The sequence below is a fragment of the Rattus norvegicus genome, chromosome 11 (genome assembly GCF_036323735.1).
Source record: "Rattus norvegicus strain BN/NHsdMcwi chromosome 11, GRCr8, whole genome shotgun sequence".
NCBI lineage: Eukaryota > Metazoa > Chordata > Mammalia > Rodentia > Muridae > Rattus > Rattus norvegicus.
In genome coordinates, this window is record NC_086029.1 from 52,793,993 (window position 1) to 52,866,081 (window position 72,089).

Sequence of the window (72,089 nt, forward strand, 5' to 3'; positions counted from 1 at the left end):
GGCCGTTGTGGTCTGATAGCACGCATGGGATTATTTCTATCTTTCTGTACCTGTTGAGGCCCATTTTTTGACCAATTATATGGTCAATTTTGGAGAAAGTACCATGAGGAACTAAGAAGAAGGTATATCCTTTTACTTTAGGATAGAATGTTCTATAAATATCTGTTAAGTCCATTTGGGTCATGACTTCTCTTAGTCTGTCTACTTCTCTGTTTAATTTCTGTTTCCATGATCTGTCCATTAATGAGAGTGGGGTGTTGAAATCTCCTACTATTATTGTGTGAGGTGCAATGTGTGTTTTGAGCTTTAGTAAGGTTTCTTTTACATATGTAGGTGCCCTTGTATTTGGGGCATAGATATTTAGGATCGAGAGTTCATCTTGGTGGATTTTTTCCTTTGATGAATATGAAGTGTCCTTCCTTATCTTTTTTGATGACTTTCAGTTGAAAATTGATTTTATTTGATATTAGAATGGCTACTCCAGCTTCCTTCTTCCAACCATTTTCTTGGAAAGTTGTTTTCCAGCCTTTCACTCTGAGGTAGTGTCTGTCTTTGTCTCTGAGGTGTGTTTCCTGTAGGCAGCAGAATGCAGGGTCCTCGTTGCGTATCCAGTTTGTTAATCTATGTCTTTTTATTGGGGAGTTGAGGCCATTGATATTGAGAGATATTAAGGAATAGTGATTATTGTTTCCCTTTATATTCATATTTGGATGTGAGGTTATGTTTGTGTGCTTTCATTCTCTTTGTTTTGTTGCCAAGACGATTAGTTTCTTGCTTCTTCTAGGGTATAGCTTGCCTCCTTATGTTGGGCTTTACCATTTATTATCCTTTGTAGTGCTGGATTTGTAGAAAGATATTGTGTAAATTTGTTTTTGTCATGGAATATCTTGGTTTCTCCCTCTATGTTAATTGAGAGTTTTGCAGGATACAGTAACCTGGGCTGGCATTTGTGTTCTCTTAGGGTCTGTATGACATCTCTCCAGTATCTTCTGGCTTTCATAGTCTCTGGCGAAAAGTCTGATTTGATTCTGATAGGTCTGCCTTTATATGTTACTTGACCTTTTTCCCTTATTGCTTTTAATATTCTTTCTTTATTTTGTGCATTTGGTGTTTTGACTATTATGTGACGGGAGGTGTTTCTTTTCTGGTCCAATCTATTTGGAGTTCTGTAGGCTTCTTGTATGCTTATGCGTATCTCTTTTTTTAGGTTAGGGAAGTTTTCTTCTATGATTTTTTTGAAGATATTTACTGGTCCTTTGAGCTGGGAGTCTTCACTCTCTTCTATACCTATTATCCTTAGGTTTGATCTCCTCATTGAATCCTGGATTTCCTGTATGTTTTGGACCAGTAGCTTTTTCTGATTTACATTATCTTTGACAGTTGAGTCGATGATTTCTATGGAATCTTCTGCTCCAGAGATTCTCTCTTCTATCTCTTGTATTCTGTTGGTGAAGCTTGTATCTACGGCTCCTTGTCTCTTCTTTTGGTTTTCTATATCCAGGGCTGTTTCCATGTGTTCTTTCTTGATTGCTTCTATTTCCATTTTTAATTCCTTCAACTGTTTGATTGTGTTTTCCTGGAATTCTTTCAGGGATTTTTGTGATTCCTCTCTGTAGGCTTCTACTTGTTTATTTATGTTTTCCTGTGTTTCTCTAAGGGAGTTCTTCATGTCTTTCTTGAAGTCCTCCAGCATCATGATCAAATATGATTTTGAAACTAGATCTTGCTTTTCTGGTGTGTTTGGATATTCAGTGTTTTCTTTGGTGGGAGAATTGGGCTCCAATGATGCCATGTAGTCTTGGTTTCTGTTACCTGGATTCCTGCGTTTGCCTCTCGCCATCAGATTATCTCTAGTGTTACTAGAGGACAGTGGCTAGTCTGTCCTATAATCTGTGTGTCAGGGGTACTGTCAACCTGTTTTCCTGTTTTCTTTCAGCCAGTTATAGGAACAGAGTTTTCTGCTTTCAGGCGTGTAGTTTTTCCTATTACAGGTCTTCAGCTGTAACACAGTTCCTGTAGGCCTGTGTCCTGAGTTCACTAGGCAGGTCGCTTGGAGTAGGAAGGTTTGTCTTACCTGTGGTCCCGAGGCTCAAGTTTGCTCGTGGGGTGTTGCTTAGGAGCTCTCCGTGGCCGCAGCAACCAGGAAGATCTGTGCAGCCCTTTCAGGGAGCTTCCGTGCACCAGGGTTCCACATGGTGCTTGGTGTTTTCCTATGGAGTCAGAGATGTGAGCAGAGTGCAGTCTCTTCTGGTTTCCCAGGCGTGTCTGCCTCTCTGAAGGTTTAGCTCTCCCTCCCACGGGATTTGGGTGCAGAGAACTGTTTTTCCGGTCGGTCCCTTCAGGTTCCGGTGGTGTCTCAGATGCAGGGGACCCGTTGCTCCTCGGCTCTCCTCTGCGGGAACCCAGAGGCCATATACAGTTTCCTCTTGGGCCGGGGATGTGGGCAGGGGTGGGCAGTGTTGGTGGTCTCTTCTGCTCTGCAATTTCAGGAGTGCCCACCTGTCCAGGCAGTGAGGGCTCTCTCCCACGAGGTTTGGGAGCAGAGAGCTGCTGTGGGCAGGGATCTGCAGGTTTGGGACTCCAGGAAAACACCGGGAGTGCCTGGTCCTAGAGGAATTTTGCCTCTGTGTGTCCTGAGTTCACCAGGCAGGTCGCTTGCAGCAGGAATGTTTGTCTTACCTGTGGTCGGGAGGCTCAAGTTTGCTCGTGGGGTGCTGCTTACGAGCTCTCTGCGGCGGTAGCAACCAGGAAGCTTGCTTGAAATTATTAATACATTTTGGTAAACTGGAACTTGTTTTATTTGACAGGCTAAACTTTAGAACAAATTGTGTGACTAGATTAAAGAAAGGATTAGAACAATTTGGAACTGTACAGATATCAATACCCTGCAATGTATTCTCAACTTTACCCTACAAAAATATTTATGCCCATATCCATTTTTTTTGCTGCCTTGATTTTCTCACTAATAATCATATATAAATTGTAGACATTTATCATAAATTCATGAACTTATTTTGATTATCACATGTATTTATTAGTAACTGAATGCTCTTTTGCAAGATAATCTAAATAAGAGTTTTAAAGGCATACTGCTTTGCAAGTTGATTTCTGTGAAAGGTATGGTTTTGCCATTCTGAAGTTAAGAAACCTGAGAATACTTTGAAGGATTAAAAGGTATCTTTATATGTGAAAACTTTATTATAAATAAATGATATGAAATTGATTTACTTTAGAGAGTTTTTGAATCATATGGTTATTACATCTAAATACACTAGGTCATATTTTGAAAATATAACTTCATATTGAAGAGAAACTCTCGGGGTTTGGGTTGGCTCATTAGTGTATATGAGTTAATGAAGCATCCCTGTATGTGTACTTAGCTTTCTGACAAGGAGTCATTTGAGCCTAAGAAGAGTAGTTCCATTATATTCTAATGCAAATTACCGAGTAATGTCAAATTATTTCCATTATCTTAACTAGCTCTATGACTGCTATTCAGATCCATCCTAGATATTAAAATGCTATCACTCTCTCCTCTTGCTGCTACAGAATTCTATAATGATTCAAACATTCCTATTGTTTTTGCATTTTCAGGACTTCTCTTCCTCTGGATCTATTTCCCGACTCTAGTGTGTCATGTAGCTCTCTGGCTGGATCTCCTCTGAGCCTCCATTATTTTGTCCATGGGCCTGCTCTAATAGCATCTAGTCATCCCAGAATCATCCAAGGAAGAGTGGATCAAACTGAGAGGAAGTAGAGTACACCAACTATTATAGAAATCAACAGACCAGAAAAATCCCACAACAGCACAAATGGATTTTATTACAAAAATGTCAATTATTTCCACCCTGTTCCAAACTTTTCTTACAGCAAGCAATTGGACAAAGTCTAAACTATGAAATCTTTCACAGAAAAACTAGAAATCCTTAATACCTGTCTTTATGAATACAGTTTCAAGCCAGTGTAATGTCTTCAGACGTAAATTAAGCATTTTAAAACATTATTTGCAAATTTCATTATATTTTTTAGTGTGTTACATATTTTCCTGTGTACATACACACACATACACACATGCTGATCAGTTTACATAAAGATAAAGAGAGGGGGTTATATGTTTTGGTGGATGTGTGGTGAGGTATGAGCTAAGGGGCTGCCTCTGCAGGCCTATGCTGAGGCATCACTTCCCCTTGAGGTGCAAGCCAAAGGATAGTATAGTAGAGAATAGAATTTATTTGGGGTATGGGGAGGAGAACTGAAAGGGTAATAGAGGCAGAGAAAGGCAGAGAAAGAGAGAGACAAGAGAAGAGAAGAGAAGAGAAGAGAAGGGAAGGGAAGGGAAGGGAAGGGAAGGGAAGGGAAGGGAAGAGAAGAGAAGAGAAGAGAAGAGAAGAGAAGAGAAGAGAAGAGAAGAGAAGAGAAGAGAAGAGAAGAGAAGAATAGGCACATGGAGATAGAGGGGAGGGAAAGAGGAGAGAGTGGGAGCAAGAGAGTGAGGAGGGGGCAAGCAGCCCCTTTTATAGTGAGTCAAAACTACTTGGCTGTTGCCAGGTAGCTGTGGGGCTGAGCTTAGACAAAAATGCTAACACATTCAGCATTCAGCATGGCTTTCATGTAGATATCAAAAGATGACTTCAAGTTGTCAGTTTTCTACCAAGTGTACATCTCAGATCATCAGTCTTGGCAGCAGGTGTTTTTGCCCACCAAATCGTCTTCTTGATCCTACTTCTAGATTGTCTAATAAGGAGAAACTTCTAATCCTTTCTTTAATCTAGTCACACAATTTGTTCTAAAGTTTAGCCTGTCAAATAAAACAAATTCCAGTTTACCAAAATGTATTAATAATTTCAAGCAAGCTTCCTGGTTGCTACCGCCGCAGAGAGCTCGTAAGCAACACCCCACGAGCAAACTTGAGCCTCCCGACCACAGGTAAGACAAACCTTCCTGCTGCAAGCGACCTGCCTGGTGAACCATCTGTTGATACCGTTGGTGTTCCTATGGAACTGCTGTCCCCTTTAGCTCCTTCAATCCTTCCCCTAACTCATCCATAGCGGTCCCTGATCTGAGTCTAATGGTTGGCTGTAAATATTTGCATCTATATCTCAATCAGCTGCTGGAAGAGAGTCTCAGAGGACAGTGACACTAGGCTCCTGTCTGGAAGCACCATATACCCTCAATAGGAGTGTGAGGGTTTTGTGCTCACCAGTGGGAGAGACCCCAAGGTTGGCCAGTCACTGGATGACCTTCCCTCAATTTCTGCTCCATTTTTGTGCCTGCATTTCTTCTGGACAGGAACAACTCTGGGTCACCAATTTTAAAGGTAGTTTGATGACACAATCCCTCCACTGAGGGTTCTATCTATCTACTAGTGATGATATCTTCAGGTTCTATCTCCCCATTGTTGGGCATTTTGACTAAGGTCCTCACCATTGTTCCCACATCACAGGTCTCTGGGACATTCTAGAGGTTCTCTCTGCCTTTCACTTCCACAGCTGCATATTCCTAGTCATTCTCCTGGCCCTCTGGACTTTCTCTTGTCTCCCCTCCATACCTGATCCTGCCCTCCCTTTCACTTTCCTCTCCTATCCCACCTAGGTTTCTCCCTTCCTCTGCCTCCCATGATTATTTTGTTTCCCCTTCTAGGTGACATTGCATCATCCTCTCTTGAACTTTTCTGCTTGTTACACTCCTTATAGTCTGTTGTATCCTAAATATTCTGTACTTGTTGACTAATATGCATTTATCAGTGAGAACATACCATGCATATGCTTTTGGGTCTGGTTTACCTTCTACAAGATGGAATTCTAGATTTCCATTCATTTACTTGCAAATTTCAAGATGTTTTTTATTTGTTTTTATTTTTTAATAGCTGAATAGTATCTCATTGTCCTATTGATAGTGTCCGTTTCCTTACAGAAACTTTTCAGACACATGAGGTCCCATTTATCAATTGTTCATCTTAGAGCCTGAGCTATTAGTATGCTGTTTAGGAAATTTCCCCCTGTGCCATTGTTCAAGTCTCTTTTCCACTTTCTCTTCTATTAGATTCAGTGTATCTGGTTTTATGTAGAGATCCTTCATCCACTTGCACTTGAGCTCTGTAAAAGTTCATAAATATGGATCAATTTTCAAAGCTTCTCCACATACACAAAAATATATTTACTTGTTGAGAATTTCATGTAAGTATTTATATCATCCTCCCCATCTCTCTTCTCTCTTCAATTCCTTCCTATTATCAAAATAACAATCTCTTATTTAATCCATATTCACATTATGGCATTGTGTGTGTTTATCAATAAATAAAAATGTATAGGTTTTTTTTTCTGTTTTGCTTAAAGGGTTAGAGCTGACGTTTTATATTGTTTGGTTTGGTCTATCAGGGTTCTTTTCCTGATGGTAATTGCTCGCATTTGTACGAGTAGTGTCTTTTGAGATTGCTCCATCTAATCCAGGACAATTCAGAAACAATGGAAGAGAAATGAGATTAAATAACAGTAAGTTTTATATCAAACTATGAATTCAATCTATTTTGAGATGAGATCATGGTAAAGAATCAAGTTTATATAACACTCAATTTAAAATATTATAATAGCATTGACTCATATATATATGAATGCCTATAAATATATAAATGTATACATATATCTATTTTTCAAATTTAAGTGTTAGAGCCTATTTAAAGATATAATAGACTTTTTAATTTACTGATGTAATAGAGTATATTTCAGTTTTTAGACTGGTAAAACATTTAAAAGTTCTATATAGTTAAATTACTTACAGAACGTTACCAAGTAATCTAGTTTACTTTTAAAAACTGTCAAGAATTCTAGCTTTCCGACAAATAAAAGTTAAAAGAAAATAAAAGAATGTACCAAATGTGGGAGATAACTGTCCTTTACTGATTCTTCAATTAAAAATTTATACAATGACGAACTCTTTTTTTTGTTTACAAAATGTTATTTTAAAGAGTGAAAGAAATTATTGAAAGCAATTTTGAGCATAAATGTATGAACCTACATTCTGAAAATATTTTTCATTATGGAACTCATTGGTAGAAAGAAAATGTCTTAAAAGGTGACATATATTTATATTTGCAGTAACATGTAGTTCTACAGATTTATAATTATTGTGGAAACAAATGACTTAATAATTACCTATCAATGGCTATACCCTCTGGGGAAAGTCTATAAATAATCATGTTCATTAATAATTTTCAGGATATTAATTACTAGATGATAGCGTTCCTTTTAGGTGCCATTTTACTTTTTGGTTATATTAACATTAGATGTAGTGTTTATAATACTAAAATCAATTTATTCAGTAATTCATGTTGAAGCATAATATAAAATTCTATAAACATAAATATCAAAGCATCCTAAGGCATAAATATACACATAATGAAAGCAGCAGTGTATCCTATAACTTTGATTCCACTCCAAATGAACTGCAAATCAACATCTGGCTGTAGGTTTAATTACACAGAGCTGATCGTATAAATTTCATTTGCTCATTAACGTTAGCCTTTAATGCTAAACTACCCCGTTTATGATCAATAGGGGAAAATCTTGTCATAGAACCCTATTGATTGGCTTCTGTACAATACTAACTGTTTTAGACTGTACTGGTTGTTATATGCTTGTAACATATAAGTGACATTTTATTAGGTACAGAATTAAATGTCCTTTATTTAACTCATCTGTTCACTAAACGAGCATAAAATTGACTCAAAATTAATCAAAAAATCCTGCATTAACTTCACTGAATTACTTTGTAGTTTTTATATCCCATTCAATGTTGAAATAAGCATTATTAATTTATGAACATTCTTCCCAAATAATTCCTATTTTTCCTATTTAGTGTGTTCTGGTAATTTTCCACGTGTGTGTGTGTGTGTGTGTGTGTGTGTGTGTGTGTGTGTGTGTTTCTGTTGTTTGAACTATTTCTTTAAGTATATTTATATTGTCAGTTACTATGGTGCGCTAGCTATAAGTGAGGATTAACTACTACTTCTCTTAGAAATTCACACTTATCTGAAATCCATGGTAGGAGAGTTTCCTGTACACCTTGTTCTGATAGCAGCAGTTAATACTTGAAGAACTTGCTCTTACAGCCGTAAGTTAGTGATACCTCTCTTTTTCCTGGCTGTCAGCAGTGAATGAAGACATACCATGTATGCTCAGAAGGTTCCTTTGAGCTAGCAATATACCTTTGTCAGGGCATCTCAGATATTTTCACTATTTACAATATTGTGGAAGTATTTCACAGTACAAACTAATTCACAGGAATTATATTATTGGTAAGATAAATTTACTTTAAAAAAGTCATCTGATATAATATTTTCCTCTCATGATCCACTGGATCTAAAGCATTAAGTGATTACTTTTATTTAAATCATAAGATTACTCCAATAGATGCTAGGTTCTTTCAAACACTATTTATAGATAATTGATCTTCTGTGAGTTAAAAACATAATAATTCTGAGTATAGGAATCATTGTGAAAGGTAATTTTGATTGAAACTTTTCAAAATCCAGTCACCTTTTTGTTGTCCATTTTTTGTTTGTGTCTATACATATTCTTAAGGATCTTAGTGGCACCTATGATTTATCCATGAAAAAGGCAGAGTTCTTCTTCATTATACAAGGAATCATAACAAATCTACAGTTGATTTTACAAAAGTGAGAAAATTCAAATTGTAGTTGTTACTCTGTAGTTCATTCTTACATTGTTGATACATTCTGAATATTTGACCCCTTATAATTTAACAACAGGTACAAAAAGCTCTCCAGATTCTTCACACTTGTCTAATGCACATTGCAAAATCTATTTACAAAGAACAATTATGCAGAAATAATTTGTGGTGGTTTGAATTAAAATAGCTGGCATAGGCTTGTACAGAGTGGCATTATTAGAACATGTGGCCATGTTGGAATAGTATGTCACTACTGAGTGGACTCTGAAGTCTCATATTCTCAAGCCAGGTCCAGCATCTCTCTTTTCCTGTGGCCTGTTGATCCAGATGTACAATTCTCAGCTACATTTCAGGCATCATGTCTGCTAGCATGCTGCCATGTTTCCCACCACGGTGAAAATAGACTAAACCCTGGAACTGTAATGCACGTGTCGTTAAATATTTTCCTTTATAGATTTATAGTGGTCATTGTGTCTCTTCACAGCAATAAACCCCTGAAACCTGATTAATTATATTTTACTGTTCAATTCTTCTCTCCTGTCTTAGGGTTTTACTGCTGTGAGCAGACACCATGACAAAATCAACTCTTATAAGGACAACATTTAATTGGGGCTGGCTTACCGGTGCAGAGGTTCAGTCTATTATCAAGGTAGGAACATGGCCGCATCCATGGTTCAGGAGGAGCTGAGAGTTCTATATCTTTCTCTGAAGGCTGCTAGCAGAATACTCACTTCCAGCTAATTCCTAGCTAGAGCTAGGGTATTAAAGCCCATATTCACAATGTCATACCTACTCCAAAAAGACTACATCTCCTAATAGTGCTACTCCATGGCCTATGGATATACAAAACATCATATCTACTGACATTTACTTTTTATCCAAAAAAATCCAGTATACTCAGTTTAAATTCATGCCTTTTCCATTTAAACAATTTCACTTCTTTCATCCTAACTTAGTAATGGTCGGGTTGGTAGTTTAGCCCATGTTTCTACTACTAGTGGTTCTGTCTCCTAGTTTATTATGCATCTTTAAACGTGTCAACTAATTTAAATATTAGAATAATAATGAAATACCTATTAAAGTAGTTTGGGTTTTACTGTTGTGGAAGACATCAGGACCAAAGTAAATCTTATAAAGGACAATGTTTATTTGGGGCCATTAGCACTTTCAGGGAAGCATAGCAGCATGCAGGCAGACATGGTGTTGGAGAAGAAACACAAAGTTCTATATCTTGAATAGAAGACAGTCAAGAGGAAAATGGAATCAGATACTGGGCATACATTGATCATTTTTAAAATATTTTATTGGATATTTTATGTATGTATTTCAAATATTACCCCCTTTCTCCCCCTCTCACATCATCCCTCCACCCTCTCCCTGATACCATGCAGACATTTCCACTCCCACCCACCCACTTCCACCCACCCATGCCCCGCTCAACACCCTGGCATTCCCCTATTCTGGGAAAATGAACCTTCACAGGACCAAGGGCTTTTCTTCCTATTGATGCCCAACAATGCCATACTCTGCTACACATGCTGTTGGAGCCATGGGTTCCTCCATGTGTACTCTTGGTTGGTGGTTTAGTCCCTGGAAGCTCTGGGGGTTCTGCTTGGTTGATATTGTTGTTCTTCCCATGGAGTTGCAAACCCATTCAGCTCCTTCAGTCCTTTCTCTAACTCCTCCATTAAAGTCCTCAAAGGCACACCTCAATAGTGACACCCTTCCTCTCACAAGGCCACACCTCCTCCAATAAGGTCATACCCCCCAACAGTGCTGCTTACTAATGCCAAGCATTGAAATGAATCTCTAGGGGCCCAATGTATTCAAACCACCACATGCTTCAAATAAATAAGATGTTGTTTCTTCTTAGACAAAACACAATAAACAACATAGTACCTGGCTTTGAAAGAACAAGGACCTAATTTACAGTTTCCTTTAATCTCAGCTGAAAACAACCAATTCAATAAGTCATCCTGATAATGGCAAGAATAGTCTTCTCTTGTACTCACATTGTGTGGGTTCATAATTCCTTAAAGGCTGAATGGTTAATTTTGTTATTTTGGATAACAAACTATTATATTCCAATCCACCAAAATGAAACAAAAAGATGTACACTTTAATTTACAGACTTTTCTGTGTTCTAGTATTCTATAACATCATTTATTATAGAATAGCATGTGTATATGTATGTGTATATATATATATATATATATATACACACACACATGCACATCAAAGTCAGAACTAAAAATGTGAGAGCATTTACTCTTATTATTTTATTTATTGCTAATGACAGCTAATAAATGATTTTTTCTCTTAATATTATATACTAATAACTCCATCTCTGGGTCCTATATTAAAAATTAGGAAGTTATTGAATATCATAATTTGTACATTTTATTTTGTTGCAGATTCTTTCAAACTTTAATTTACTTTAAAAATTCATAAAAAGTATTTCGTCATTTTTTTTCTGTTCCCAAGCTAATCCCAGATCCTTCCTACCCCTCTACCCCCTAACTTCATGTTCTAAAAAATAAGAATACTTAGACCACTAAAATCAGTATTCTCTGTTGAGTAACCTGAAAACTACCTGTTTTGATTATTCTTCAAATATTAGTATAAAAAATCATTTTTAAAATAGTTTCTTTGTACTCCAGCCCAACATTATTTTTATAAATTTTATTTTTCTGTGTATGCATACATGTACGTTCATGAAGACTCATAGATGCTGAAAAGTAGCATGAGAATTTGTGGAACTGAATTTGTACACAATGTTAGTGCTGAGATATGAACCCAGTCTACTGATAGGACAGTAGGTATTTATAACAGCTGTGCCATGTCCTTGTCATATGTTTACAATTCTAGCATAGCATCTTACTTAATACACTAGGATCTTATATGGTCATAAATTCCTTATCAACACAATACCTTTACTTAATCCTAACTTTGTAATAGTATATTGAGTTCTACTATTCAATCTTTTTACTAAATATAACTCATTAGTAAAAAGTATCAATTTATGTTATGATGCTGTTTCTTTAATTTCAATCCGTACAAAAACCATACAAACGTTCCTGAATTATGTATGAAATAATTAAATACAATTTAAAGTGTCATAATATTGGTACCATTTCATATAATATACATAATACATGTGTTATAGTTATGGAAGCTGTAAAAGGTAAATATTAATCTAAAGCAAGGCGAATTGCAAAATGAGAAAACTAGCATAGATATAACCAAAAATATTCTGTAATTTTAAGGAAAATCAGAATGTAATACATATTAATACTCAAATATATTGTTCCCTTAACCGAAAATTTTACAATAATTTATTCAAAACAATTTTAATTAAAATAGACTAGTATTTTTGTATTTTTATCCAACTTTTCCCACTTTTTAATCAAGAATTAGACATTTCTAAAGATATCTAAGATTAAATTAAATATGTGTGTATGCCTGTGTGTGTATGTATGTATATGTGTATGTATGTATATTTATAAATATGTATTTTAAATTTCAACTGTAAACATAATTTCTATTTGCCAGATATAATTGTTGTCTTGGATGGTTATCACTGAGTAAGTTCACCCTTTCTAGTTATTTCTGAACTCTGAATAGCTGGTTCAACTCAGCTTTTCTGTCTCATACTCCTCTCATGTTTGACGGATTCAATCTCGCTACCTTGGCTTCTCATTGCTCTGCCCAACCTCAAACTAACTCTGGCAATTGGTCCAAATATTTGAGGTCCTTTTCATTCTGTCTCATTCTATCCTTATCTGAAACCTGTCTCTGTAAAACTGTCCTGGTAAAATTGCTTCTGCTGACCTGGAGATAACTGCCCATACTTACAACAACTCATGTTCTCTGCAATGACTAAGTAGAACTCAACCGTGCTCCACTCTGAACTGCACAAAACTGCCTCAATTCAGCTGCACTGAACTTCCCTAAAGACTCTCTCTCTACCATGCCCTTAAGTAGCATCTATTTCCTATCTATTCTTATGAAAATTGGGCGTATTCTATCTCTGACTTATTCTATCGAATCATTCCCTCATTCATTATTCTGTCTCACCTCAGTTGATGTAACATTCACACACGGCTATTTCCTACAACAAACTATACTCTCACGTATTGTTTGGGATTAACTCTGTGTGCTAAGGGCATGTCTGTATTCTAGCCAGAGAGCTTAAATGTGGTTTTCTGCATTCCAGGTAGATCACAACAACATAGAAAGTCTTTTAGATATGATTCCTTGCCAGAGAAGCCATGTTGCTTGAATAAAATTCCCTTACAGTTAATTATTTTAAATATTAATTGTATGATGTTTTGAATATGCTTCACCCAAGAAAGCACTATTAGAAGATGTGGGCTTGTTAAAATAGGGATGGTCTTGTTGGAAGAAGTGTGTCACTGTGTGGGTGGGCTTTAAAACCTTTTTCTTAGTTTCTTGGGTGCCAATCTTCTCCTGTTTTCCTTTATGACAAGATGTAGAACATTCAGCTCCTTTTCTAGAACCTAGCTTGCCAGGGAACTACCATGCTTCCCAAATTAATGATAATGGATTGAACCTCTGAACCTGTAAGCTAGCCTCATTTAAATGTTGTCCTTTATAAGAGTTACCTTGGTCATAGTGTCACCTCTTAGCAACTGAAACCCTAACTAAGACAAGTTGTTTAAGTATATAATTATATTGGGGGACCTAAGATATATTGGGTATATAATTAGTTGTAACTAGGTATTTATGTATTTATATTTATGTACATATATTATGTAAATATATATTTATGTATACACACATGTACAAACATGCTATGTGCTATTCTATGCAATGTGACTTTTCTGCATGATTTTAGGGATTAGCATTTGATAATGGATAACCACTGTGTATTCCTCCCTGCAAATACTATTGTCTCTAGCATGATGAATGTGGGAGTCACAAATTTGTCTTGTTTTTAATTTTACTGGATTTTCCTCTTTATGCTTACATTTTTATTTTTAAGGTAATAGTTTTATTAAATAGTTTAATTTAAATTTATTAAAAATTAAAATAATTAACAAAATTAGGTAATAAATTTCTACTCCCTTTCCGTTTCTTCTTTCAAACTCAGTATTTTGTCCACAATTATCCCTGAAATCTTTTCAATTAAATGAATGTATCAGCCTATTCATTTGTTGTAGATGCTTTTGATTTCTTACATGTTTGTTGTTCTCTTTAACAGAAAGCTGCTATGAACATAAATAGACACTCTCCTATTTAAGTTCAAGTCTTTTCTATTTCATGCACATACAAGCATAATTGACAAGTTTAGAGTGAGGGTTATTTTTCGGCTTGGATACATGTCTTCCCTCCTTGTTATGCATGTAGCAGGAAATGGTATACAATGGTAGAATAAGGACTTTTTAGCATTTTGAAACACTGTCAATCCGATTTCCAAACTTTTCTTACCTGTATATCAGAGAAGCACCCATTACCACTCTAATCTCATTGTGTATATAATATAATTTGAAATGCATTAACATACCTCATTATGCCTGCTAAATGTTTCTAAATACATAATAATGTGTTTTAATAGATCCTTTTATATTTTGTATATTTTTGGTCAAATAATAATAAACAAAATAATACAGGAGGTAGAGAGAGGTATAGCTGTGAGGGAGAGAGGAAAGGGAGGAAAAAGGGGGGCAGAATTAGGTATTGGAGGGGACAGGAGAGAAGTATAGAAGGTGAGGAAATCAAATAGAAATATGTGGGGGATGAGGAACTGGGGTTAGCCACCAGAAAGTCCCAGACACCAAGGAAGCAAGAGGCTCTCCAGAACCAACAGGGATGACTTTAGGAGAAATATGCAACAAAGGGGAGAAAGAACCTGTAGAGAACTCCTAAAGTAGATTAGGCATAGCCCTATTTGAGGGATGGTCCTACTCACCCATCTCAAAATTGTTAACCCAGAAATGTTCCTGTCCAAAGGTAAAACAGGGTCAAAAATGGAACAGAGACTCAAGAAAAAGACTATCCAGTGAGGGTCCCACTTAGAGAACCATCCCATCAGCAGACGTCAAACCCAGACAAGAAGCTCTTACTGACAGGAGTCTGGTATAGGTGTTCCATGAGAGGTTCTACCAGCATCTAACCAGTACAGATACAGATACTCACAGCCAACCATGTGACTTAGCCAGGAGACCCCATTGGAAGAGCTAGAGAAAATACTGAAGGAGCAGAAGGGGTTTACAACTCCATGGGAAGAACAGTATCGATTAACCAGACCACCAACAGCCCCCAGAGACTAAACCACCAACCAAAGAGTATGGCCTTATCTCACATAGATGAAAGGGAAGGCCCTTGTTCCTGTGTAGGCTTGATGCCCCTGAGTAGGGGGATTTGAGAGCTGTAAGGGCAGGAGTGTGGGAGTAGGTGGGGGAGTATTCCCAGAGGGAAAGGCAACAGGGGAGAGGAAGGATGGAATGGAATGTCTGTGGAGGGGTAATCAGGAAGGGAGTGTCAATTGAAATGTAAACAAATAAAATGATTTATTAAAAAACAACAAAAATAGTTTTCTAACTTCTCTATTTTGACATTAATTCAAAGTAATTCTTACCTATGAAATATATGTGTTTTTAATAGTAACAAGAGTGGAGAAATTATGTAATAGTAACTAAAAATTCAGTTACTTCATGAGAAATGAATGGCTAATTTTTCATTCTTTAGTAAAAGGTATTTTTTTTTTTCGGAGCTGGGGACCGAACCCAGGGCCTTGCGCTTCCTAGGCAAGCGCTCTACCACTGAGCTAAATCCCCAACCCCAGTAAAAGGTATTTATTATGTAATTTTCTTGTGTTAATTTTTATTGTTTTAAGTTTTTCTGAGAGTGTTTCCTCTTCTTGGCTGAATTTAATTATTTGTTACAAGAATCATTGTCACACTCTTTGTGCAAGCCTTGTGTGTTCCAAAGTTGTGCAATCTCCTGTCATTTAAGAAACTCTTCTCATGTTAGGTGTGGACTTCTCAGCAGGATTTTTATCCTTTGCATGTATGAAAGTATTTCTTTCGGTTTGTACTGCTGTGGTCTCCTATACAATATGTCAAAGTATCCTCTCTTTATAGTTTTGTAGATTGTACACATTTCTTACATTGTGGAAAAAAGAAAACATAAGCATGTGAATATTAATCAGTGAGTTTTGTAAGGCTTAAGTTAAAATAAAACAGTATTTCTACCTACATGTCCTTAACTAAGGGAACAAAATCAGTTAAGTCAGCAACATTGAGTAGAAATCTATTGAGAACCCTTGCATTTATTATTTTTTGCTTACTTTTATTTTTATGTATCTTGTAAGATAATGCTTCCCAAACCTGAAATTGTATATTATCTCATTTTTTGAATAGCTAGATTAAAATGAATAGGCAGAGCAACAAAACCAATCAGACCCCCACAAATCCCATTGATTAAACCACCAACCAAAGAGTACACAATGAGAAACCGGGGGCTCCAGCCGCATATGTAGCAGAGGATGGCCTTGTAGGTCATCTATGGGAGGAGAGGCCCTTGGTCCTGTGAAGGCTAGATGCCCCAGTGTAGGGGAAGGCCAGGACTGGGGGATGGGAGTGGGTGTGTGGATGGATTGGGGAGCACCCTTATAGAAGACGGGGGAGGGGAGATTGGATAGGAGGTTTGGGAAGGGGAAACCAGGAAAGGGGATAACATTTGAAATGTAAATAAAGAAAGTATCCAATTAAAAAAGAAAAAAGAAAAATGAATAAGAAAAATGTTATTTTCTTTTTCACAACAAATGCCATTTCCTTTAAAGATATTAACCCAATATGACCTACTCCTGGCTCTACTACATTATGAAAGTTTCCATGAGTTACTATGCAACATAAATTTTCTCCTCTAAAAAGGGATTTTAAACTCTTTATTGGTTCTTTTATTGACATCTTTCCAACTTCTGAGGTCTTCTTCAATTTCTCTCTTCAGAAACTTGAAGTTCTTGTCATACAGTTCTTTCACTTTCTAGGTTAGAGTCACACCAAGATATCCAATTCAGGGATAATATCACAAATATACAAAGAACAAAAGAAGTTAGACTTTAGAGAAACAAATGACCCTTTTTAAAAAATGGGGAATAGAGCTCAACAAAGAATTCACCTGTGGAATTTCAAATGGCGCAGAAGCACCTAAAGAAATGTTCAACACACTTAGTCATCAAGGAAATGCAAATCAAAATGACCCTTAGATTGTACTTCATAGCAGTCAGAATTGTTAATATGAAAAACTCAGGTGACATCAGATGCTAGCAAAGATGTAGAGAAAGAAGAACATTTTGCCATTGCTGGTGGCATTGAAATCTGGTATAACCATTCTGGAAATCTCTCTGGCGGGTCCTCAAAAACTAGGACAGAATACTACGTGAGGACACAGCTCTACTACTCCCAGACATAGACCCAAAAGATGCTCCAACATATAGCAAGGACATATGCTTCACTATGTTCATAGAAGCCTTATTTATAATAGTCAGAAACTGGAAAGACTCCAGATGTCCCTCAGCAGATGAGTGAATACAGAAAATGTAGTACCTTTACACAATGTATGCTATTAAAATCAATGACCTCATAAAATTCTTAGGCAAATGGATAGAACTAGAAAACATCATCCTGAGTGAGGTAACCCAGTCCCAAAAGAAGACACATGGTGTGTACTCAACGATAAGTTGATATTAGTCAAAATGTAGCTTGGAATACCCATAATGCAAGTCACAGACCTTGTAAAACCCAAGAAGAAGGAAGACCAACCTGTGGATACTTCAGTCCTACTCAGAAGTTGGATGAAAATAATCACAGGAGATACAGGGAGTGATCTAGGGGGGAAAGAGAAGAAGGGAAAGGGGGAGAGCAGGATCAGGTGTGGGAAGAGACTGGGAATAAGTACAGAGACTCAGAAAATTGAGTGGAGGTATGTAGCAGCAGGGAATGGGGAACTGGGGGTAGCCACTAGAAAGTCCCACTTGCCAGGGAAGCAAGAAGTTCTCAGGACCCAACAGGGATAACATTAGCCAAAACATTCAGCAAAGGGGAGAGAACCTGTAGTGATCACATTCAGTGGAAAGGCACAGCTCCCAGTAGATGGATTGGGCTACTCGCCCATCTCAACAATATTAACCCAGAATTGCTCCTATCTAAAGAAATAGAAACAAAGTGTGGAAGAGATACTGAAGTAAAGCCCATGCAGAGACTGCCCCACTTAGGAATCCTTCCCATCCTCAGACATCAAACCCAGATGCTGTTGTTGACACCAAGGAGCACTTGCTGACAGGAGCCTGGTATAGAGGTCCCCTGAGAAACTGTACCAGAGCCTAACCAACAGAGATGTAGATGCAGGCAGACAACCATTGAACTAAGGGCCGGGGTAGGGGACCCCGAAGGAATAATTAGGGGAAGGACCTAAACGGGTTAAGGACCCCACAGGAAGAATTACAAGATCAACCATCCAGACTCCACCAAAGCTCTCAGAGACTAAACTTCCAAAGAATATGCATGGAGGAACCCATGGCTCCATCTCCATATGTAGCAAAGGATTACTTTATCTGGCATCAATGGGAGAGGAGCCCCTCTGTCCTGTGGAGGCTAGATACCCCAGCATAAGGAAATGCTATGGTGATGAGGCTGGAGTGGGTGTCTGGGTGGATGGGTTGGGGAGTACCCTCATAGAAGCAGGAGGTACAGGGCTTGGGGCACGAGGATTAAGTGGGAAGGGGGATAACATTTGAAATGTAAATAAATAAAATAACCAATAAAAAACATATAACCAACATGAATGCTTGCTTATCCGAAATGTATTATCTACTTTCATAACACTCTGCTGCCCTTCAGCTTCTGACTCTCTTCATTACACAAGGGGATTACACTTGCCAGCTGCACAAGTAAAATTCGAAAGCAAAATAAAATCAAAACTGGAGGCAATAAAGACTGAGTTCTTGTTAATTACTGTAAGAAAAAATTTCTAGGGGAGATGCAATACATATGTCTCTTCATCCCAGCCAGAGAAGCCTACAACAGAGCAAAATATGGATACTACCCATTCTAACTAGCTGAGTCTGTGAGCTTTACTGAGTTTACTATAGGAATGTGAGTGAGCCATGTTAATGAAAGAAACATGAATGACTCAAGGATGGTTGCATCATCTAAGCCCACCACAGCGTGGAGAACAGCTCACAAATGCTGGGAACCTGGAGGAGTTTGCAGGCAGCTGGGCAAGTAGAGTATTCTTTCCAAGAGACCGAGTTGGTCTAAACCCCTTCCAGGCAGCTGGGGTGGATTCTGTCCTTCCAGCAAATTGCTCTGGACCTTAGTCTTCTTTCTGCATGGCTTATCTAAAAGTGACCATCAACAGCTTATTTTACTCTTGGAGAGATAGAGGGACACAGTGAATCTGGTCAGTACTAGGGACTTTCTAAAGCTAATTTTTGTTATTTACCTTATGGCTTATAAAGATTACATAGAAAAAAGACATTTCTATCTTGGAGAGAGCCACTCCATAACAAAAATAAAATACCATTCTTAAAGTCATGAGAACAGGTACAGGTTTTACCTTATGCCTACCTTCTTACTGTACTGATGGTATTGACAACTAGTTGTTGTATTTGATTAACGTTATAAGCTAACCTGTTATTCAGTATATTTTCAAGCTCGTTGAGCCTATTTATAATTATGACCATTAACTTTAGGTCACAAACAAGGTTCCCCCTCGAGAACCATAGAGTACTAAGGAGAAGCCATAGTTATCAATGTATCGAAATATATTTGAAAAGAAAAGGAGTTTAGTTGTTTTAAACTTCTATTGTTACAGCTTTTAAATGATTAATTTCTTTAAATTATCAGGATTTTTATGTAGGTAATCCATTGAGCATTTGAAAGAATAAATTATGTATATTATATATAATAGTCAGTTAAAGTTATTAATTCGGTTGTTAGCAGAGCAATAACCATGTGTACTAATGAATACCAAAGCAATTTAACCTGGAACATACATCAACAAATGGAACCAAAATGAGAACACAAGAGCGATTTTGACATTTGCATATGCATTAATATACTGTTTGTTTGAAATAAGGTAAGCATGCCATTTAATGGAACTTTCTTTTTCAATATTTTTTATTTGCAAACTCAACACAATGAAATGAATTCAAAACCCCCTGGTTCCTGGAATAGTATGAAAGAACATATGAATAATTCACTCTAGTAAATATGTACTTCACTCTGATAACCAAAATATCACAATTAAATGACTTAAAAGAACATGATTATGTCAATTAATTAAAATGAACACTTTTCCAAAATAGATTTTATTCTATAATTACTTTCTTCTGTATAAATATGCATAAGATTGGAAACATAGAACTGATTTAATTAATTCTAAATTAAATTACACTAATTGAGCAAATTGAAGTATAAATCAAATATTAGCTTAATTTTGCTTTTTAAAGCTATAGTTTAGAAATAATCATACATTATAAAAACTTTTAAGTTAAAATTATAGAAAAAGTGTATAATTCCTTTGAAATAGTATAATACACAAGGCAAAATGTCATTGGCTTACTTTTTTGGTAAATTGTAATCTCATTGTAGTGAGACCCTTCTTACACTGAAAGAATTTTTTTAGATGGAATTTCAAGTGACAGAAGGATAGAATTTTTGAAACTTTTCTATTAGGCACAAGAATACTATATGTATCATCAGTATTTATCAAAAGAATAAAAAGAGTTCTCATTAAAGAGGACTTGATTAGCTTATTTCATTTTATTTATTAACACAAAATTCACATTATCACATAATAAAATTTTCTTTTCTTGCCCAAATGGTAGTTTTTCAAGTAAATTTACAGGTTTTTTAAAATTTATTCATTAACGTATTGGTATTTAGTTGTTTTACAAACCTTGAATATTCTGGGCAGCCTTCCTACAAGCATAGGACGTTTCAAATCACTTTCAGTTCCTGTTATGAGTGATTTTAATAATGTATACACAAAGTAATATATTAGGTCATATATTAGTTCTAATTCCTTTTTATTGGATATTTTTATTGACATTTCAAATGTTATCCTTGTTCCCAGTTTCCCCTACACAAACCCCCTATTCCATTCCCTCTCCTTCTGGTTTTGTGAGGGTGCTCCCCAATCCACATACCCACTCCTGGCATTCCCCTACACTGGGGCACCAAGCCATCACAGGACCAAGGGCCTCTCCTCCCATTGATGACAGATAAGACTATCCTCTGCTACATATGCGGCTGGAGCCATAGGTTGCTCCTTGTGTACACTTTGGTTGGTGGTTTAATCCCTGGGAATCTGGGGCGGGGATCTGATTGGCTGATATTGTTATTCCTATGGGGTTGCAAAGGACTTCAGCTCCTTCATTCTTTGCCCTAACTCTTCTATTCAGGTCCCTATGCTCAGTTCAATGGTTGGCTGTGACATCTGCATATGTATTTGTCATCAGAGCCTCTAAGGATACAGATATATCTGGCTCCTGTCAGCAAGCAGTTCTTGTCATCCATAATAGTGTTTGGTTTCTGCATATGGGATCGATCTCAAGTTGGGGCAGTCTCTGAATGGCCATTCTTTCAGTCTTTGCTCCATACTTTTCCCCCTTACTTCCTTTAGACAGGAGCAATTCTGGATTCAAAATTTGGAGATGAGATGGTGCCCGATCTCCCAACCTGGGAGTCATAACTGAATATGGTCACTACAGGTTCTCTCCCCATTTGTTGGGTATTTTGGCTAATGTCATACCTGTTGGGTCCTGGGAACCTCTTGCTTTCCTGGAATCTGGGATTTCCTGGTGGCTACATCCAGTTCCCAATCCCACACTGCTACATACCTCTGTTCAATTTCCTGAACTTTCCATATATCATCTGTGTCTCTTCCCATACCTGATCCTGCCTTCTTTAGTGCCCACCCTCCCTGTTCTCTTCCTACCCTCTACCTCCTGTGAGTATTTTGTTCCCCCCCCCTTTTTTTTTGAGCTGGGGACCGAACCCAGGGCCTTGTGCTTGCTAGGCAAGTGCTCTACCACTGACCTAAATCCCCAACCCCTTGTTCCCCTTTCTAAGAATAACTGAAGCATCCACACTTCGGTCTTCCTTCTTTAGCTTCATATGGTCTATGAGTTGCATTGTGGGTATTCAGAGCTTCTTGGCTAATATCCACTTATCAGTGGGTACATATCATGCATGTTCTTTTGTGACAAAGTTACCTTGCTCAGAATGATATTTTCCAGTTCCATCCATTTGCCTATGAATTTCATAAAGTCATTGTTTTTGATAGCTGAGTAGTATTCCATTGTGTAGATGTACCACATTTTCTGTATCCATTCCTTTGCTGAAGGGCATCTGGGTTCTTTCCAGCTTCTGGCTATTATAAATAAGGCTGCTATGAACATAGTGGAGCATGTGTCCTTGTATTATGTTGGAGTATCTTTTGGATATATGCCCAAGAGTGGTATAGCTGGGAGCTCATATAGTACTATGTCCTATATTAGGAACCGCCAGCCTGATTTCCAGAGTGGTTGTACCACCACCAGCAATGGAGAAGTGTTCCTCTTTCTCCACATCCTCACCATCATCTGCTGTCTATTCATCTAACCTCAATGCTATTCAGCAACTCAGTTCCAATGTCTTCTGATCAAATATATCTCTTTCTCAGCATGTCATCTTATCAGGGAATTTCCTATGAATCCCAAATATGAAATGTTTTATTATGATACAATTATGGCCTTGTGGTCCCAACCTTAATTAAATTTATGGACTAATATAAAATTAATACAGATTATCCACTCCCGCCATGGGTTTGTGGCAGTTTTCACTCTCCTAGGTTTTTCTTCATAAGTTTCAGCCAGTAACATATCATCAGATGAGGAGCCCTGCTAAATAAAAACAGAATAACTGGAAGATAACTAAAGATTTTGTTAGTGTACTAGAATATGTTTTTTTCACATATTTAATGTGTGTGTGTCTGTGTATGTGTGTGTGTGTATTTGAATGTGTATGTGAGTGCATGTGTGTGCTTATACATGTGAGTGTGTGCATATTCATGTACAGACATATGGGTGTGCACATGTGCATGTGGGTGAACATGTGTGTATCTGTACATGTGTGTATCTGTTGCCATTTCCATACAGGTGCCCACAGAGGCCAGTTGAGGGCTTTGGAATTCCTGAAGCATGATAGACAGTTGTGAGTCACAGTTTGGATGCTGTTGGCTAAGCCTAACTACTTTGCCGGACAATTATGTGCTCTTAGCCACTCGGTCATCATTATACTCCCAGAAAATCCTTTTTACCTTCTTTGCCTATTTTAAAGTTTCCTAAACGATATTTTGATCATATTGCATCCATGTCAACCATGTTGTCTAAGCTCTTCCCCTTTGAACTTCATGTTCATTTTCTCCCTTGAAATAGCCCAAACAATGCAAACAAACAAACAAACAAACAAATAAAAAATAAAACAAAATAAAAAGGCACAAACAATTTCATACCCAAACCATAGATTCCTGTTTATATTGGCCAAATACTCTGGCCAAATATTATGTCTGCCTTGCAATATGGATGATCTTTACAGTGTAAATCCACTGAAGGAAATTGATTTCTTTTTATTTTCTCTCAGCTATAATAATCAAATGTTTTTTTTGAAAGATGTAAGAATGTGTGCCCAATTTTCTTTTCCACAGTTGGATTTTGTCTGGCTTGAATTGCATATGTTCATTGTTTTGTCTGGAAGACGTTTCTTTGAAGAATTTTTTTCCAATGCCAGCTCTTAGTTATTCCATTTATGACCACTGTTTTGCAAAAATTACTGAGCTGTGGTAGGGGAAAGGTGATTGTTAACATGCTGAATTTAGTGCTCAGTCCCTATAGGATCTTCCTATTCTCAACAATATCCAGTTATTGGCCAGTATATTAATTATAATGTATTATAAGATTTCTCCAATGAAGGCTGAGTAGCACAGTTGCGGATAGGTATAGAGCTATATATCATTAGGAGTTGTATTTATATGTGGCCATTTGACAGATTCATGGTAGCCACTTTTGCCATAGAGTCAATGACCTATCTTGTCTTAGGTTATTGATCTCATTAATAACAAAACAAAAACAATGTACCAAGAAAATATCTAACATTACATAAGATAGATCCTATAACTAGCAACAATTTAAACTTGGGAATCTGGTGACATCATGAGATTGTGTGAAACATATTTAGGGAGATACAATAAATTTATGAAGCATATATTGATCTTAAATTCTAACAAAAAGATCTAGATCTATTCATTAAAATTTTGATAGGAGACAATCTAGTCAGCATCTAAATAAATCCCTTTTTGCATTCACTATTCATGAAAAAGAGAAATATCATCATGCAATATTATTCTTGGAGACATATAACTATTTTTAATATGTAAATTTTTAGCTAGTTTTAAAATATAGTCATCTAAGTATATTTACAAAAAATAATTCTTAAGAAATATTTTATAAAGCTTATTACTTCAGTAAGCCCATTTTTTACTATGTGGCTACAATTTTTAAAATTAAGTTCTAAAAGAAAGTTCATCATCATGCATAACAAAAATAAGTTTTTCCACACTCCTATTTTAAGGTAAGGTCTGATGCTGGTGTAAGGAGTAAAAGTAATATTTTAGTACTTTGGCTCATGTAATGGAGAATTTTTTTCAAGGAAATACAAAATCACCATCTGGGAAAAGGACTAATAGGTAAGAAAAGGATTTTCATTTCAACTTGAAACCAATAAGAGATGATGAGATGAGTAAAGATAATTTAATATACAGGCATATAAAAGAAAAAATAATGTTGGAATTCTCTCTTGCAGTTATACTGGCTTTATTAGGCAGAATCAGAACTACAGATGAAAATAATTCAATGGAGTTTTTGTTTGTTTTTACTATTATTTTACATCCTGACAGCTGATTGTCCTCTCCTTTCCTCTCAGTCTTCCCTTCACCTCGACTCTGTACCCTTCGACCCCATTTACTCTTCTGTTTCTCTTCAGGAACAGCAGGTCTACCATGGATACCAACCAATCGCCACAATCAAGTTACAGTAAGACTCGGTGCCTACACTCAAATTAAGTCTTTACCTCTTCTATAGGCGACGCTGAGCTCTGCCTAATGTTTGACTGAGCGTCTCTGAATCTGTCTCCATCAGTTGCTGTATGAAGACACTGGTGACAATTTGGCTTGACACCAACGTATGAGTATAGTAGAATAACATTAACCATTAGGTGCCTTTTTTTTTGCCAGTCATGTTTGGTTCTATCCTAGGTCTCTGAGCTATCCAGACTCTGCTCCTGGATTTGCAGAGAGTGTTAAGGGTAGATTCCCTCTTATGAGTTGGGTCTCAAGCTGTACCATTCATTTGTTGCCTACCCCCATTGTTTCTGTTCAACCTGCCTAAAATATCTTGTAGGCAGGACAAATTGAAGGTCCAAGGTTTTGTGGCTGTTCCAATTTTTCCTCTGGTTAAGGAGATTACTGATTCAGGCTCCTTATTCGCATTGCTAGGAGTCTTAGCTAGGATGACCCTTGTGGTTTCCTGAACATTTCCAGTGCACTAGGTTTCTCGCTTATCCCCGAGATGCTCCCCCAGTTCCAGTTGCCTTTTCCATTTCTCTCTCCATCCTTCCCCAAACTGACTTCTATTCCTGTCCACACCTGCTCCTTCCACTCTCTGTGATTAAATGATTTAAAAATTAGAATAAGTAGTTCTATAGTAGCTTTTTCAGAAATGAATGACATATTTTCAGTATATAAATATGATTGCATTGAGTATGTCTTCTGCATATATTATTAAATAAACATACAATATCAATATTTCCATGTATAAAAGATATAGAACCATTACCTACTGTGACATAAGTGTTTGCATTGTTAATATATCTGTTAAATTTAAAATATTGTTTTTTTACATTTTGAGCATGTGACTATTTTTGTTAAAACAGAAAAAGTACAGAGCATGTTTCAAGATACAAATATAATGTCTTTTATGCATTAAAGGCCTCCCAAACTTTACTCAAAGCTATAAAAGTCATACTGAACACAAAATAAGGACATCTAATAACTAAAGATATTGCTTGATGGTTGAAGGATAACATCATGCAGGTTCAATCGTATTTTCAAAATATCTATATAACTTGGTTTTTATATCTTTTCCAGTGTGAGCTCTAATTGTGTTCTTAAGAGTCTATTGAAGTTATCAAATCCTTTGAACCTCAAATATACAAATACTGAAGAAAGGTAGCATCCTTTTAAAATACATTTTTGGTATTCTTTAAAAATTTCACACATATATACAAGATATGATTTTGTAATAATGTTAGCCCTACCTCATTCATATTAGTTAGCCTTTTCCACCTCATTGAAACTCATGCCATTATTACTATAACTCTGTAATGAGAAATCAATAAAACATTTATTGTCAGGATACAAAATTTGTTGGAGCACAAGCACAAATTAGTTAATATTGCAAGGTCATCTCAGAGTTCAACGAGCACTTGATTTTGAAGATGAGCACAGAGGTGCATGTGCTTGCTTTTCTGCCAAAGCTAAGTGTAATTTTTAAGTCTTTACTTGAAAAACCTGCAACTCAGTTTGTTTTTCAACTTATTAAAGAAATAATACCTGTGTAAGAACTATTTGAATAATGTCACAGTGCTAACACAAAAGGACAACACCACAAAATCACTCTACTTCATGGGGAAAGTTTACTACACCTTAATGTGTATATATAATTAATATGCAGAATATAGGATATAGGCATTAAGACATGGAATATAAAATATAGAATATATTATATATAATATAAAATATAATGGATAATATATGAGTTTTCCTTAGAAACAGGAGTAATACAGGAAATAACTGATGCAAATAAGCTCAAAAAGAGGAAATACAATGTTGTTTAAAATTTTGAAGATTCCCTTCCATTATTATACTGGCACATAGTTTCAGATCTATGCTAAGTCAGAGTATAACCAGATCACATTGCTGAGGCTGCCTACTGGCCATTACCACCGATTAACATATGACCTCTGCATATAATTCACCTCTTAACAATTCGACTACATCATGGTAGTGTTATTGCTAAGGAAATATTGTGGAAAACGGACAGTTTTGGACATTTATTCAAATGACAAGAATATCTATGCACACATACATTCTTGCTCCTTAATGTAAATCTCATGAATATGACAACATTTTGAAGACAATAAAACAAGTATTATGACAACTATTATAGATGTGGAAATACTGGAGATAAACTAATTGCACAATTAACAAATACTCAAGATAGAAATAAAAGCTCTCTTTTCAAAATGAGGTGATTCTGATTAAGTCATGTCATTTGCATTTGATTTAGTTTATCAATTTACATTAAATAGCAGTGTATAGTCATTTAACTTCATTCTTCATAGAGATAAAACTTATGTTGCCAGTAGGATTTGTTTGGTGAGGGTTCATTATTCAGCTCAAAAATGTGACTTTCTTGTCGTTAAGCATCTGACAAAGACACATAAATATGACATCTCTAACATGAGAATGAATTAAGGTGGCAGATTGAAATATAAAAACATAGTTATAAAAACATGGAAGAGTTGAGAATATAATTATTATTATTTTCTGTTATTAGATATTCAAAATTAGTTCTTGCCCATTTAATCAGATGCTCAAGATGTTACTCACTAAGACAATATTTTATAGGAAAGTGATAACAACAATAACCTTCTATAGAAGCAAGAAATTGTATTTGCAGAAATAATGCAGACAATCTGCCTAGAGTATTTGTTGCAAATATCTAATGCATTGAAACCAGTCTAATTTGTTTTATGAAGAGGAGATTGGGGTATCAGATATTTATAAGGTAGGGTAATTTGAATGAGATACTCTGGAGAGAAAGATTTCCATCAGTGTTTTTATTTCTGGAAGACTTGAACAAATCTTTACTCCTCTAGCTGCTTAGTCACAAGATGTCAAACTCCTAAGAAGGGTGATTGTGCTTGAGGCTGGTGGTTGCAGGAAGGATACAGTTTGAAGTTGTTTGTAACAATTTGTTTATGACACCCTTTATCTTAGTTGCATATCTTCTTTTGTCAATGGATCTTGGAAACATCCCTTCTATGATGACCTCCTAACCATTGCTTTACATTTTGTGCCTATTCTTGGGAGCATCTTCTAATGAAAACATTTTCTTGATAGAAAACATAGAAGGGGCCTAGTAGCATGAACTTCAACACAAAAATGCAATTTGTCTTTGGCATCTTGTTAGATACTTATGATCCTCATTCCACACTACATTTTAAGCTTTTCTTCAATAGGATTTTTGTTTTGATTTCAATGAAGCATATATTGATATGACACAGAACTTCAATTTCAAGGTGATTGAGACACTGGGAATCATGTCCAGATCACTTAGGATTCTCTAATTATATTACCATTCTCTAAGTATATTCACTAAGTAATATTACAATTTTGGACCATGGAGTCTCAAAAAAATTCAAGTCAACTCATGTAAATTCTGTCCTACCTTTATTGAGTAACAAACACATAAACTTAGCATTATCTTTTGTCAACAAAATATGCAAAAACCAGTGACCTTTCTTTCTGTTCTTAACTCTAGGTATTAAAAGTCCAAAGTGACCAGGTAGAAGATATGGGCCATCATTCAATATGCCTTCTAACGAAAGTACATATACCAGGCTGAACTCAGATATGATCCACCTAGATCTGCCTTGCAAGTGTTGACATAAAAGGTATGTGTCACCATATCTAGCCACATTGTTCATTTTAAGTGGTTAAAATGACTGTGAGACTCGGTACTTTACATTGTCAATATATCAAATGTTCCTTGAGCCTTTTGAACTGGAAGACTGTCAAAGAGTGTACTTTAGAAAACAAACAGCAATTTCACATTGGTAATGTATTTGCATGTATGTATGAATAAATTTCCAAATTCCCTTTGTTAGAAAGTAGGAAAATGTTTGCCAAGCATAGATAGTGGCTTGCTGTTGTTACTGTTATTTATTGTTGGTAGGAAGAATTGTATTTGCTAACTGTAAAATCACATCAATATCCAATATTTGTTTCTATGGCTTTTTGTTATAATATTTTATGCAAGCTATGATATGGTTATTATTAGAGTCTTATTGAAATCAGTATCTTGGAAAATTTGTATTCTTAATTTTTCAGTGTCTTTTCTAAGGAGAAAAATCTTTTCAGAGTCAATGACACATGATAGACAGTTTATCATTTTCATATCAACTTCAATATATCCCTCTCGCAAAACACATTGTCTGCATCGTTCCACATTTTATCTTCAATATCTTTACCCAATGGCATTCAGGATATTTGCCTTTTATCTTTAAATGCCACATATTTAAATCTGATTCAGCATTTATTACAAAATAAAAATTAGGTTTTGTTACCAAAGATTTTGCTTACTCACTGACTTTCAAAGTCTCTGCTTTATAAATGCTTATACATTAGATGCAAAAGTTTTTATTTGTATATATTCAATGAAATGAAATATAAGATTAACTTGTTTTGCATATGCATAGGGTCATATGGAAATATCTATCAGTAATTACCATAAAAATGTTTCTTTGCTATGTTCTGGAAGTACAGATACAATGGCCTGGGCTTTAGTTTGAAAATGGTGTATAAGTACAGATGTAGTTAAATATTTTCCTTAGAAGTGTTATTTTTTTCATATAAAGTCCCCAAATACCCATGGGCTTTATGTACTACCTTTAACATATGGGCTTTTAGCAAAACTCCACTCTGTGTATAGTAACATAACTATGATAACCAACAAAGGTTCTATCACCAGTGTAATGAATAGGCTTGATACTGGGTCACATGTACAACTTATTCAGGGGTCTTAGGATTGTATTATAATAGAAAGGCAGATATCCAGCTAATTATAAAACTAAGATAATTTAAATGCTCATGCTGCTAATGAAAATACACTATTACCTAAGAGGGCATAACAGATAGTTTATTCCATGGCCCAATACGAGTGATTATGGCCTAGGAACACAGATTAAATTTACCTCAAATTTACTGTAATAAATCTTAGATCTTTCACTTGGTTAACTGGAATGTCTGTTAATTCATAGTAAATTTTTATTTAATGAGCACAAGAATAATGGGTCACATATAGATATTTGCAATAGATGGCTATAAAGCTAAAGAAGGCTCCAGAACTGTAGCTCTTTAATTTCTGTACATCACTGAAGATCTAGTCTGCTGTCCACAGCTGTAGTTGCAGGATTTCTCTAGGAACTTTAATTAATGCTTCTTTTGTTCTTTTTTTTTGATGAAGAAAGAAAATCATGAATTTATCAAATCAGTAGTTAAATATCAAATCTCCTGGAAATGTTACATTTGAAAACACTTCTGTTTTTGATTAGTGTAACCAGAAATGTGGAGGATTTTTGATTAGTATAACCAGAAATGTGGAGGAAGACTGACAATCATTTCACCATCCACTATCCCCTTTTAAAAAATATTTGTTACTCTCTTATTGGATATTTTATGTACTTACATTTCAAATGTTATTCCTTATCCTGGTTCCTCCATCCCCCAATTCCCTCCTCCTGTTTCTATGAGGATGCTCACTCTCCCCCCCCCCACTCTCACCTTAGCACTCTGGCATTCCCCTACACTGGGAAACAAGCCTTCACAGAACTAAGGACATTTCCTCCTATTGATGCCCAACAATGCCATCTTCTGCTATATATGTGGCAGGAGCGATGGGTCTTTCCATGTATACTCTTTGATGGTTTATTCTCTGGGATCTCCTGTGGGGGACGTCTGATTGGTTGATACTGTTCTTCCTATAGAGTTGCAAAGCGCTTCAGCTCCTTTAGTCCTTTAATTACAACATTGGAGTTGCCAAGCTCAGTCTGATGGTTTGCTGTAAGCATCCTCATCTGTATCAGTGAGGCCCTGGCAAAGCCTCTCAGGAGACATACATATCAGTCTCCTGTCAAGAAGAAATTCTAGGCATCAGCAATAGTGACTGGGTTTGGTGACTGCATATAAGATGGATCTCCAGGTAGGGCAGTCTCTGGATGACCTTTCCTTCAGTCCCTGCTCCACTTTATACCTTTAGATTAGTTCTTTTCTTCCTGGCATCCTCCAAATGATATTATAATCTTACCTGGAGAAAGCTAGATATAATATTCTCCCTAATCTGGTGTACTTCCAGAAACACATGATTATGTCAATACCTATTCTACATTTTAGGATCACAAAATTGACAATTTTTTCAGGGCATATAACATAACGTAAGATATGCTTGCACACCCTGTGGTTTATTATACTATGTTCTGCTTCTTCTTTTTTTTTCATCTTTATTAACTTGAGTATTTCTTGTTCACATTTCGATTGTTATTCCCCTTACCGGTTTCCCAGCCAACATCCCCCCCCCCAACCCCTCCACTTCCCCTTGTCAATGGGTATTCCTCTTCCCATCCTCCCACCATTACTGCCCTCCCCCAACAATCACATTCACTGGGGGTTCACTCTTGGCAGGACCAAGGGCTTCCCCTTCCATTGGTGCTCTTACTAGGCTATTCATTGCTACCTGTGAGGTTGGAGTCCAGGGTCAGTCCATGTATAGTCTTTGGGTAGTGACTTAGTCCCTGGAAGCTCTGATTGGTTGGCATTGTTGTTCATATGGGGTCAATAGCCACTTCAAGCTCTTCCAGTCCTTTCTCTGATTCCTTCAACGGGGGTCCCGGTCTCAGTTCAGTGGTTTGCTGCTGGCATTAGCCTATGTGTTTGCAGTATTCTGGCTGTGTCTCTCAGGAGAGATCTACATCCAGTTACTGTTAGCCTGCACTTCTTTGCTTCATCCATCTTATCTAATTGGGTGGTTATCTATGTATGGGCCACGTGTGGGGCAGGCTAAAATGGGTCCTCCCAAGGGTATTCTTGTTCCCCTTTTAAAGAAGGAGTGAAGCATTCGCATTTTGGTCATCCTTCTTGAGTTTCATGTGTTCTGTACATCTAGAGTAATTCAAGCATTTGGGCTAATAGCTACTTATCAATGAGTGCATACCATGTGTGTTTTCATGTGTTTGGGTTACCTCACTCAGGATGATATTTTCCAGTTCCATCCATTTGCCTATGAATTCCATAAAGTCATTGTTTTTGATAGCTGAGTAATATTCCATTGTGTAGATATACCACATTTTCTGTATCCATTCCTCTGTTGAAGGGCATCTGGGTTCTTTCAAGCTTCTGGTTATTATAAATAAGGCTGCTATGAACATAGTGGAGCATGTATCTTTCATATATGTTGGGGCATCTTTTGGATATATGCCCAAGAGAGGAATAGCTGAGTCCTCAGGTAGTTAAATGTTCAGTTTTTGGAGGAACATCGAGACTGATTTCCAGAATGGTTGTACCAGTCTGCAATCCCACCAACAATGGAGGAGTGTTCCTCTTTCTCCTCATCCATGCTAGCATTTGTTGTCACCTGAGTTTTTGATCTTAGCCATTCTTACTGGTGTGAGGTGAAATCTCAAGGTTGTTTTGATTTGCATTTCCCTTATGAGTAAAGATGTTGAATATTTCTTTAGGTGTTCTCAGCCATTCAGGATTCCTCAGCTGTGAATTTTTTGTTTAGCTCTGAACCCCATTTTTTAATAGGGTTATTTGTCTCCCTGCGGTCTAACTTCTTGAGTTCTTTATATTTTGGATATAAACCCTCTATCTGTTGTAGGGTTGGTAAAGATCTTTTCCCAATCTGTTGGTTGCCATTTTGTCCTAACAACAGTGTCCTTTGGCTTACAGAAGCTTTGCAGTTTTATGAGATCCCCATTTGTTGATTCTGGATCTTAGAGCATAAGCCTTGGTGTTTTGTTCAGGAAATTTTCTCCAGTGCCCATGTGTTGGAGATGCTTCCCCACTTTTTCTTCTATTAGTTTGAGTGTATCTGGTTGATGTGGAGGTCCTTTATCCACTGGGACTTAAGCTTTGTACAGGGTGATAAGCATGGATCGGTCTGCATTCTTCTACATGCTGACCTCCAGTTGAACCAGCACCATTTGCGGAAAATGCTATCTTTTTTCTGTTGGATGGATTTGGCCCCTTTGTCAAAAGTCAAGTGACCATAGGTGTGTGGGTTCATTTCTGGGTCTTCAATTCTATTCCACTGGTCTATCTGTCTGTCTCTATACCAATACCATGCAGTTTTTATCACTATTGCTCTGTAATACTGCTTGAGTTCAGGGATAGTGATTCCCCCTGAAGTCCTTTTATTGTTGAGGATAGTTTTAGCTATCCTGGGTTTTTTGTTATTCCAAATGAATTTGCAAATTGTTCTCCTTAACTCTCTGAAGAATTGGATTGGTATTTTGATGGGGATTGCATTGAATCTGTAGATTGCTTTTGGTAAAACGGCCATTTTTACTATATTAATCCTGCCAATCCATGAACATGGGAAACCTTTCCATCTTCTGAGGTCTTCTTCAATTTCTTTCTTCAGAGTCTTGAAGTTCTTATCATACAGAACTTTCACTTGCTTGGTTAAAGTCACACCAAGGTATTTTATATTATTTGGGACTATTATGAAGTGTGTCGTTTCCCTACTTTCTTTCTAGGCTTGTTTCTCTTTTGTGTAGAGGAAGGCTACTGATTTATTTGAGTGAATATTATCCCCAGCCGCTTTTGTGAAGGTGTTAATCAGGTTTAGTAGTTCTCTGGTGGAACTTTTGGGATCACTCAAATATACTATCATATCATCTGCAAATAGTGATATTTTGACTTCTTCTATTCCAATCTATATCCCTTTGATCTCCTCTTGTTGTCTGATTGCTCTGGCTAGAACTTAAAGAACTATATTGAATAAGTAGGGAGAGAGTGGGCAGCCTTGTCTAGTCCCTGATTTTAGTAGGATTGCTTCAAGTTTCTGTCCATTTAGTTTAATGTTAGCTACTGGTTTTCTGTATATGGCTTTTACTATGTTTAGGTATGGGCCTTGAATTCCTATTCTTTCCAGCACTTTTATCATGAAGGGGTGGTATTGGATTTTGTCAATGCTTTCTCAGCATCTAGTGAAATGATCATGTGGTTTTGTTATTTCAGTTTGTTTATATAATGGATTATGTTGATGGTTTTCTCCATATTAAACCATCCCTGCATGGCTGGGATTAAGCCTACTTGATCATGTTGGTTCATCGTTTTGATGTGCTCTTGGATTTGCTTTGCCAGAATTTTATTGGGTATTCTTTCAGGGATTTTTGTGATTCCTCTCTATAGGCTTCTTTTTTTTTCACTTTTATTATATTTATTCTCACATATACATATTCATGAATTTACATTTACATTTTTGATTATGTATGGATATTATACCTAAATTAAACATGTATATGCAAAATGGTATGCAAAATGGTATTACGTTCACTTAAAACTATTTTAGTGTAAACAAAACAACATTGAATGCTTGAACTAGTTATTCTGATAGTCAAAGACAGAGCTCAGACTCAAATGAAGATTTGGTCCTTAATATCGAGCCTCTGGTTGCATCTTTTTTAATGTTCCCATTTTTTAACTGATTAGTAGATGTTTCTGTTATTGTGATAACTGATGTGAACTCTTTACATCTTCAAAGCCCTCCAGGATTCTAACACTTTTAAACGTTTTATTCTATAGGATAGGTTTTAAACCTGTATAAACGTGTGGAAGCCACATGTGGATTCCAGTATACTCTTTTGTTACTCTCTACTTTATTCCTGCTGGTTGCTACATTTTCTTACCTGGGCACTCCCAAAAGCCCCAAAAGATCTTCTACTTGTTTATTTTTTTCCTCCATTTCTCTAACGGAGTTCTTTATGTCTTTTTTTAAAGTCCTCCATCATCATGATCAAATGTGATTTTAAATCTAGATCTTGCTTTTCTGGTGTGTTTGGATATTCACTGTTTGCTTTGGTGGCAGAATTGGACTCTGATGATGCCATGTAGTCTTGGTTTCTGTAGCCTGGGTTCCTGCGCTTGCCTCTCGCCATCAGATTATCTCTAGTGTTACCTTGTTCTGCTATTTCTAACAGTGGCTAGACCGTCCTATAGGCTTGCATGTCAGGAGTGCTGTAGACCTGTTTTCCTGTTTTCTTTCAGCCAGTTATGGGAACAGAGTGTTCTGCTTTTGGGCATGTAGTCTTTCCTGTCTACTGTAACTGGCTGTTCCTGTGGGCCTATGTCCTGAGCCCACCTGGCAGGTTGCTTGGAGCAGAAAAATTTGTCTTACCTGTGGTCCCGAGGCTCAAGTTGCTCGTGAGGGGCTGCTTTTGAGCTCTCTGTGAGGGCGGCAACCAGGAGGTCCTGTGCTGCCTTTTCCTGGTGATCCTTTGCACCGGGGTTCCAGATGGTGTTAGGTCTTTTCCTCTGGAGTCAGAAATGTGGGCAGAGTGTAGTCTCTTCTGGCTTCCCAGGCGTGTCTGCACCTTTGAAGATTTAGCTGTCCCTCCCAAGGGATTTGGGTGCAGAGAACTGTTGACCCGGTCCCTTCAGGTCTGGGTGGTGTCTGGACTGCAGGGGACTGGCTGCTAGTATGCCCAGTTCCCAGAGACCCTAAATATATATGCCAGGGGTATGGGCAGGGGTGGGCTGTATTGGTGATCTCTCTGGCTCTGCAGTCTGAGGAGTGCCCACCTGTCCGGGTGGTGAGCTCTCTCTTCTAAGGGGTTTGGGGCAGTGAGCTGTGGGCTTGTTCTTCTATACTACAGGATGATCATGACTACAGGATTGTGTACTGTATCAGTGGCTACTAGAAACTTTCACCCCAGTTTTAAAAACTATTTTGCTATTACCACTCACCTGGTGCAAGTCTCCTGTATATGTTGTCATAAGGCCTTTCTTATTTTACTGATTCCTGCCCACTCCCTGCAAGAATAATCTATTCATTTGGGTTCCTCAACCCTTCTTCCTAGAGATAGAACCACCTCTTCAATTTATTAAGACTAATAAAGAAATCATAAATCTTCATTGAAATGATTGCTCTCAGGTTTTGATTATTTTCCTCTGCAATAGTTTCCACTTTATTTACTTTTCAGATTTCTGCATTGATTTTGAATCCATAATTTTGTGAGGCAGGGCTTGCTGATCACCACTTAGACCTTTATATTATTAAAAAATGTGAGATACTACATCTGACAGTAACAATTGTCAGCTCCTCAATTATTTCATTCTCATCCTCATTTCTATTTGTGGGAGAAGTGTCATAATCTGCCTTTTTAGGGTTTGAGTCTATAAAACAAAGGTAGTGGTATATTATGTAAGGATATTAGTCTCTCACCAGTTCATTCACATATTACTAAACACCGCACATTCAGCATTTCCCAGAGAATATAACTGCCTTCTTTATATCTCAATGAAATTTATCTCTTCCAGAATGCTAACATTTTTGCATCTTCCAGTCTTTTCATAGTTTTTTTTTCATGGAAATTCCAGAAATATGTGATGTTTTGAATAAAAATGGTCTCATAGGCTCAAATATTCAAATAATTGATCCCTATTTAATGCTAATGTTTAGAAAAGATTATGAGGTGTTGTGTTTTGAGAGGAATTGCATCACTAAGGGTAACTATACCATACAATTTCATTTTCTTTCTTTCTGTCTTATTTCTGTTGAGTCTCAAGACATGAAATCTCAGAGCCTGCCACCATGTCATATCTTAATGCTACTGCTATACTCCCTGCTACGATTATCATGGGTTCTAACCCTCTGAAAATGTAATCTTCAAGTAAACTTTTCTATAATTTTCCTTGGCCATGGTGATTTACACAAAAACAGAATAATGACACATTATAACCCACTTTTTCAAGATGCATTGACTGATCTTGTGTGTGTGCTCTGTATTGATTTTCACACCCTGTTTGATATGTAGTTCATGGAATTTTGCAGTCATAGATCATAAATTATTTTATGATTCACTTCTCATTTTAGTGATAACTAGTTATTCTTTAAAAAAGATAAATAGCAACAAAAATAATTATATTCATCCTATTAATGAAAATACTTTATGAATACATATGTTAAGGTATGATTATATAGGTAGGAATAAGTGTGTGTGGGGGAATGTACATGACTGGTGAAAGCTTCTCCAAATATTTCAATGTTTCAATTTCTATGGGCAACAGGAAAATATATATCCAGTATTAAGCAATTGTTCTAAATGATTTTCTTTTTATAAAAATACAAAGCTGTTTTAGATTTGTGTCCCTAAAGAATGGTTATTTTGTAAACGTGATATGAAAAAGCACTGAAAAGGAATGACTGCTATCTCTTTATTCACCAACATTTTCAGACAAATACTTGTGTGCTAAAATGATGAAGTTGTTGACACATAAGACATCCATCACAAAAATACAGCTTTGATACAAGTTGGATCAGGAGAATTATTATGCTGCTATAAAAATATGAGTGTACAGTGAAGCTGAAGTAAAATAGCAGCCTACAAAGTGGTAGAGCACAAATGTATAAGAATATCCTTACTATATATTTCTGTAAATTATGGATGAACAAAATTTTAGTATAAAAGTAAACCGTGGTTGGAACTTTGTGCTGTAAAATAAGGGAAAATATAAAAATTCTTAAACAAAAAGGTAGAGGAGAAAAAGGAATGAGGCTCAAATTAAACAATGTTTTTCTTAAACCTCAAATAAGGAAGTATTTAATTATAATACACACAAACACATACATAGATAGATGCATATATACATACATATATACATGTTTTGTGGGAAGTTAAGCCATTTTGCCTTACACTCTTTCCTAGAAACTATACAGACTAACAAATGCTTCAGTAGCATTTCTGAGTCTGTAGAGAAACTTTAATCCAGGTATATGGCTGCTTTGGAAAGGGCTCACATATAAAGACCTAATTCTACATGGTCTTGCTTAGATGTAGCCATGCTCTGAATTACAGTATGGTGTAGATTAAATACAGATATGAGCATAGTAACAAATTTTAATCCCCAAAAATGAAAGTAAGGTTAGTTTATAAAAGGAAGGAGCTATGTTTTGAAATGCCTTCTAAATGAGGGGCAGATCAAGTGATGAGTCAGAAAAGATTTGACAAAATGAGTCAGAAATAGGATATGTCCAACTCGCCTGAGAACAGAAATGAGAGGTAACATAAGAGAGGAGCACAAGCATACATGTGTGCACACAGGTACGCATGTGCACACACACTTGCACGCGCGCGCGCGCGCACACACACACACACACACACAGAGAGAGAGAGAGAGAGAGAGAGAGAGAGAGAGAGATTTTATGAGAATAGGGCAATTTTACAGGAACAGATGGCAGATAAAGACAGAATGAGACAGCAAATAAGAGGAAGACAGAAGATTAGAACAGATTGCCAGAGATAGTTTGAGGGCAAGCAAAGCAATTCCATCAGAAGCTGTGAAAAAACAGTTTGAAGCAACCAGCATGGAGTCGAGGTTTTAGCCACAACAGCTGAGTTGAATTATCCAGCCAGAGTTTAGAAAGAACAAGAAAGGGTGAGCTTAGTTAGCAGTAAGCTTCTGAGGTGAATTCCATCAGGTGAATAAAAGTTAATTTTATAGAATGGATGGCCATGGTAGACAAAGTGACTCCCAAAACAATACAGATAATCAATATATATATCCCTTGTTTGTTTTGCAGGGGTTGAGGGTGGGCCCATTTTGTTGAAGACCAAAATCACTCACAATCACCTATGCATTCACATGGAGGTCACCCAGTCTGGAAGAAATGATGCTAAATCTGCAGTCATGAAGTACTGTATCCTAATACCAACACGCACAGTGTCTGAGTCATAGGAAGGACTAATATATGTAATTTCCAGGAATACTATAAATAAGTAATGCATAATATAGGCCTTAATAATATGGGCAATATAGAGCCTTAAATCACTCTCACTTGCTAAGATTTTATTAGACAATGGGAAAGGAAAGACTCAAACACAACGTTAGTTATTTTTTAGCCAGACAGTATTTTAAACATATTTACTCAATGAATTCAAGCTAAATATGTCTCCTGAAACTTTGATAACTTAATTTATTCACTAAATTGCTAGTAATGTGCTTCTATCATAAAAATTGAAGCGATAGCTCAGTGAGTATGAATGCTACACATCCGTGATAATCTTGGTTCAGGTTTCTGAAACCTACCTAAAGGATACACATGACAGCAGGCACACCTCGCTGCAGCTCCTCTGTGTCAGGGAAAGAAGGGGAAGATCCTTGGGGTATGGTGCAAGTCAAGTTTCAGTGTCAACAGAAGACCTGTGGAATCAAGTGGAGATCATAACGGTCGACCTCCAGCTCTTCTTCCCAGTACAGGTAGAAACATGTGCTTCCCACGTGCACATAACTACATATTTACCCACAGAAGCACACACATACACAGAAAATTAAAGTTTATTAAATCTGACATTTAAAAACATGAGAAATTAAAAATGTAGTCTTTAATTATATCTATAAAAAGACGCCTCTTTCTGTTTCTCTGTCTCTCTCTTTTTCTTTCTCTCCTTGTGTGTGTGGTACTTTGCAGTGTGTGTGTTTGTCTCTGTCTCGTCTCTGTCTCTGTCTCTGTCTCTGTCTCTGTCTCTGTCTGTCTCTCTGTCTCTCTCTCTGTCTCTCTCTCTCTCTCTCTGTGTGTGTGTGTGTGTGTGTGTGTGTGTGTGTGTGTGTTCAACAGAACGAACTTTTAGGGAACAGAGGCTAATCTTATTACAATGTCTGAATATAACAATGTGTTAGACCATGAACCAAGTAGAACAAATTTCTCCATTAAAAAAAGTGTGCTCAGTATCAGAGAAAACTGATGAGATATAAAATAATAACACTTTGAACTATTTCATATATCTGCCTTTTAGGATGCATGAAAATCTGCCAAGTGAAAAGCATATTAAAACATATAAAAATATAAAAGATGATGAGCAATTAACAAATACCAAATATGAACTAGCCCCCTGGGTACTGATGTGGATGAGCTCTGTTGATCCCTGACCTCAGGCAAAGGTTTTCATCACTGACACTTCCAAGCTGAAGAATGAAGTGAGTTATAAAAGAAGTCTCTTAGCTAACACTGATTTCTTACTGTGAATTCATGATATTGTATTATCTATTACATAATTTTAAGAAATTAAACAGACATGAAAATAAGACTTTAATTTATTACCTTAGAATCTATTACTATGGTATAATAAAAATTGTTGCTGTCTTTATAGTACCTGAAAGCTACTGGTTAAGGAATTAAATAGGCATCAATTATCATATAGCTAGTGTTTATAATACAATATGTAAGTAATAAACATTAAAATAAATATATTTAATAACAGTATTTAAATTACAAACATTAAAATTCGCAGTGCTCTTTGCCTAACAGTAATTTTTTTAAATAGGGATGAGACTTTTCTGGAAACGGAAATGGAAATGGGCTTAACCATAAACATTTATTTATTAATTAAATGCATTCTTTATCCATGTCCTCCAGGAGAACTGAAACAACTAAGAAAATTAGGGGTACTTCGTTAAAATATTTTATGATAGAATTTATTACTTAAAATTAATTTTGATTAATAGGTATCCCAAGTATCTTATGCTTTTCAAAAATACCTCATGTTACATAATATGAATAATCCATTTTTATCACACTGCCTTCTGACCACAGTGCCTTGTGATAAAAGCCCAATAAAATAGAGTCATTTATAACTATGAAGAAAGTTACAATAATTTTGGCACGCTGCACAATCTTATATTAATTTAAAGTTGACTTTGATTTTATTGTAGTGAGATCAGTACATAAGGATAACATGCCATATCTGAAGATATATTTTGTTGTCTATCTCCTTTATGTGCACGGGCAAAGATAATTGTAACATTATAAACCATCTCTGAATGGTGACATGAAATATGATTTCCCTAATTGTTATTTTCCCCAAGTTTCCATAGTTTTGAAAATATCAGCCTCAGAAGTCTTCTGATCTCATGGAATTTCAGCATTATCGGCATAGAGCACTTAAAGGATGAAGATTTATTTCAAAAGAATTATTTCTATTATGGTACCAGTATAATGGGAAAGCAGGTACATCAGGCTTGGTTTAGAAAAGTCTAAATATGATCAATTTTAATGTACATTATCATCAAGGTACTTTCAATTATTACATGATAACAAGTACCTTTATGTTTTACTTTGTATGTTATTAATATCAAAGATTTGACATATCTCCATGACACTAACAGGTAAGCAATGATTTCATTTTTATGATTCATTTTAGGGCTTTACTAATTTCAGTATTTTCAACTGACTTTAAATATAAAATTAATTATCTTACCAGTTATTATAGTACATATATTTAATGTCTAACTTATTTACTTTAAATGATCTGTAATAGTAAGTTTTTATTTTTTTCCTGCCTCACATTTCTTTCCCTCCATTTCCCATACATCCAGATCCATTATGTTTCTCTGTAGGCTTGTGTAAATCCTATAATTTTAAGTGATATAAAGTTATTAATATGATTAGTTTTGTGATTTAAAAATTTTTTGAAAGACCATGATGAAATTATAATCACTGCTTAGAGACATGGATATCTTTTCTGTTGTTTGATTCGAAGAATATTTTCACCTAGATTTAGTCACTACAGCACTACCTTCTGATTGTCACAATAGGTGCTAAAATGTTATGTTCTATGCTTTTCGTGTCTTGCCTTCAGCCAGACTCAAATTCTACACATGCTACTGTGTCTCCCTTGTGAGTCTGAAAGGCCAGCCATGAGCCCACTTGGAAAGAATCACATTAAGGTCTCTTCATTACAAATGCAAGCTTGGGCTTGCTCCACTGACTGGCAGGATGGTTTGGTGAAGCAGGCCAAAACTCTCATTGGGACAAGGTCTTACAGAAAATGGGAGCAAAGGAGGGGGCCTCCACCCCGGCAACATCTATTTGAATGGCTATTGTAAGCCTGCAAGTGGGTGGTGCTCTGAAGCAAGGCTGTGAGGATCACAGTCTGAAAGTCCACCTGAAGCAATCAGACTAGCCTTCCGGGGTAAGGGGCAAAAACAAGTCACGGATAGCATCCTTCCTGTCACTTGGGTTCAGCTTGCATTCAGCTGCAGGTCAAATGCTCAAGTTCTTTTCCTTTTAAGATGGAGGCCAGTCCTAACATAGTGTAAGTTTGGTCTTGCAACTCAGTTGATCTTCCCTATAGGATTCTTTTACAACAACAGAGGAAATCATTAAGTATAAGAGGAAGGGATTACAGAAACAACAATACTTACTAGGGAGTCCTTCAAAGTACAAGTTCATTGCTTGGTGGCTAATGATGTTACAGCCTTGATAAACTAACTTACTACATGTAGTATAGACTATATATTAAAAAATCTTAACTGGTAGGAAATGAAGTGACAGCATTTTCTAAGTGTATAGCCCCTGACACTTATCCCAATTCCAATGGAAGGCACACATGCAAGAATGTTTGGAGAGCACAAATTGGCCATGGTGAGAAAAACGCTAGATGGGTAGGGGAAGGAGAATGGTCCTGAGAAGAGGGTGAAGAGAAAGGATATGTATGACCTGACCTCATTGTAGAAAATGCTCAAAAAAAGTATTTGGTCCAGAGTAAAATCACTTTTTCCCCCAAAGTGCTTTTCCTCTGTGGTGTTTGAATTTTAGGAGGCTTACTGCCTCAGTCTGTTAGTGTGGCCTATTTCTGGAAGCTTCTAACCTCCATACAATCTTATCTAGCCCTAGAATGCTTTCAACCTTTGAGACTTACTGCTGAGTAAGCTCACCCTTCTGAGTTCTTTCTGACCTTTTATTGAATGTGACCTTTTATTTAATGACTGGTTCATTCAATTCATCTGCACTGGCTCAAGTTCCTCACCAGGCTGACTGATTCTCTCTCTCTCTCTCTCTCTCTCTCTCTCTCTCTCTCTCTCTCTCTCTCTCTCTCTCTCTCTCTCTCTCTCTCTGCCTCTGTGTTTGGCCTCAAAACTAACTCTGGCAATTTATTTGAATCTTCTGTCTTAATCTCATTCTCTGTCTCGTTATGTTTTTAACTGTGTCTAGCTATCTTTTTCTCTCTCTGCAACTTGTCTCTCCATAACCTTCACAGTAAAATTGTCTCCCTCCTTTCTCTACAGCCCTCTTAAATAGCTTCCTTTTCCACTCTCTTCTCTCTCTTCTCCAGAGAGTTGGCTATTTCCTAATCTGTCAAATCTTTCTTGGATTCTTCCCTTTGTCTGCCATTCAGTTAGAAATCACTTTCAAATATGCTCCTTACCTCAACAAACTAACATTATCTTCATTGCTTGGGGTTAAAGACATGTTCGAAGGCTGGGTCTCTATTCCTTGCAGAGGGATTAAGCCTGTGTGCAAAGTGCTAAGCCACATTACAACTAGAAACAGGGTTTTTTTTGTCTGTCTGTTTGTTTTGTTTTGTTTTGCTTTTTGTTTTGTTTGTTTGTTTGTTTTTAAGAAACACAATCAGCTATCACAGTGTGATAAAATATCCTTACACAGTCCACTCTGCGACTAGAAAGCCTGGTATGGAAGAATCCCTACTGTTGCTAACTGATTTGGGCAAGGAAGCGGTGGAGTCTGTGACTCACTGCTGACTCAGAACTCAGAATGAGAGACACTGATGGCTCCTGTGACAACCTCCTCGTAACCTATCCAACAGCCGAATAAAAGAAAAGAAAAGGAAAAAGAAAACAATCCAGACAGGAGTCTATTGAAGAAAGGCCTTTAAACATTGTGAGAAAGATGTGATCAAGCACTTCACAGTTGATGGCTTCTGGCAATGGGAGCAGGTACTCATTTTTTATTAAGCAGCTGGTCATTGGGAGTTTCACTATGCTGAAACTCCCAATATATATTGGGAGTATATGGACATCACAAATTGGATTTGGTGTGCTTGGGGTGGGAGGAAAAGGGCTAGGGCATAAGGGTAAGAGGTAGACCTGGGAGGAATGGAAATCTAAAGTGATTGTGGTTCATTGTATGTAATTTGCAATTACTTATTAAAAATATTATGTTGGACAAAAAAAGACACAGCGAAAATACCCTTTAAAATAGATGGCTAGAAATCACTTGTTTGCATGCATAGAACTCATGTTTTTTAATAGATTTTTCAGAGCTCAGATTCCATCTTCTATAATAAACCTTTACTTTAGAATCTTCTCAAACGTCAGTCATGCTGAGAGCAAAATTATTACTTCTTAAAACATTTGATACAAAAAAAACATTTGATACACATTAATTTGTCTTTATTTTGTCAGATGTTTTAAGTTACTGAAGAATTCTAGGTTTTCATATTTTACCAAAAATAGATATATCTTTAAATTTAAAAATTTTGCAGCAATGTGGCAGATGAGGAGCAACCTTGGCGTTATCTGTTGAAGAAGAGGCAGCGTCAAACAGTGTGGATTTCATGTGCATCAAGGAAAGAGCTGCAAAACGGCAACACAAACAATGACAAAATGCACATGAAGATGAGAAAAATTGGACAACACAGAGAGGAAGCAAAATAAATCCAAACCAAATAGAAACAAATGAAAAACCCAACAAGGTTGCATAATGGAGAGTAAAGAAAATAAATAGAATCAATTAAGCAAAGTGTTGGTTCTTGGGAAAGATAAATTAGAGGAAGCAATCTACAATCACACTAACCAAAAGATAGAGGATAATCACAGGAATCACACGGTCATCTAAACAGATTAAGAAATGCTCTTGGACAAAGTTCAATGTCCTTTCCAGATACAAGCCCTGAATCTAGGAACACATCTAAATATAATAAATTATATGAAAAACAAGCCTATGTCTAAAAATTATTTTATACAATGTATGGCTCAGAGCGTTCCAAGTCCGTAAAATGCAAGAAGATAAGAGATATATATATATATACACTGTCTCCGCTTATTCCACACAGTGCTTTAAATCTTATCTACAGCAATAGGGTAAGAAAAGAAGTAAAGACCACAAGTAAAAAAGTGGGGAGTGAAATTAGCCCTATTTGTAACATTATCACTTACTTAAAAGATTCTGAAGAATTCATCAAAAAGCTCTAAGACTTGACAAACACTTTCAGTGAAAGGGCAAGATACAAAAAGTTGTATATGGAAATCACTAGTCTTTATGGCAATAATGAACATTCTAGGAAAGAAATTAGAAATGCAAAAGAAATCTCATTCAAAGTAGTTAAAAATGAAAATACCTAGTAATGAATTCTAACAAAAGAGATGATAGGATCTGTAATACAATCTCTGAGACATTGAAGAAAGAAATTGAAGATCACATAAGAAGATCTAAATCTCCCTTATGCTCATGAATTTGCAGGATTAATAGTGTGAATAGTAATCTTAACTAAAGAGGTGCAAAGATTTTATGGAGTTTAGATATAAATTTCAATGATATTCTACCAAAAATTATATGAGAAACACTATTAAAATGTATTCTGATGAAAAATGACTTGAAATAGTAAAAAAAAAAAAATAAATGCTATAAACAGACAGAGACATGCTGGAGACATGTTTGAATCCTATATGCTATAGATCAATAATAACAAAAACTTTATTGTATCGACACAAAAATAAAAAAAATATACAGCAATGGAATACAGCAGAGTATGCAGAAATAAGCTCACATATGTATAGTTTCCTAATCTTTGACAGTTTTGTCAAAAATATACAACTTCAGTTCTGGAGACTTAGCTCAGTGATTCCAGCTTTTTATTTCTCTACTGGAGGAAAAGAGTTTGGATCCATATGCCAGGTTGCAAAAATTGTAATTCCAGATTTAAGGCATTTGATGTACCATTCTGGCATTGTAAGCACCTGTGCACATACAAGGGCATACAGATATACATATATAATAACACTTTAAGAAATTAAAATAGTAACACCCTCTTCAAAACCAATTTTAGGGAAAATACATACATACATACATATATATATATACATATATATATATATATATATATATATATATATATATATAAAATCCTGAATCCTGAAAGATCATATGGGTAGTGAGTGGCTTAGCCCCCAATAAAAACAATTACCAACGGATGAAGTGATATGAAATCTTCAACATAGTGTGGATACAGTACTTCAGTATAGGTATTAGAATTCCAGTAGCACAAATAAGAAGAATCTTTACCAATTATATATCTGATACCACTTCATATCTGCGCTATGGGAAGAACTACACAAGTCACCTACTAAAAGAAAAATGTTCAAATTAATAAGTATTTATGAACTGAATAGACATCTGTTTAAAGTATATAAATAACATTTTGAATAGATGTTCAATATTCTTACCTTCTGGGGAAAATAATAATGAAACTACTCAGTAGTATATCACAAGATAAAAAACAACAAATACTGTGAAGGATGTAGGGAGAGAGAAAAACACTTATTTAATTCTGATGTGAATGTTAGATGGTTGAACCAATATAGAAATCAGTATAGAGATTTTCAAAGGCCTTAATATAAAATTATGTGTTAAACCAGCTCATTCACTATAGGCAGATAGTAACTACCCTGGAATTTTCACATCCATATTGCAGTGTTGGTCAAATATCTGAGCAACAAAATCAGTCTTTGACATACATGAACTGATGGTTGAGTTAACACTGTGTGCAGATAAATACAATGGAAATTTAATTAATATATAATTAAAAAATTATAATGTATTTGAGGATAGACCCTCTTGTCCCCCACTCTGCCTCTTCTCTATCCAATCATCTTTCTCTTTTTTAATAAATGCAAAACCAAAGAAATCACATAAACACACACCCTACACAAAAGCAAAAATTAAAACCAAGAACCAATTTTTGTTAGTAACTACTCCTGATTAGTATCATTACATTGAAGAAAACCAATTATCCTTCCCTACCAGTTATAAATTAACAGTATCTTCTTAGTTAGGGGTAGATTTTGGTTCACAATTTAATTCTCTTTGTGGGATCTTTGTCCAGTTTGATCTTTTGCAGTTCTGCATGTGTTGTCATAGCCTCTCTGAATTCACATTTGTACCAGACCTGTTGTCTCTCAAAAATGTTTCCTTGGATGCAATTCCCACTTCTGACTTGTATAAGGTTTCTGTCTCCTTTTATGCACAGAAACCTGAGCTTGACTGTTCAGCTATTAAAAACCAGGAGGACATCATGATTTTACAGGCAAAAAGACAGAACTAAGATCAAGAATTGATGAATACAACCTCATGAAATAGGAAAATTTCAGTAAGACCAAGGACATACTCAATAAGACAAATTGGCAACCTACAGATTAGGAAAAATCTTCACTAACTCCACATCCCATACAGGGCTAATATGAACTATATAAAAACCTCAAGAAGCTAACCACCGAAAACCAAACAACCCAATAAAAAATGGGGTATAGAACGAAACCAAGAATGCACAACAGAGGAATCTTAAATGGCTGAGAAGCACCTAAAGAAATGTATGAAGTTCTTAGTGATCAGGGAAATGCAAATCAAAACAACCCTGAGATTCTACCTTACACCGATCAGAATGGCTCAGATCAAAACCTCAGGTGACAGCAAGGATGTGGAGAAAGAGAAACACATTGCTTGTTGGATTGCAAACTGGTATAATCACTCTGGAAATCAGTTTGGAGTTTCTTCAAAAAATTGGAAATAGATCTTCCTGAAGACCCAGCAATACTACTCTTAGGAATATACACAAAAGATGCCCCACCATGCCACAAGAGCACATATGTGTTCCATTATGTTTATAGCAGCCTTATTTATGATGGCCAGAAGCTGGAAACGACCCAGATGCCCCACAATAGAAGAACAGATACAGAAAATGGGGTTCATTTACAAAATGGAATACTACCCAGTTATTAAGAAAAAGGACATCCTGTGGGCAAATGAATGGAACAAGAAAATATCATCCTGAGTGAGTTGACTCAGACTCAAAAATCATGCAGTGTATATACTCACGGATAAGTGGATATTAGTCAAAAAGAGTATAGAATACCAAAGATACAGTTCATAGAACTCAAATAGATTAACAAGCTGAAGGGTACAAGTGAAGACACCTCAGTCCCACTTGGGAGGGGGTGAAAAGCAACCACAAGGGAGAGGGAGGGAAAGACAGTGAAGGGGAGGGAGATTGGACAGGGGGAGGTAGAGGAGAACATGATCTGGTATTCATGAGGGAAAAGAACTGAAGACCTGAGAGCCAGCAGAAAGAATGGAAACAGTTGACATTGGGAGGAAGGAGGTTGGGAGGACCCTCCAGAATGTACCAGAGACCTCAGGACTCAAAGAGGGGGATCTCTAGATGAAAGGCCCTACAATGGGAAGAGGGAACTTATGGAACCCATCTCCAGCAGAAAGACAGGGCATTGAGTGAGGTATGGGTTTGCCATCCCACAGTCAAAATTCTGACCCATAATTGTTCCTGTCAGAAAGAACTGCAGGGATAGAAATGGAGAAGAGTCTGAAGAAAAGAAGGTTCAGAGACAGCCCAAAGTAGGATCCAGTTCCAGGGGAGGCCCCAAGGCCTTACACTATTACTGAGGCTATGGAGTGCTGATAACAAGGAACCTATCATGACTGCCCTCCAAAAGACCCAGCAAGCAGCTGAAAGAGTCAGATGCAGATATGTACATCTAACCAATGAACAGAAGCTTCTGACCCCTGTGGTTAAATTAGGGGAAAGCTAGAAGAAGCTGAGGAGGGCAACCCTGTAGGAGGACCAGCAGTCTCAATTTACCTGGACTCTTGAAGTCTCATATGAGGTCCCCAACATTTATACAGCAGAGGACAACCAGGTCTGGGTTCAATTAGAGTAGATGTATCTAACCCTAGATACTGGAGGCCCCAGGGAGTTTAGAGTTCTGTTGGGAAGTGTGGGGTGGGGACATTCTCAAGGAGATATTAGGGGTGGTGGTAGAGGCAGGGAAGAGTTATGGATGTGGAACAAGTTGGAGGGTGGACCAGACCAACAGGTGGATAAAAATCTGGAGGCTGAAAAAAATAATAAAACTATATATAAAAACAAACTTTCAGAAAGGAAACAAAATAAATATTAATTCTAAAAATAAAAGTCATCCTGACGGAGGTAACCCAGATTCCAAAGGACATCCATTGTATGTATTCCCTGATAAGTGGATATTAGTCTAAAAGGACACAATACCCATGATGCATCCCACAGACCCTAAGATGTTAAAGAAGTAGGTTCAAGTGAGGATGCTTCAATTTTACTTAGACAGAAGAACAAAATCATCACGGAGGTAGAGGCTGGAGAGACCTGAGTGGGAGAGGACGAGAGTAAAGGAAAAGGGGTATAGAATTAGCTATGGGAGGAGAGGAAAGAAGCTTAGAGGGCCAGGAGATTGGATGGAAATATGCACTGCTGCTGGGGATGGGGGTGGAGGACCTCTAGAAAGTCCAAGAGATGTGGGATGTGAGAGGTGCCCATGGCTCATGGTGGGTGACCATAGCTGAAATGCCTAAGAGTGAGGAGATGGAACGTGAAGAGCTCTCCTCAGTAGGTAGACAGGGCCTCTAGTAGAAGGATGGGGACACAAACCCACCTTCAAATTTTTGACCTAGAACTGTTGCTATCTAAAAGAAATGCAGGGACAAAAAGGGAGCAGAGACTAAAGAAATGGTCTACTAGTAACTGGCCCAGCTTGGTATCAATCCCATGGCCAGGCACCAAACCCTGACACTATTACTGATTGCTATGATATTATTTTGGATAGGAGCCTTCGCCTGGCTGTCATCTTCGAGGCTCTACCAGAAGCTGACAGAGACAGATGCAGATACTTACAGGCTAGCATTGGTCTGAGGTCTCAGTCTTCTATGGAAGACTAGAATTGAAGGCATTGGCAACCTCATAGGAAGACCAAGAATGTCAACGAACCAGGTACCCTTGGAGCTCTCAGAGACTGAGCCACCAACCAAAGAACATACAGGGGCTGGGCAGAAGCCCTGGCATATATGAAGCAGTGGATTGACTGCTTTTTCTGGTCCCTATGGTAAATGATGAGTTTATTCCCGTAAAGACTTGATGCCCCAGAGAAGGGGAATGCCCAGGGGAGACCTCCCTCAGAGGCAAAGGGGTGGGGAGATGGACTGAAGAATTTTGGGAGGAGAATCTAGGAGAGGGAAACTTTGGGTAGTAAATAAATAAAATAATTCAAAAAATAAAAGCGATTCACCATTAAAAGTAAAATACAAATAAAGAAACCTGAACTTGAGAGAAAAAATTGATAAAAACAACCCCTTTAAGGTTCTAGGTTCCAGTGTATCTGGTTTTATGTGCCAGTCCTTGATGCACTTGGACTTGAGCTTTGTAAAAGGAGATAAAAATGGGTCAATTTGCATTCTTCTGCTTGCTGACCTCCACTGGAGCCAGCACCATTTGCTGAATATGCTGCCTTTTTGCCCCTGAATGGTCTTTGTCCAAGATCAGATAATCATAGGTGTGTGGGTTCATTTCTAGGTCTTCAATTCTATTCCATTGATCAACCTGCCTGTCTCTGTAACAATTCCTTGCAGTTTCTAACACTATTGCTCTGTAGTACAGCTTAAGGTCAGGAATCATGATTCGCCTATAATGTCTCTTATTGTTGAGAATAAGTTTTGCTGTCTTGAGTTTGTTTGTTATTCCAGATGAATTTGAGAATTACTCTTTCTAACTCTGAGAAGAATTGTGTTGGAATTTTGATAAGGATGGCATTGAATCTATAGATTGATTTTGCTAAAAGGGCCATTTTTTACTATGTCAATCCTGCCAATCCATTAGCATAGGAGATCTTACCATCTTCTGAGGACTTTTTCAATTTCTTTCTCCAATAGAAGAGAAAGTAGGAAAGAGCCTTGAACACATCAGCACTAGGGAAAATTTCCTGAACAGAAACAACATCTGAGACACAAAGATCAACTATAGACAAAGGGACTCTCATAAAACTAAAAAGTTTCAGTAAGGCAAAAGACACTGTCAACAGGACAAAATGGCAACTTACAGATTGGTAAAAGATCTCTAACAATCCAACATCTAATAGAAAGCTAATGTGCAATACATACAAAGAACTCAAGACTCCAGAGAACCAAATAAACCTATTTAAAAAATGGGATGCAGAGCTAAACAAAGAATTCTTGACCGAGGAATATCAAATGGCTGAGAAGTGCCTGAAAAAATGTTCAACATCCTTACTCTTCAGTGAAATGCAAATCAAAACAATCCAGAGATTCCACCACACACCAGTCAGACTCGCTAATATAAAAAGTTCAGGTGACAACAAACGCTGGCAAGGATGGAGAGAAAGAGAAACACTCCTCCATTGCTGGTGAGATTGAAACCTGGTACAACCATTCTGGAAATCAGTCTGGCAGATCCTCAGAAAACTGGACATCGAACTAGCTGAGAATCCAGCTATACCTCTCCTGGACATACACCCAAAAGTTGCTCCAACATATAACAAAGATACATGCTCCACTATGTTCATAGCAGCTTTATTTATAATAGCCAGAAGCTGGAAACACAACTCAGATGTCCCTTATCAGAGGAAATATACAAAAAGTATGGTACATTTACTTAGCTATTAAAAACAATGACTTCATGAAATTTATAGGCAAATTGATGGAACTAGAAAATATCCTGAGTCCTCACTCCTTTTGTAACCCAGTCACAAAAGGAAACACATGGTATATACTCACTGATAAGTGAATATTAAGAAAAAAGCCCAGAATACCCACAATATAACTCACAGAACATAGGTCCTAAGTAGAACCTAAGTCCTACTTATAAGAGGAAAAAATAATCACAGAAGGTAGAGAGAGGGAGGAACCTGTGAGGTAGAAGTAGGTTGAGGGAAATGGGGGAACAGGATCAGGTGTAAGAGGAGATGGTGGAAAAGTACAAAGGATCAGAAAATTGGTGTATAGCAATGGGGGGTGTGGGGAACTGGGGCTAGCAACTAGAAAGTCTCAGATGCCAGGGACCTAAGAGTTTCTCAGGACCCAACAGAGAATATATTATCTGAAATGCCCAACAAAGTAGAGAGAGAACTTGAAGAGACCATATCCAGAGGTTAGGCACAATCCCTGGTAGTAGGATAGGGCCACCCACCGATCTCAAAATTATTAACACAGAGTTGTTCCTGTGTAAAGGAAAGGAAGGGACAGAGTGGAGCAGAGACTGAGGAAAGGCCATTCAGAGACTGCCACACCGGGATCCACTCCATCTGCACAAACCAAACACAGACATTATTGCTGATGCCAAGAAGTGCTTGCTGAGAGGACCCTGGTATGGTTGTCTGCTAACAGGCTCTGCCAGAGGCTGACTAATACAAATGAGATGCTCACAGCCAACCATCAGACTGAGCATGGGAACCCCACTGGAGCAGTTAGGGGAAGGACTGAAAATGCTGAAGGGGTTTGCAAACCCATAGGAAGAACAACAATATCAACTAACCAGATGCCCAAAGATCACAAGTCACTAAACCACCAATCAGAAAGTACACATGGATGGACCCATGGCTCCAACTGCTTATGTAGCAGAGGATAGCCTTATCTGGCATCAGTGAGATAGGAGACCCTTGGTCCTGGGAAGACTGGATGTCCCAATGTAGGAGAATGCTAGGGTGGTGAGGCAGGAGTGGGGAAGTGGAGGAGCTCCTTCATAGAAGCAGAGGTGATGTGATATGGTATTATTGGAGGGAAAACTGGGTAGGGGAATAACATTTGAAATGTAAATAAATAAAATAACCAATAATAATAATAATAATAATAATAATAATAATAATAATAATAATAATAATAATAATAAAGATTTTCAGTTCCAAAGTCTCTCACTTTCTACAAATTTGTCTGTTGTATTTTTTTGTGCTAATTACGTTTATCATAACAAGAAGCCTCTTGATGAGATTTCAATGATTCAGTGGTCTATGGGTATAATAACAATTAGGAGATGCTTTTTTGCTTTGTTCCATTAGCAGAATACTAGCAGTAGTCTTTCTACCTAGGCCAGTGGCTTGTCTATTCTCAAAGTCATGACCTCATTAACAATGTCAGATATGAGGTCCACTTTATGGAGAGACCTTAAAGCCAATTTAAAAACAACAGCAACAACAATAACAACAACAACAAACCGAAAACAATCATTTGTTGATTCCATAGCATTAGAGCCACTATTCCATTAGTAGAGAGAGTATCTGGTAGGCTGGCTCCTTTTAAACATCACATCATTCTTCCCAAATATTTATTCAAAAATAAACGAAATCTTATTTTCAAGAAGAGATGGAACTGAAAAGCACTGCTTAGTAAAATGAGTCCAATCTGAAAGCCCTTACCATGTTTTTACTCAGATTTGGAAGTCATTCAAGTGAGTGTATGGGTGTGTGTTTGTGTGTATGTGTGTGTGAGGGGGGAGTTATGACAATAGATGGTGATCCATGTGAGGGGAAGAGAGAAATATTAAAGGAAGACAAGGGTAAAACAATATGGAGTAGAATACATCTGATACAAGAACAGAAGAAGGCATACTGCCTGGAGGAATGTAAACTAGCAAGACATTAGCCAGAAATTGAATGTGGATGGAAGTTCGGTCTCTCAACTTCCTGTTTCAGCTACCTACTTTCATGCCTCCTTGGACAATTTAGACACTTACTAGATGTGAGAATTGAAGTCCCAGACAAGTATGACAGTGATTAAAATGAAAACTAAACATCCAAACTGAAGGATCCTACTGATAAAATAGAGAAAACATTCTTCTTGTGTTCTTGATCTTAATTATTATATTCACAAAGATAAAATATTTTTAACAGTATCTTCAAAGTGGTAACTTGAACCCTGCTCAGCCTCACAGGGCCTGGGCAGTAAGACCACAACTTAGATAATGCCTGGCCAGCCTCCTGCAGCCCAGGTAAGCAAAGCAAGCCTGAGACAACCTCTATCCTGGGCCTATGGGGCTTAGGTGGGAGAGAAGCATGAGATGCCCCACAAACTGGTGCCACACATCATGGGCAAGGCATAGCACTCCTGAGACTACCCCAGATACCCAGAGGCCCTGGTACCTGATGAGCAGTAAGTGGTGGAGAGATGGAGGAGAAGGAGAGACAGAAGTATTTGTGCACAAGAAGAGACTAGAAGGGGTTGGGGAATTAGCTCAGTGGTAGAGCGCTTGCCTAGCAAGCGCAAGGCCCTCGGTTCGGTCCCCAGCTCCTAAAAAAAGAAAAGAAAAAAAAAAGAAGAGACTAGAAGGTGATGAGGAACAGCCTGATTGGAGTTGTTAAGGATGTCACTTAAGGCCATGGTGAGATCCTGGCCTACACTGCCACCTAAAGCTATGTCTGGGTCAATGACTCTGCAGTCATTGGAGGGTTTGGGTAGCATCTATTACCATTAAGGCCACAGAGCTACTCATGATCTGGGCTACTTTCTGGGGCCATGTAGATGTCTGAGGGCTGTGACGAGCTGCTCCTACCCTGTACCTGAATATTGTGGCAGAGTTGGACCTAGAGTGGCTGGGAGCAGAAGAGCTAGCCCTATATCTCACCAGGTGCACTACTCAAGAAGCAAGTTCTACCGTGCTCAGGAAATACTGTGAAGCTTGCCTTCCTTGCCAGGGGTTTGCAGATGAGCTGGCCCTGAGGGCATGGACACCAAAGAGCTAGCACCACCACTCACCTCTTGTCACCTAAGTCATTAGACTAAGGAATTGGTCCTGCTTCTAACTGACAGAAGCACTTGGGATAGTGGGCCCTACACCTCATCCAGGAATCTCAATAGAGGTGACCTTGATGGCAAGGGTGCATGAACATGAGGGAGCTGGCCCCACAATGAGCAATGCCATGTGGAAGTGTGGGTGACAGACATATGCCCTACCCCCTCCATTCATCCCTTGCACTTACTGAAGAGCTGTCCCCAGTTCCTGACATTGGGAGAGCTGACTCTGCCCCTTGCTTACACTGGTATTGGGTGACCTAGCTGGGGCAGTGCTGGAGCACTTACCATGGTGGCATGGGTGCAGAAGGGCTTGCACAATGCCAGCTAAGCTACCACTCAGGCCCAGATCCAGGGCTTTGAAATGGCCTACCCCAGCATCTACCCAACTAATTTGCTGCTAGAGTATGTGAAGAGGCCAGTCCCTCAGATCCAAAGCTTTGGGATCTTTATGACACCAGGGAATAACAGATTTAACCTAGAGGAGTCCAGGTGAGGATCCAGTATTGACAACTTAGCAGAAGTCAGAGGCCTGGAATCCTACCAATGATTCATGCAATGAACATTTGCAAGTGCAGAAGTGTGGACAATATGCTACAATGCTGGATACACTGTTGTGTCCTACACTTTCCACAGCAAGATTTGTCTTTTGTTATTGGGTTTTGTTTTTTTGGTTTTTGCTTGTTTGTTTGGTTTTGGTTTGGTTTGGTTTCCTTTTGGCAGGGTGTTTGTAAGGATAGAGGGCCAGTATGAAGCAATGGAGAGATGTGTGGGATCCGGGTGCATGATGCAAAATTCACGAAGATTCAATACAATGTTTTTTAATGGTAATTATTGTAAATGTTTTAAAAGCCAGATGTGAAAGAAGGTCAACAGAACTCTTTCAGAGAGGAAAAGTATTGAAAAGTATGTTTGGGATTTTTTGGGGGGTTTTGGGGTAGTTTTTTTGGCTTTTGGTTTTATTATTTTTTTGTAAGTGATTCTTGAAACCCACACTCAGGTTATATATAAATATGTACATCTCTAAATACATATTAAGCTTGAAATTATGTAAAATAAACACTATTTTTTTAAAAATTTCAAAACATATATGCAGGTGCATAGAATCTTTAAGAGGATATATAACAAAGTTAAGTAGGATAATTCAGTGAGTAATTAGGTAGAGCCTAAGACTAACAGGACTAGCAGGTCACATGTTAATGCCGTCCAAATAGCAGTGTACTGTTTGTTCTCCTCTGTATCTTAGGGTCCATTTCTAACCTCATTCAGATTGTTGGTAAATTTCAATGCCAACACTGTTAAATCTAATGCTATTAACTGCTTCATTTAGCCACTCTGCATGAAGACTTCATATTACAGCTACTCACATCTTCCTTAGGGTCCTCGCCTTCCACTGTAACAGGTTTACTGATTCAGGCAAGTCTTTTTTTTTTTTTTTACAGAACCAGGTTCTCCCAACTAACTCAAAAATCATTTCACTAGAGAATCCAATTACCTTTATAGTAATTTTCCCATTTATAATAACCTAATCATCGATGCAATGTCTAATAGACAAATTCTGCATGCCAAAACATAAGGTTATATGGAATATGTATAGCAGGATACAGGAAACTTAGGAATTTTTAAAAATGTTTGCCTGGCACAAGAGAATTATTTTAAATGGGTCACTTGGTATAATAATAGCTTGAATACTGGGATATTGGGGCACATTTTAAAACATAATTCCTTGAACAAATTAAAGACATTTAAATTGGGAAACTGCTATCAAATTTCGGGGCAGATTTATAAATGGAAAAGATGAAGGAAATGAACAGGAAGCTATTATAAAATCAAGAGCTAGAAGGAAATGGCCTGAAATATAAATATCAATACCTAGTAATGCTCTTCACAGACTAGGACACCAAATTGTCTTAACCACTGAGCTATCTCTCCAGCCCTACTGTAAGATTGTAAGACATGTGCTTGTACCACACAGATCCAAAGGCAGGCAAGGGTCTGAACTTTGCAATGCTCTCTAGGGCAAGCAACCCTTCATAGTCCTTGTGGAACACCATCATACATGTCAATGGGTAAAATTTCTGGAGTTAAAATCTGACCTAAAGGAAGGAGTGATAACCTAAAGTCACTTTTCCAGGTGCATGTAGCATGTGTAATTTTTATGAAATTAGAATTCCATAGGGAGCGGTAACTTACCAATGCTTTTGCTCAAATAACTCTGGAAATGCAGTATTCCAAATCTAATTCATAGTAAAGAGCCACAGCTCCCACATTGTAAAAATAATTATTCCCAGATAGATTTATTTTAGAAAATAGCACTTGGAGTGGCAAGATGCCCAGGGCAAAAACTGCAACTTTATAACTGAGGTACTAATTAATACTTCAAATCTAAATTAAATGAAGCTAAAATCACTTCTTAGAAAGCAACATTTTTTACACTGAGAAATGCATTTCAGCTAATACCATTTCATAATGTCATAGAGTTGAAACCAAACAGAATTTTTTCATAGGGAACAATGTACCTTATCCTAATAATTTGAGACATTATGAGAATGACCACTATTTGTTACAACAATGTAAAGCCAGGGCTAGAACAAGAATGATTTATTTTGATAAGCATAAATTTATCTCAGAATATGCCTTTCCTTTTGTAGTTAGTTTGTAGCTTGTACACTGTTTATTCCAACAGATGTTTCATGGTACATCAGGTAAGCTAAAGTAGTTCTTATTCATTCTACTATCCATGCCTCTACTTATATGGCTCTTAGGCGGTGTTATATAGCAAACGATTCTATGGATTCTAAGGTAAATGGAATGAACGTCTCCTTTGTTGCTGCTTTATCTAGTGAAATTGGAGTGAGAACCCAGACCCGGGGAAATGGCTCATTTGGTAAAGCATGTAGCACACAAGAATGCAGACCTGAGCTCAGATTTGTGAAAATTCCCTGTGCAAATCCAGGTGTGGTAGAGCTGTAACAGAAAGAAGCAGCATTTTGGATTAAAAATAGAATGAGTCCAGTAGAGTTGCTATGGTCCAGGCTCTTGGAGGAAAGAAACTCCTCCAAATAAAGTGAGGAGCAGGCGAGATGGTTAAAGAATTGCACTTGATACCTGATACCGAGTCTCATATCCAGAATTCAAAAAGTGAGGTAGACGATTTTTGTAGGCCATATTCTGATACTTACATGGGCATGCATGGGCACTATTTTAGACACAGTTCTATTACTGTGAGGAGACACATTACTATGACAAATCTTATTTTAAAAGAGTATTTAATTGGGCTTACATTCACTATTATAGCATGAGGCATGCCCTGCATACTCGAAGATTTAGCGCTGGAGAGGTAGCTGGAAGTTCTACATTTCAGCAGGCAGCAGGAAGAGAAGGGAAAGAAAGCAGAAGGGAAAAGAAGAGTGGGAGGGAGATAAAGAGGAAGAGGAAGAGAGGGAGAGGTGAGGGGAGAGACTGAGCTTAGAGACTGAACCATCCTTGAGTTTTTAATGTCAAAACCCACTCTCAGTGACACATTCCCTCCAAAAGTGCCACAACTACCCCCAAAAACACACCTCCTAGAAGTACCACTTCCTAGTATTCAAACATTCAAATAGAGTCTATGTAGAAATTCCTACTCAAACCATCAAATTCCTCTCTCTGGCCTCTAATAGCTTGTAGCCATACCATACTGCAAAAAATGGATTCAGTCCAACTTCAAAAGTTCCAATAGTCTATCACAGTCTCAACATTGCTTAAAAATTCAAGGTTAAAAGTCTCTTTGGCCCATACATATACAGCCACCCAATTAGACAAGATGGATGAAGCAAAGAAGTGCAGACCGACAGGAGCCGGATGTAGATCGCTCCTGAGAAACACAGCCAGAATACAGCAAATACAGAGGCGAATGCCAGCAGCAAACCACTGAACTGAGAATAGGTCCCCCGTTGAAGGAATCAGAGAAAGAACTGGAAGAGCTTGAAGGTGCTCGAGACCCCAAAAGTACAACAATGTCAAGCAACCAGAGCTTCCAGGGACTAAGCCACTACCTAAAGACTATACATGGACTGACCCTGGACTCTGACCCCATAGGTAGCAATGAATACCCTAGTAAGAGCACCAGTGGAGGGGGAAGCCCTGGGTCCTGCTAAGACTGAACCCCCAGTGAACTAGACTATGGGGGGAGGGCGGCAATGGGGGGAGGGTTGGGAGGGGAACACCCATAAGGAAGGGGAAGGGGGAGGGGGATGTTTGTCCGGAAACCGGGAAAGGGAATAACACTTGAAATGTATATAAGAAATACTCAAGTTAATAAAAAAAAAAATCTGTGTAATCGCAAACAAAAAAATAAAAATAAAAATAAAAATAAAAATAAATAAATATAAAAAAAAAGTCTCTTTGGAAGCACCATATAATTCTTAACTGTAATCCCTATAACATGCAAAATCACATAATTCCAAAATACGATTGCGCAAAATATAAATTACTATTACAAAAGGTGGAGAAGGGAGCATAGTGAGGAAATACTGGACTGACACAAGCCAGGAAACAAGCAAGGCAAACTCCGAATTCTGTATCCTTATGTCTGAAATCAAAGTGCTTACCAAATCTCTCCTTTCAGTTTTGGTGAGTGAAACACACTTTTCTCAGGTTCCACAATGTGTTACCTGCTCTCTTTGGCAAGATTTCCATAAATCTTGCACCTCCAATATCTTGAAGCCTCCAATAATATCCAGGTTTCCATGATCTTTCCACCGATAAGAGTGGGGTGTTGAAGTCTCCCACTATTATTGTATGAGGTGAAATATGTGCTTTGAACTTTAGCAAAGTTGCTTTTATGAATGTTGGGAGCTTTGTATTTGGAGGATAAATGTTCACAATTGAGAGTTGATATTGGTAGATTTTTCCTTTGAGGGTTAAAGTGTTGTTCCTAATCCTTTGTTAAAATTTTTGGTTGAAAGGTGATTTTATTTGATATTAGAATGGCTACTAGAGTTTGTTTCTTGGAACCATTGGTGGAAAACTTTTTTCCAGCCTTTTATTCTGAGGCAGTATCTGTTTTTGTCACTAAGGTGTGTTTCCTGTATGCAACAAGAGGCTGGGTCGTGTTTAAGTATCCAGGATGTTAGTCTATGTCTTTATATTGGGGAATTGAGTCCATTGATGTTAAGAGAAATTAAGAAAAATGATTGTTACTTCCTGATATTTTTGTTGTTAGGGGTGAAATTATGTTTGTGTGGGTATCTTCTTTTGAGTTAACAGAAAAAAGATTACTTTCATGCTTTTTCTACTCAATTATTCAGAGAGTTAGAAAGAGCAATTTTCACATTCATTTGGAATAACAAAAAACCCAGGATAGCAAAACCTATTCTCAACAATAAAAAAAAAAAGTCTTGGGGAATCACCAACTCTGAACTCAAGCTGTATTACAGAGCAATTGTCATGAAAACTGCATGGTATTGGTACAGAGACAGGCAGGCAATTCAGTGGAATAGAATTGAAGACCCAGAAATGAACCCACACACTTATGATCACTAGATCTTTGACAAAGAAGCTAAATCCATCCAGTGGATAAAAGACAGCATTTTCAATAAATGTTACTGGTTCAGCTGGAAGTCAGCATGTGGAAAAATTCATATTGATCCATTCTTATATCCTTGAACAAAGCTCAACTCCCAGTGGATGACTAACCTCCACATACAACCAGATACATTGGAACTAATAGAAGAGAAAGTAAGAAAGAACTTCAAGCACTTGAGCACAGGGGAAAATTTCCTGTACAGAACACCAATGGCTTATGCTCTAAGATCAACAATTGATAAATGGGACCTGATAAAATTGCAAAGCTTTTGTAAGGCAAAAGACAATAGGACAAAAAAGTCAACCAACAGATTGGGAAAATATCTTTACCAATCCTACATCTGATAGAGGGCTAATATCTAATATACACAAAGAACTCAAGATTTTAGACTCCAGAGAACCAAATAACCCTATTTAAAATGTTATAGAACTAAACAAAGAATTTTCAACTGAGGAATACTGAATGGCTGAGAAGCATCTAGAAAATCTTCAACATGCTTCAAATGCAAATGAAAATAATCCTGAGATTCTACCTCATACCAGTCAGAATGGCTAAGATCAAACAGCCAGGTGGGAACAGATGCTGGCAAGGATGTAGACAAAGAGGAACACTCCTCCATTGTAGGAGATTGCAAACTGGCACATCCACTCTGGTAATCAGTCTGGAAGTTCTTCAGGAAGGTGGAAATAGCTACCTGAAGACTCAGCTACATCACTCCTGGGCATATACCTAAAAGACGCTCCAACATACAACAAGGATAAATGTTACATTATGTTCATAGCAGCTTTATTTATAATAGGAAGAAGGCTATTATCTAATTTAAAGGACATATATGTCCTTTAAAGGAAGAATGGATACAGAAAATGCGATAGATCTACACCATAGAGTACTATTCTGCTATTAAAAATAGTGACTTCATGAAATTCTCAGGCAAATGGATGGAACTAGAAAATATCATCCAGAGTGAGAGAACCCATTCACAAAAGAATACATATAGTATGGACTCACTGATATGTACATATTAGCCCCAAAACTCAGAGCACCCAAGATATAATTCATAGACTACATGAAGCTCAAGAAGAAGGAAGACCAGCTTTTACTTATTCAGTTTATCACTTTGAACTTAGGACTTAGCTCCACTACACTTTCTGATGTCCCTTTCTTCCCAGGCAGAACATTTTTTATCTTTTTTTGATCATCATATTCCTTTTCGTTTTAGACCTTCATGAGACCAGGCAGTCATATTCACACAGTCAATATTAAGCACTTTTTAAATCTTTCACTGTCGAAGCAAAACTTTTCAACTTAGCCTCAGAAATATGTTTTGGACAAGGGCAGAAAACATCCAAAATTTTAATCAAAATATCATAAAAATTATCTCTAGGACACTCACTAACATTCTTTTCCTCTGAAATCCCTTGAGCCAGTTGAAATCCCACAGTTGAAATCACCCTCAGCAACATTCTTTCTATGTTACAGCTAAGATAGCCCATTACTCCCCACTTTAAGTGTTCAGTCATTTTTTTTCCAATCCAATGTCCTAAAGTGTTCCTTATTTCCCCAAATAAAAGCACAGTCAGTCCTATCATGGCAAAACTTTAGTGCCTGATACCAAAATTCTATTGCTGTGCTAAGATGACACAGCAGGGGCAGTTTTTATAAAAGTAAGTATTTAATTAGTGTGTTTGTGCTTACATTCAAAGTTTTAGGTCATTACTGTCCTGGGAAACATGGCCAAGAAGCAACCAGACATTATGCTAGAGAGGTAGCTGAGAGCTGAGAGCTCTACATCTCAGAAGGCAAGAGAGAGAGAGAGAGAGAGAGAGAGACAGAGACAGAGACAGAGACAGAGACAGAGACACAGAGAGAAACAGAGAGACAGAGAGACAGAGAGAAACAGAAAGAAGGAGAAAGAACAGAGAGACAGACAGACAGAGACAGACAAGAGGCCTGGTTTGAAGATTTGTAATGTCAAAGCCTATCCGCATTGAACTACTTCCCCCAGTAATTCCACACATACCCCAACAAAGACATACATCCTAGTAGGGCTGCAACCAAATGACCAAAATTTCAAATGTATGAATATATAAAGACAATTCATCAAACCACCACAGATACACACACACACACACACACACACACACACACACACACACACACACAAACACACAGACAAACACAAAATAATAAAATGGAAAAAATATTTAAAATTAAAAGAATATTTGATAGAGAAAGACATCTAATATTAAACTCTGGATTGCATTTATATTAATAGATGTGACATTCTCCTAAATATACATGCACATGCACTACACATAACAATATCACACACAAAATTCACCCCTTTAAAGTGTCAGAATCCAAGTACACATAACTTTTCAGAATCTGCCATATTACATTTGTAGAACATTAATTGAGTTTGTACTTAATTTAAGGTCAGAGAACTGAAGGGGTTGGCAACCCCATAGGAAGAACAAGAATATTAACCCACCAGACCCTCCCATAGCTTCCAGGGCCTACACCACCTATCAAAGAAAACACTTGGAGGAACCCATGGATCCAGTCACATATGTAGCAGAGGATTGCCTTTTCTGGCATCAATGGGAGGAGGGACCCTTGGTGAATGAAGGCTTGATGCCCCATTCTATAGGAATGACAGAGTGGTAAGATGGGAGGAGGAGGTTGGGTGGCAGAGTACCCTCATAGAAGCAGGTAGAGGGGGAATACCATAGGGGGTATGCAGAGGGGAAACTTGGAAAGAGGATAACATTTTAAATGTAAATAAATAAAATATCCAATTTAAAAAATACAAACCTGGAATCAGGATGACTCTTTGGACTGATGCAGAGTATATAATATCAAAATCACAAAAACCATTAGCAAGCACAATGTACTTCTTTTGGGACATTTATCATAACATGTCATCCATAGATATGACAGTCTTTATTGATTGGTATATACTATATTTAATGCTGGAACTATACATTCTAACAGTACAATCCATGGTATAAAGCAACTACATATTTGCAAAATCATTTTGGTACTTGACACTTGCATAAAATACATAAATAGTTAAGGTAATATTTCTGCACATTATTCTTTGCAATATATCACCTACAAAGCTATATATATATATATATATATATATTCATTGTATTTTACTCTAATCTGTTTCTTTTTATTTTTGTAATTATAACATTATTACATAATTTTCCCATTCCTCTTTGTCATTCCATATCTTCTTATGTATGCTCATCTTGCTCTTGGAAAATTCTGTGACTTCTGTTCTCTGAAATTATTATTACATACACACATGCATTATACATATATAGATAAACATCCCTAAATTAACATATACGAACTGCTGATTCTGTATAATGTCACTCATATATGTATGGTTTCACAACTGACCGTTTGATTTTGTAAAACAAATTGGGTTTTTTTTTAAGTGAAAAATCTATTTATTTTTCTATTCTCTGCAGTCCTTAGTTACATATTATTCTTTGTCTAGGAAATAGCAATACATGAAATTATCTAATTTTATATTTTAATTTTTTAACATTGCCTTTACTTTAATTTTTTATCATTATATGCTTTGGTGACCACCTCCTGGTCCATCCTCCCAGTGGTTTTCACCCAATTTCTCCTCTAAGAATGGATACAGAAAGTGCGGTTCATCTACACCACGTAATACTATTCAACTATTAAAATTGAGGACATCATGAATTTTACAGGCAAGTGGATCAAACTAGAAAATATCCTCCTGAGTGGGGTAACCCATACTCATAAAAGACAGGCATGTTACATATTCACTGATAACTGAATGTTAAGAAATGTCCAAGTGATGATGTTTCAAACATACTTAGAAGGGGGAGCAGAATAGTAGGAGGCAGAGAAATGGAGGAACCTGGGTGTGAGAGGGGAGCAGGGAAAAAGAGGACAAGATCAGATATGGGAGGAAACAGGAGAGAAGTCCAAAGGGCCAGAAGAATTAATGGAAGTATGTGGTTGCCTGGGAGGGGGCAAGATGGGCAATCATCTAGAAAGTACCAGAGAACTGGTACATGAGAGGCTCTCAGGACTCAATGTGGGTGAACTTAGATGAAATGTCCAAAAGCAGACAGATGAAACCTGAAGAGACCTCTAGTCTACAGGGCCCCTAATGGAGGGATGGAGAAACCAACCTACTTTCAAAATTTTTAATCCAAACTTGTTCCTGTTTAAAATAAATGAAGGAAAAAATGGGGCTGAGAGTGAAGAAAAGGTCAAGCAGTGACCAGCCCAACTAATCTGGGATTCATCCCATGGGCTAGCACCAAACCCTGACACTATTACTGATGCTCAGTTGTACTTACAGACAGGAGGCTAGCATGGCTGTCCTCTGCGAGGCTCTACCAGCAGCTGACTGAGACAAATGCAGATACTTAGAGCCAAGCATTGGTCTGAGGTTGGGGACCTCTATGGAAGAGTTAGCTTAAGGATTGAAGGAGCCGGAGGGAAAGGCAACCCATAGGAAGATCAACAGTGTCAACTAACCTGAACCTGTGGGAGCTCCTAGAGACTAAGCCACCAACCAAAGAGCATCCATGTGCTGATGCCAGGCCCCTGGCACATGTGTAGCAGAGGACTGCCATGTCTGGTCTCAGTTGGAGAGGATGTGCCTAATCCTGTAAAGACTTGATGCCCCAGGGAAGGGGGATTCCAGGGGTACACCCTCTCATATTTTATTTTTTAAGAAAGCAAACTGAGCTTGTAGAAGATTTGCCAAAATTTCTAACTATTCCATGCTTTGTAACGAGTTTATTTTTTAAAACTCCAACTATTTCTCTACACTTAACATTTGTAGAAAATCCCGTTCTTGAATCTCTTACTTATTTGCTGTGTTTCATCTGTAAAGTAGGCAGAAAGTTTGTGAATACAACTCCAAACACGTTCACTTTCTGTGTTATTCTATATCTAAGCAAATGAATGCCTGTCATATACTTTAGTTATAAATAGTATATGCTTAGGAAGAAAGCAGGAGAATGGATTATGACTATCTCTACTAACAAACAGTATAACCCTCAGCTATCATGTCTTTATCAGTGCTTTGACATTTTTATTATATCAGTGCTTTCATTATAATATCTACCTTATATGGTTTATAGTAGAAACACCAGTGTTCATAAACAATTTGAAAATTCTGCGAGACTTCTCATTAATGGTAGCTGCTGCTGACTGCACTTTTTAGCACAGCATTACCTGTTCCAGACAATCTTAGATAAAACAAAACATGGCTTACAAACTATGCCTGGTTAAGAAATGTCCTTGAACCACAAAGTGTCTGCCTGTGTCCACGACACTGACATAGTGACAGTTTCTTCTGCACAAGCTTGGGCACCAATGCCTTCCACTAATCACACAGTTGAATAATGATGCATAAGCTGGTTCAGAATCCTAGGAATGTTGTGGAGAGAACTTAATGTGCAGTTAAGACATAATTTCTCAACTACATTTACTCTCATTAAATCATCATTCCGTGGTGTTGTATTTACCACAAAGAAGAATTAATTTTGTATAGCATGGTTTGGAAGACACAGACACATTAAAAATATATCACCCTTCAAAGCTCCACTTTAAATACTAACTTTAGTTAATTCAAAGTTCACTATATAATACCACTAAGTTGTTATTTTTTCTTTTATTAAAGCACATGCATAGCATGTTGTGAATATTACTGCCAAAGCTATTGTATATCTTACATTTTAGCTATTGCAAGAGGAGAACTAGGAGAATAAAACAGTTTGTGTCTCTGTACAGCCATATTTTAAACTTTTCCTGAAATCCTGTATCGTTACCTTGTAAAACTCAAGTGTGCCCAAAGGTGTCTAGTATCTGAAGTACAAACTCAAACCCTCAACTGTAAAGACAGAGTTGAGATGAACAAAATTCTCTAGATATAAATCAAGAGTCACGCAGGCTGCAACTATCCTGCAAAACTAAAGGACAATTCAATGAACTGGCACAGACAATTCCTCAGTCCTGTCCTGGTGACCTAGAACAGCAGGTGCTATTTCCATACATAGTTAGCCGCCAAATAGGCAGTATTTTGCAGAGTATTTAGAAAGCACTGCTTCAGTAAACTAAATAATATCTTGATAGCTAAATGAGCTATCAAGAAATCTTTGGGTCAGTGAGAGAGAGAACAATTACTTTTTTCCACAAAGCATATTAGGAATGTAAATGTGCAGTGACATCCCGACCTCAGGAGCATGAGTTTAAGATATGTGAAGTAGAGTTTAAACTCTTTATATGAAGGGTAAATGTAATGAGATCAAAAGACTATTATAGACCTAGGAACAACTGCAAATTTAGGAGTTGATTAGAAGCCTAATAACAAACCTCTATTTTATTTAAGGACAGAGTTACGCTCTCCAAATTCTCCCCTTATTGGTAATTTATTTTTTTAAATACACCGTGCCTCTCAATTTGCACAACATTATTATTTTTCATAGCAGCATGTAATTTTAGCAATTAATTTACTATAATACATCTAAGAAAGCAATTTTCCTTTGCTTTCTAGATTTGAGAATAATAGATTTAATGAGTCATCATTTCCATTATTTTTATAAATAAGTTTATAACTTTTTGTAGGTTTCTTTGTGAGTAATATCATTAAAAGCTTAAGTCAAACTTGGTGCAGATCACTAATACTAGTTTATTTTGGTTTTCTTTGCTAAGTACGACAATGTTACTGGATATTTGAAATCAAACCAACACTTGGAGTCATTTGGAGTCCCTTTCCTTACACTTGTCTTTATTTTTTCTTTAGTTGTATACTTAGTGGTCATTGTAGTTCTAATGTCCTACTTCTAATAATGTAAAATAAAAAAAAATATCTTTCATTTCTAGGCCTTATAATGTTTCTTTATAGTTTTTCAGCCTTATGAATTCATGTAGAATTCTAAAAATGTAAAAAAGCCATACATACAGCTATACCCTAATTCCAAGAATTATTTTTGGAACACAGTACTTTAGATGTACTCCTATTTCAAAAGCATATCCACAAACAAGAACAAGGTGCTTTTGTTTATGGTAATAATTGCAATATTCATTAGCATAATTTGCTCAGCAGGTTTTACTTCTAACATTTGCTTCAGTTCCATAGATGTCATTACTATTCATAAAAGGCAATAACAATGTAATATATAGAGAAGGGTTACACAATAGATCATTTTTACAGCAAGTGTTCATGATGGAAGAGGATGTGCACTGAACGGCTTGAATATTCATTTACGGTCTGTGGACACTCAACTGCCGGAACACCAGAGAATTTACTTACATACAATGGTTTCTAAACATAATCGAGCCACTTTTCAAAACTAGAAGCAATTACGAATAGTCTATAGGTTCTGGAACTGCTGTTTAACAATTCTACTTTATTGCGTTCACCTTCTCTGTGTAACAAATTATAATGTAGTAACTGCTGACTAAATGCTTCAAGTGATTCAAAAGCAGAGACCAAACTTGACTCTTTGATTACATTCAAGACACTTTCCAGATGCATATCTGACATCTTGTAACTATGTGCCAAACTAAATAGGAAGTTAACAGATTTATTGAAAGAATGTATAGTTTCTATAAAATATTTAATGGTAGATTTTATGAGATTTAATAATTCTTAAACAGTTAACACAAAATCATCTGCTTTATAACATGTTTAATTTACATGGTTATAAATAGATAAGTCATTATAGCTAATATTTCTCAGTTTCCAAGGTGATTTAGTGTTACTAATAATGAATGCATTTATATAGTAAGCTAAGAAAACCTGATTCAATTAATTATGTATTAATAATAATACATACTAGGTACTTCAATAAAAACTTATTTTAAAATGTGTCCTTAGTACATTAGTAGTAGAAATTATTTTTATTGTTTTAATTTCTGTCATTAAAGGGATATGAAATATTTATTGAATTTTTCCTTGAATGGGACTTTATAGATATATTCTGAAGTTCTGAAGCTCTGAAAAGGCTTTTGAAGTGCTATCAGGGTTCAAGATAACACAAAACTAGACACTGCTAAATGTCTTAGATTTTAGGGCACAGGCAAAATACCAGCATTATCTGGTGGCCAGCTTAACTGGCACACTGTGATTCTAAATAAAGGAACCTTCGTACACTGTGCCCCAGAATTCAGAATACTGAATTCTGAAGTAGCATGTGTAGCATGTAGCTTGCCTATACAGTCCTCCGCAATCCCCACGTCCCTTTTAATGTAACTCTTCTGCATAGGGATCCTGGTGGTATGTTCACTCACTAGCCAATCCGAGGCCTACCAATTACAGCTGTTAGGCATCCACTCTATACACAGCTGTCCATGTAAGATAAAGCAGACACCGTTTTTCTGAAACCACCTCCAGAGTAGTTAATCACCGTAGACTTTACCTACAATTGATCATTACTGTCTTTTATGAAGACACCCAGTAACAATAGCATTAGAATAGCTGTATAGCCTTCTGTTTCTCAATGTGTGATACATCATCTGAAGTGTCCTCTGAAATATGCAAACCTTTTCAGCTTGTGAGCTGAGTTTTCCAAATGCTCATTATGGTTCTTATTGGAACATGCTGTAGTGTATCACTGGCATGTGAACTCTCAAAATAAATGGGCTGTACTATCAAATTCAGCACCGAAAGTGAACAATTTCCTGTTATTCACTCAGGTAATGATCCCAAACAACAGGTATTATTCCCCTGGGTAGGTCTGGATTCTCAACTTAGCTATTTTGTTCTTTAATCTTAAAATACATCAGCTGCCAGACAGTGGGGTGAGCTTATATTATATCCACAAATGAAAACTCCAGCTCAGCCTCTCTTGACAGCATAGAAATGGTTATAAGGTTTTGTAAGTTCTCCCTCTGAAATCACAGAGAAGAAACTCCATAAACTCGCCAATGAACCTTGTCAAATAGCAGCTCTCTAGAATGCTCTTTGCCTTCCCAGTCTCTCTGGAGGTTACTAACTCTAATGTACCATTGGTTATTATTCTCACCAGCAGCCAACTTTGAGGGAAGATGCATCCATTAATTTCTTTGGCCATGTTGGTGTGTAGAGATCCCAATGGAATGATCTTTATATCCTTGTGAAATTAATTGCAGATTTTGGAATGCATTTATAGAAGAGGTTGGAGTCCCCACACCTAGACCTTTAATAAAAATAAAAATGACAGTGTAAATGATGTAATTTCACAATGCTCCTTTGACACACTCTTTTTTTTTTTACTAGAAGTGAGATTTTTCTACATTTCCTGCAAAGAAATGGCAGTTTTCATAATTCTTCGAAATCACCATGTATGATAAAATGCATATTTCTGTGCTAAGAGTAAAGAAGAGTTTTACAAATGTTTTGTGATTTCAAATGAAATGCATTATCCCTAAAACAGCTTTTGTTTAAGCCCCGTGCAGTAATTATTTCCATGTATGCTGTTACATATTGATCTATAGCAGATTGGTTATGATTTGATGGTGCACACTGCTACATTGAAAATGTAGTTTCAATTATAAGGAAATTAAAATGGACATTAGGAAAGCAACTGTATGTGTCTTCAAAAAATGTTTCTGGGGAGTATAATGTATAGATCAATAGACATGAAGTTGAAATAATTTGACTACTTGTTACAAATATCATGAAAAATGTATTAAATATCTGTATGAAGATATGTACAAGTCATGGTAGTTACACAATTTCTTTCACTTCTTGGCAGTTTCTGTAGAGTTTTCTTAAAAACAAACAAACAAAACAGACAGACAAACAAACAAAAACAAAAAAAAAAAGAAAAGAAAAAAAAGAAAAGCAGCCCTGAGTCGTAAGACCGTTGTTTTGTTTTGTTTGTTTGTTGTTTTTAAAATTACCTTCAATCTCTTCCTACAGTCCAGTCATTAACCCACTCTTGGTCAGTCCTCTGAAAGTTCTTCATTACTTTCTTCCTTCCCATCTCTAAGAGGACATTCCCCACAACCCACATCTCATCAGACATCCCCATTCCCTGGGGCCTCGAGTCTCTCAAGGGTTAGGTACATCTTCACTCACCGAGGCCAGACTAGGCAGTTCTCTACTGTATACGTGTTACGGGCTCATATCAGTTAGTGTATATTGCCTGGCTGGTGGCTCAGTGTCTGAGAGATCTCAGGGGTCCAGGTTAGTTGAGACTGCTGGTCTTCCTAAGGGATCCCCTCCTCCTCAGCTTCCTCCAGCCTTTCCCTAATTCAATCACAGGTATCCCAGGCTTCTGTCCATTTGTTGGGTGTAAGTATCTGAATCTGTCTCAATCAGCTGCCTGTTGGGCCTCTCAGAGGACAGACATGCTAGGCTCTCTTCTGTAAGCACACAATAACATCAGGAATAGCGTCAGGCCTTGGAGCCTCCCCTTGAGATGGATCACAATTTGGGCCTGTCACTGGATCTCTCTTCCCTCAGTCTCTTCTCCATTTTTGTCCCTGAAATTTTTTAGATAGGAACAATGGTCAATCAGAGTTTTTGACTGTGGGATGAAACCGTTTCCCTCCCCTGGATGCCCTGTCTTTCTACTAGAAATTCTACAAATTCCCTCTCCCAACTGTTAGACATTTCATCTAAGGCCACTGCTTTGAGTCCTGGTCATCTCTCACTTCCCAGGTCTCTAGTACAAGAATGCTATTTTTAGGAATAGGCGTTTACCTTCAAACTCTGAGATCCATTACAAGGGCAACAGATACAGACTGGATTGTTTGCAGAGGCATTAGAGACCTCTGACAAAACACTCAAAGGGTGGTTTTGTCATGGGTACTAAAGATTTAGTTTATGATTCTAATGAAAACCATTGTTACTGAAAGTGGCAATGGGAGTATGTGTATGTGTGTGAGTGTGTGTGTGTGTGTGTGTGTGTATGTGTGTGTGTTTACGTGTGTGTTTGTATGTGTGTATATGAGAGTGTGTGTACATATGTGTGTGAATTTTTGTGTGTGAATGTGTGTGTTTATGTGTGTGAGAGTGTGTGTGTGTGTATGTGTGTACAATAAATGTAGGCAAATATAACATTTTGAGAGTTCAATAAGGAACCTTGACATTATTATCTCTCCTACCTTTACAGTTTTATATTGATCTACATTTTCTTCCCATTAGAGCTCCTTCCCTCATCATCCATTCTCCCTTCATATCTTCAAATTACTGTTTCCTGCTATTCTTTTTTTAAAAATTTTATTGGATTTCTTATTTACATTTCAAAGGTTATCCCTTTCCCGGTATCTTGTCCATAAACCCCCAAACCATATCCCCTCCCCCTTCTTCTATGAGGGTGTTCCCCTAGCAATCCACCCATCCCCTTCTGCCTCCCAGCCCTGACATTTCCCTACACTGGGGGTCCAGCCTTGACAAGAACAAGGGCTTCTCTTCCCATTGGTACTCTACAAGGCCATCCTCTGCTGCACAGGCAGTTGGAGCCATGTGTCTGTCCATGTCTACTCTTTGGATGGTGGTTTAGACACTTGGAGCTCTGGTTGGTTGGTATTGTTGTACTTATGGGGTTGCAAACACCTTCAGCTCCCTCAAGCATTTCTCTACCTCCTCATATTGGGACTCTGTGCTCAGCTGAATGGTTGGCTATGAGCATTTGCCACTGTATTTTTCATGCTCTGGCAGAGCTGCTCAGGAGACAGCTATAGCAGGCTCCTGTCAGCATGCACATCTTGGCATTCACAATATTGTCTGGGTTGGGTGGCTGTATGTATTGGGCTGGATTCTCAGGTGGGGCAGGCACTGAATGGTCATTTCTTCAGCCTCTGCTCCAAACTTTGTCTCCATATCTCCTCCCATGAATTTTTGTTCCCCCTACTCAAAAGAACTGAAGAATCCAAACTTTGGTAGCCTTTCTTCTTGAGCTTCATATGGTCTGTGGATTATATCTTGGGTAATCTGAGCTTTTGGGCTAATAGCCACTTATCAGTGAGTACATAGCATATGTGTTCTTTTGTGATTGGGTTACCTCCTCAGAATGGTATTTTCTAGTTCAATCCATTTGCCTATGAATTTTATGAAGTCATTGTTTTTAATAA

General features: G+C 37.3%; 1 long non-coding RNA gene across 1 annotated transcript; it reads left to right on the forward strand.

The window, feature by feature from the left end:
• The first annotated feature begins 5,486 nt into the window (after nucleotides 1-5,486).
• Nucleotides 5,487-44,553, forward strand: LOC103693548 (uncharacterized). The gene is made up of 7 exons (XR_595039.4): nucleotides 5,487-6,491; nucleotides 9,235-9,337; nucleotides 28,361-28,493; nucleotides 39,615-39,795; nucleotides 40,684-40,825; nucleotides 43,265-43,554; nucleotides 44,103-44,553. It is a non-coding gene; the product is annotated as an uncharacterized LOC103693548 (long non-coding RNA).
• Nucleotides 44,554-72,089: the final 27,536 nt, after the last annotated feature.